At 39.9% G+C, this 72,089-nt stretch overlaps 1 long non-coding RNA gene, 1 pseudogene and 6 gene segments (V, D, J or C); all 8 read right to left on the minus strand.

Moving 5' to 3' along the window:
• Window positions 1-5,157: 5,157 nt before the first annotated feature.
• On the minus strand, window positions 5,158-6,755 carry LOC117596939 (T cell receptor alpha variable 12-3-like). The segment is given in 2 exon segments: window positions 5,158-6,550; window positions 6,716-6,755. Coding segments are annotated over 2 exon segments (408 nt in total).
• A 23,045-nt stretch (window positions 6,756-29,800) lies between these two features.
• LOC128318174 (T cell receptor alpha variable 12-3-like) lies at window positions 29,801-30,402 on the minus strand. The segment is given in 2 exon segments: window positions 29,801-30,197; window positions 30,363-30,402. Coding segments are annotated over 2 exon segments (387 nt in total).
• A 6,031-nt stretch (window positions 30,403-36,433) lies between these two features.
• On the minus strand, window positions 36,434-36,934 carry LOC117596952 (T cell receptor alpha variable 12-3-like; the record flags this gene model as incomplete). The annotated part of the segment is given in 2 exon segments: window positions 36,434-36,729; window positions 36,895-36,934. Coding segments are annotated over 2 exon segments (336 nt in total), but the record flags the coding sequence as incomplete, so codon positions are not given.
• Window positions 36,935-38,218: 1,284 nt separating this feature from the next.
• Window positions 38,219-39,160, minus strand: LOC117596959 (T cell receptor alpha variable 12-3-like). The segment is given in 2 exon segments: window positions 38,219-38,955; window positions 39,121-39,160. Coding segments are annotated over 2 exon segments (396 nt in total).
• A 5,552-nt stretch (window positions 39,161-44,712) lies between these two features.
• LOC117596990 (uncharacterized) lies at window positions 44,713-46,225 on the minus strand. Its single transcript, XR_004577945.2, has 3 exons — window positions 45,633-46,225; window positions 45,056-45,162; window positions 44,713-44,792 (listed from the first exon to the last, which is right to left on the minus strand). It is a non-coding gene; the product is annotated as an uncharacterized LOC117596990 (long non-coding RNA).
• Window positions 46,226-46,266: 41 nt separating this feature from the next.
• On the minus strand, window positions 46,267-46,768 carry LOC117596946 (T cell receptor alpha variable 12-3-like; annotated as a pseudogene).
• A 10,981-nt stretch (window positions 46,769-57,749) lies between these two features.
• Window positions 57,750-58,250, minus strand: LOC117597204 (T cell receptor alpha variable 22-like; the record flags this gene model as incomplete). The annotated part of the segment is given in 2 exon segments: window positions 57,750-58,045; window positions 58,211-58,250. Coding segments are annotated over 2 exon segments (336 nt in total), but the record flags the coding sequence as incomplete, so codon positions are not given.
• A 9,981-nt stretch (window positions 58,251-68,231) lies between these two features.
• On the minus strand, window positions 68,232-68,723 carry LOC117597128 (T cell receptor alpha variable 12-3-like; the record flags this gene model as incomplete). The annotated part of the segment is given in 2 exon segments: window positions 68,232-68,518; window positions 68,684-68,723. Coding segments are annotated over 2 exon segments (327 nt in total), but the record flags the coding sequence as incomplete, so codon positions are not given.
• Window positions 68,724-72,089: the final 3,366 nt, after the last annotated feature.

Raw genomic sequence — 72,089 nt, forward strand, 5'->3', positions numbered from 1 at the left:
ACATGTGAGACGGGAAAGAATTGTCTTGAAATTACAAGGAACCGAACAAGCACCTGAGTGGCCTGTGTGGATAGAAATGGACGAATCCTCCTGATGTTATAAAGGAGAAATCGGCCCGAGCGTGTCAGATTAGCAATGTGAGAGGAAAAGAACAGCTGATTGTCCATGGTTACCTCAAGGTTGCAGGCAGTGACAGAAAGTGAGATCAGAGTTGTCCAGGGAGATCACAGGATCAATGAATAAATGAAGAAATAAATTACAGTGAATCACGAGGAAAACCGCCAGAAAAGGTCAATAGCTTTAATTCAAAATTAAACAATGGCTCTGTTAAAGTCTGTAAAATATTACTTGAGCATGAAAAATGTAAATTTGTTCATTTAGAATGATTGTCTCTACTTGTCATGTTTAAATGCTCTTTATTTTATTTACTCTTTCTTTCAGCTGCATATGTTACCACAAATGTTGTTTGTGTCTGTGGTTAAGTGAGGTTAATCCTGTGGTTAATCATCTGGTGTGCAGTGTTCCTTGTCTCTGTCTCTTTGTTTCTGTTTCCTTTGCAGCTGCTGCACTGTGAGCTGGTGTGTGTAAGCAGACCCAACCTTCTTGTGTGCAGGACATTGTGTTTTATATTTTGTTTTTTATTTTGCACAATTCTCAGTTATGCAGATTTTCAGTTTGTCACGTCCACCATGGATAATTCCCCTCCAGACCACCAGAGGACTCCCTTACTCACATTTTTTGAAATTCTTCTTTTGTTGTCTGCCCCACTTCCTTCCTTGTTTGTGCTCACCTGTTTTGTGTTCTTCTAATTAGTTTCCCTATTTAAGTTCTGTGTTTTCCCTCCTTAGTTGTGCAGCATTGTGTGTGTAGTTGGTGTGGCTGCTGGTGTGTTATTTGCAGTGTCAGTGGTTTTTGTTTTCATGTTGATTTTTCTTTTCTTTGCCTCGCCTCAGTCTAGTCTCTTGTTATAGTTTTTCTACTTTTTGGTTTGTTTTTGGTATTGTCTGTTATTTTTAGTTGTTTAAAATAAAAGGATTCTGCAGTTGCATCCGACTCGCAGGATTTCCTGATACAGTTTTCCCATAAGGCTCAAAAATAAATGAAACAGACCTGCAAAGACACACATGATGAACACACTAGATCAACAGAGAAAGCACTGCTCATCAAATTAACAATATTGAATAGCATTATTCCTGGAATAGTAGAGCATTTTTGTTTCAGGCTTGTGAACTTTGCCGTGTGGTTTAGCGAGCTACCTAAAATAAGCAGCTAACCTGCCACCACTGGCTATGAGAACTGCACTTATTGTTGTGGAGCATCCATTTCCATTTCAACCACAACTTGTGTTTTAGCTAGCTATTGTTAGCCGAATAGCTTCCTGTCACAGGCTTTAGAGCCTCAGGCATCACAGGAAAGAGCAAGTAAACTGACTGCAGGCCTGCTCGAGGGATCAGAGCAGAGAAGAGAGAGAGATGTAGCCAATAGATAAATGTACAGAGCTAGCTAGCTGTGTGTGTGTGTGTAAATCCTTTCATTTAAGCACTTGTCCAGGGTGTGTTAACCTAACAGTTCCTCTGTTATATCCTTGTGTGTAGGTACGATATACATGAATGTCAAATTCAGGGGCTTCAGGAAGTTGAATGTAGTTGGACCTCAGCTGCCTCTTTACTGTGTATAAGTACACACACTCCTGCATTGCCAAAAATTTAGTAGTTTGTTAGATGAAGAGTTAGACTCTTAGTGATATTAGAAGTGCTGGCATCTACTCCAAATGTAGAAGAAATATATATACATATATGTGGAAGTTTGAGCAGTAGAAGGTTAAATGTAGCGAGAAGGTCATGTGAGAGACTCAGGATTGTTGATCCAGTAGGAAGAGCAATACAGTGGAGACAACAATACACCGGCGGATATACAACACTTCCACTCCAAACCAGAAGAATCACTCCCTCACTCCAACAGTGATACGGAGAACATGCGAACAATGTCTGCAGAAGAAGAGAGCTATTTAAGAGAAAACACTGATCCCATGGTGGATGATGGCGACAGTGGAATTGAGCACGTTAGAGCATACCTTGAAGTCCACTGACTACAAATATTCCCCCAAAATCACAGTTATAGCCTCTATATTTCCCCTTAGGCCATCACATATTAGTTATTAATGACAGCTGCCAAGCTTGTGTTTGTGTTTTTTAATGTGTTTTTTTACCTTTTAATATGAAGTCTTACAACACAAAGAATTTTTAACATGAGGTACAATCAGATTATCTGATATGTTTTAAGGAGTGTTATTTAGATTGCTGTATGTGGTTTTCCACTTTTTTATTTTTAGAGGCAGAGGTGCCACAGATCTAAGCCTTTTAATAAACCCATTTAAACCATGTTGTTATAGAACAAAGGAAACACATGATCATTGATCTGGTTACATTTTCTGTTAGGAGACATTCATGTAATGTTTAGGGAAGGAGTGTCAGCACTTTGTAAAAGAAGGTTTCCTGACACAGGAGTTAGTTCCTGTTAGCACTTACGTTATAGCAGCTATAAACAGTTGTTCCCTCAGCAGCCTTGCTTTTTCTCTCTTCAAGTTAATAAGACAAAAAAATGCTGCTTTTCATGTTACAGATAAAGTGGAAAATGTAAACTCTTCTGCCCGAAGACTCGAAAAAGCGTGATGTGTTGCTGTAATCATTGGCAAATCGCTGTGGTATCAAGTTCAAAGTTTGTTATCCGATTTCTTTATTTGTGCATCCATTATTATTATTATTATTATTATTATTATTATTGTTGTTATTATTATTATTATTGTTATTTTAGCAGTTGCAGTTAAAGGAATCCTGAAAGTCAGGGTGTTGCAGCACTCTCGGCACCTCTACTTCCCGTGTCCTTGATTATAATTACAGCTGTCCATATCCTCGTGTTCTGTTAATTCTGTTGCTCATAAGGGCATTCGTTTTCTTGATAAAAACAAAGCAGCATGTATTGAGCATTTCCACAGTTTCACCTTTGAATGGGTGCAATTACACTGCAATATAGACTCTCCATTACCCCAAAGCTGTAGTGTGTCAGTGTAGAGCTCTAAGAACACTGTCCTATCAGCTGTTTCATAAAGTGAAGAAGACAATCACCTTTAAAGTCAAACTATTGTCTGACTTCTGTTAAACCCTTCATTACTCTTCATTACTGGCTATAAGAGGGGAATTAGTGATACTGATTGTTGGAAGTTGTGCATCATTGTGTCATGGCAGGCAAAGAAAAGTGCCAAAAGGCTCAGATTCATAAATGTATTTTTCCCCATAAGTTACTTTATCTTTAACCTATTAGATGTGCAGCCTAATTTTTATCAGTATGTCTATGACATTAATAAGACTACAACATATTATATAATCAGATACAAAGCTGCTTTACCTTATAAACAACATAAACTGCTGCTTAGTGGCCTGCAGCTGCAACCTAACTAATGCTGGCCTATAAAAATCTGATGTCAGGAAATCCTGAATGTCACAGTTCTAGTGAGAACAGAATAGTGTTAACTCAAAGGCTAAGACATCCATAATCCCACAATCATGTTTTAGAGAAAAGAAACATTTTAGGCCCTTTATCATGAAAGTTGTATGCAGTCAAACTGACATCCAACGTTCCACCCATAGTTTCCTTATTCATCCATTTCATCTTTGTTGTATCTGTACAATCAAACTCACTCAAACTTGAGAAAAGGTGAATAAATTTAAGTTCATATTGTATGCACCAGTAACACCTGACACAATGCCTCTGTTAGTCATTAAAATGTTTCTTTAATTTACTCTGATTAATTTGTAACTGTCATGTGAATCCTTCTTTATTCTCCTTTTCTCTTTCTTTCAGCTGCATATTTTACCACAAATGCTGTTTGTGTCTGTGGTTAACTGATAACAAGTTGGTAAAGGGAGTATCTTTGATGTGGTTTTAGAAACTTCATATAAACCATTGTTATGTTTTTGTACAGTCTTTCATTGACTCTGTATTACTGTGCTGCTACTCTGAGAGCGCAGTGATAGAGTGCAGAATCTGAGAGCTTTAGACCTCTGATAGTAAGTTCAGTAGAGTCTCTGGTTGTTTTTGACTCTAATCGAGTGTCAGTAGGTTTGCGCTCTCCCGATGCTGACCTTGCATTTTTATACAGTAAAAACTGTGGTGCGCTGTTAGGATATTGTTTGTACCAGTAAAGCAGAATGTCATTGCTGCTTGTCTCATATGAACATTTCAGAGTAACAGTGTCTGTTTCTTTCCTGATAATGTTGGTATTTTCATCCGTCGGCCCAATTTTATCTGCAAAACTGCCTGCTGTAGAGAAGAACATAAAGAAATAAATCTGTGAAGTATTTTTGTAAACAAGTTAAAACATTGTCTTAGGAAATAACTAGCTTAATGCTTCAAATATGGGAGGTAATTAATAAAATTAATTAAATTATTAATGAAAGTGAATTACCTGTAGCTAGAGTGAGAATCAGTGGTGTGTATCTCACTATGTACAGTAAGTTGTATAGTTGAGCCATTTCTGAACACAGCTCTGTGAGGATTCTGTATAATAGTGCTGTATGTGCTGAACTTTACACATGAGGGAACACGTCTCTAGAAGGCCACACCCAGGAAGTGCTGCTGTTGTAGCATAACTTTGTACAGATCATCACTTCACAGTATCAGTGACAGTGAACTGAGTCACCAATACAACACACAACTATTCCACTGTTGCTGATCAACACACTGCATCCCACTTCACCTCCTAAACATCTCTTTTGAAGTTAGAGGCCTGTGTTGTGGCTCAAGATTAAAAATCAATACAAAAATATAAGCCTGGTGCTGTTGTGTACATCTAGGTGTGTTTAACAACTTAGAACATTGCACCTTTTGTTAGAACCCACCCATTTTAAAGTGATCACAAATACTGGAACATGTGACTGGCAGGTGTTTGTTGTTGACCAGGTGTGCCCTGTTAGACTGATTGTTTAAACAATTAATAGCTGTGAATGTCTACTCCTGGTTTGATCCCTGGGTTTTGGCTGTGAAGACTGCATTTGTTGTTAAAAAAGATAAACCAACATCAAGACCAGAGAGCTGTCTATGGGAGAAAAGCAAGCCATTTAGAAATTGAGAAAAGAGGGAAAATTGATCAGTGTCATGGCTTGGGCTTGCATGGCTGCTTCTGGAACAGACTCACTAATCTTTATTGATGATGGAACTCATGAAGGTAGCAGCAGAATGAATTCAGAAGTCTACAGAAACATTCTGTCTGCCAATTTACAGAGAAATGAATCCAATCTAATTGGGAGGAACTTCATCACGCAGCAAGACAACGACCCAAAACACACTGCAACACAACAAAGCACTTCATCAGGGGAAAAAGTGGAAGGTTTTAGACTGGCCAAGTCCATCAGCAGACCTTAACCCAACTGAGCAGCATTTCACCTCCTGAAGAGGAGACTGAAGGGAGAAACCCCCCAAAACTAACAACAGCTGAAAGAAGCTGCTGCTACAAGCCTGGAAAACATCACAAAAGAAGAATGCAAAAGTTTGGTGATTTCAGTGGGTCCCCGGCTTGATGCAGTTATTGCAAGCAAGAATTATGTAACCAAACATTGAGTTATTTACTTTAAGACTCTTTGTTCCAATACTTTTGCTCACCTAAAAACTGGGCAGTCTGCTGCCAAAGATGCCTTGTTCTGAGTTGTTTAACACGTCTAGATGTAAATATCAGGAAATGAAAGCTGAAATTCTGATCTATCAACTCATATTCATCTTTTGATCTCAAACGCCAATGTCTTCAGTGTAGAGCAAAAACAGCTGAACTGGCTTTGTGTTCCAATACTTTCAGAGGGAACTGCACACTCATTCATCTTCAGTAATTGTTTATGCTGAGGGCTGTACCATGAAGCAGGATTTCAGGGTTAGTGAGCTAACTTTGGGTTAAACTCTGGCTTATCTGTATCATAAAGGTGGCTCTCTTTTTAGCTGTAGTAGATCACTTACTCTACACATCTAACCTGCTCTGAGGCTGGTAAAGTTGAAGTTAATCACAACTAGCTTGTAGAAAGCCCGTCTTCTGTCCCGTCAATGCCCTAGGAATTAAGATTGTATCACCTTTTCTCAAAGATCCCTTCAAGCTCTGCGCTCATATTGTGAAAGAATGTCTTCATTCATTCATGCTTTCAATATAACAAAACTGTGTTAAAGTTTTTGTACAGTGCAGTTGGATTTCCTGTCACTGTGGGCCGCAGAGCACAGTAGTATAGTGCAGAGTCTGATACAGCAGCAGAGGAGATGAGCAGATCCACCTGTTTATTTTTATCATCAACTTTAGGAAACAGACGTGATGGAAGAGGGTCACTTTTACGGCCACTTGCAGTGATGTAAAGTAGGAACTCAGGTTTAGATTTTGGATATTGCCTGTACCACTGCAGGTAGGTGGTTGCTGCAGTACTGGTAGTTTCGTATCTGCAGGACAGAGTAACATCATCACCTTCATCTACAACTTCACGAGGGGAAAGTGGCTGTATTGAATCTGCCATGGAGTCACCTGTCATAGAGAAGAGAACATAATGTTTTTAACCTTTACACAATCAAACCAGAACTACATAAGTCACACCCACATTCTGATGTTTTTTAACACCACACAGAATAATTAATCACTAATTCAACACTTAATATTTCTGAAAGAACAAAAAGTCAATGTAGAACTCACCTAGTGAAAGCCACAGACACATGAATATAACAGTGAACATGATGAATGGTCTTAGCTGAATGAAAATATTCTTTCTGTACTCTGATATGTTAACATCATAAAGGTTGATGAAGCTCCGCCCCACAGCATCACATGACAGTGTCACCAATGTTACTGACAGATTGTTGATTCTTACTGAAGCATCCTGGCTTTACATTCAGCATCACATGGGGAAACTGTCTTTTTGATAATAAAGGTTTTTATTTATATTTTATACCAGTGGTTTCAAAGTCATTTTAGATAATGGGCCACACTACAGTAACTTTAATGTCAAGTGGGCCAAAAAAAAAACAGTTTAGTGATGAATAACACATCAACCACTCCTCTTAAATGTGTACATTTACCAGCATTTATCTGAAAGCTCTATTCTGAATGTACAAACAGGAAGTTGTAATTGCCAAAGTATTCACTCCTGTCACTGTGAAACCTCTAAACTGGTTCTTTGGGAAAGGGACATAGTTACAGAGTGAAAGTAGCACAATGTGCCAGTAGATGAGTTTATTGCTCTGTTTTGCCCTCTAGTGGAATTACAGAGACTAGCACATTTTCCCTAATCTTTTCATTCAATTACTTCCACAAGATCATTTGAATTTAGAACAAAATTTTGGTGGGGCAGATAGCCAGTACCCCATTAGAGCTTGGAGTGTCACTTCTGCAGCAGAAGTAGTGCTGTAATGAGGCTGACTGTCTCCATCTTGTTGGAAAAGGAAAACATTTTAAACTCACTATAATTTGTGGACTTATAAATGTGAAATTCAATTTTTTTTATAGCCAATATTACATTAGAACATTTTTACTTTACTGACTATCACATTAAAATACTTGAAACATGTGATTTCACTTTATGAAACCATTTCTAAAACATGTCCAATTCTTCCTTGTTCATTTCCCTGTACCTCTCATTTCAGTGTTGCCAATGTTATTCTTGACAGCTAAGTTGCATTTAATTTTAGTCTCAGTTTTTTGAGAAAATAATACATGTATTTAATTAACAGCAAATTTGCCTATATCAAAATTCTTAATTCCATAAACTTATAATAAAATATTACTTCAAGGTCCATGTAAGGAGCAGGTCCACTCTTTTCCTACAAAACAGCTTCAGTCCTTCAACTCAATTCCTACAACAACGATTACATCACCAATCATTTAAAATTGACTTGTAATTTGATGTGTGTGTGTGTGAGAGAGAATAACTCCCTGAGATGAAATGAGGAAGAAACCTTGACAGGAACCAGACTCAAAAGGGAACCCATCGTCATCTTGGTGACACTCAATAGTGAGATTCTAAATCATCACTCTTCTACAGAGCACTATGTGTGTTGGAAAGATTTTTAGCTTTAAGTCTATAATATTCAGGTGAAGTTATTCACTGTATAATGAATGAGAATTGAGCATAGTTTTAGCAAGTTCAATCCTTAGGCTCATGTAGGCTTATTACATCTTTAGATACATCTTTCCTGTATCCATGTGGTACAATCCACAGCAGCCTCAGGGCAAACTTTAAGCTATCCATGCAGGGCCATTTTCAACAGCAGTGAGAGACTCTCAGATGAAGGATGCTTCAAGCTGAAGCTGTGCATCAGGATGGGCCAGGCAGGACCAGAAGGCAGACATGTTAGGCAGCAGGGATAACGTGTAACTCAACAGAGACAGAGAGAGAGAAAGGACAGATTAATAGGTATGATCTTGTCCTGTAATGGTTTAACAGTCTAACTACAAAAAGTGAGAGCCAGAATGTAACACAGGCATGAGGGCACCCAGGGAGATAAAGCGGCCAGCCACTCCGCCATCAACAAACCTGAATGAACAGATGAGGGTGTGTGTGTGTTTGTGGGGGCAGACCACAGCACCCAGCATTCTAGTTTACCGAAACACTCTATGAACCATCCAGAGCTGCGCCTTAATCTAAGGTACTCTGTATGTTTGATTGAAGAACTGTAGAGTCTATATTATTGTGCAAAGTAGTATTCATAATCAAAGAAGTCAACATCTCTGGGGGATGTGAGCAGGGTCCTAGTACTTGGCCCACAATAAGAAAACTGACGACGCCATCTTGTGGAGAAAGGAGAAAGACTTTAACTGACCCCTACCACTATGCCCCAGTTTGCACTAAAAAGGGGATGCTGGGAATAAGAAGTTTTTTTTCATTCACAAATCTTAACAAATAGTAATTTGCAGAACATAACGTTATTTAACTCCTGAACTTGTACAGAGCCTCAGCTGCTTCACTCGAGTTCAGCTTTCTATCTAATGTAAGTGAGTAAGCTAGGGAACTATCTTTCAAAACAACAACGTCTTTCCCAAATCAAAAAACTGTTGTTTATAGTTGACAACAGCAGCCACCTAATAATATTTTATCAGATTTCCTTCAGATGTTGAATTAGTTGCAGTTTTGGGTCCACCATGTGAAGTTAAAGTGCCTGGTAGGGACCAGTGTAGAGTCGTTTACTTTCTAGACAGTTGAAGAAAAAGACCAGGTGATGCTTTTCCAATCTTCAGCTGTCCAGTTTCAGTGAGTCTGTTCCCACTGTAGCCTCAGATTAGTCTTCTGCTGTTGTAGACCATCCACCTCAAGATCTGACACACTGTGCTTTCAGAGATGCTTTTCTGCTCACCATGGTTGTAAAGAGCGGTTATTTATAGACTGTTGTGGGTGAAAATCCCAGGAGATTTCCCAGCCCATCTGACACTAACAACCATGCCACAGTCGATGTCACTGAGATCACATTTTCCCCACATTCTGATATTTGATATGAACATTAACTGAAGCACTCGACCTGTATCTGCATGATTGTGTACATTGTGCTGCTGCCATTTCATTATTCATCCATTTCATCTTTGTATCTGTACGATCAAACTCATGTCTGTTCAGAGTGTTGGGAAAAGGCCACTGCCTTAGCTCACATCCAGCAGAGTAACATGTGTTTGGATGTACATGCAGAATGAATGAATGAATGAATGAATGAATGAATGAATGAACAATTGAACACAATCAATCATCGGGGAAAAACTAACCTGAAAAGATCAATAGCTTTAATTCAAAGTATTAAACACCAACAACACCTGACCCAATGGCTCTGGTAAAGTCAGTAAAATATTTATTGAGGAAGAAAAATGTAGATTTGTGAATTTAGTGTGATTAATGTGTAGTTGTCATGTTTAAATGCTCTTTATTTTATTTTCTCTTTCTTTCAGCTGCAAATGTTACCACAAATGCTGTCTGTGTCTGTGGTTAACTGATAACAAGTTGGTAAAGGGAGTATCTTTGATGTGGTTTTAGAAACTTCATATAAACCATTGTTATGTTTTTGTACAGTCTTTCATTGACTCTGTATTACTGTGCGTCTACTTCAAGAGCGCAGTGATAGAGTGCAGAATCTGAGAGCTTTAGACCTCTGATAGTAAGTTCAGTAGAGTCTCTGATTGTTTTTGACTCTAATCGAGTGTCAGTGGGTTTGCGCTCTGTAGTTGCTGAGCTTGCGCCTTTAAACAGTAAAAACTGTGGTGCGCTGTTAGGATATTGTTTGTACCAGTGAAGATAAATGTTATTGCTGCTTGTATCATATGAACATTTCAGAGTAACAGTGTCTGTTTCTTTCCTGATAATGTTGGTATCTTCATCCGTCGGCCAAATTTTATCTGCAAAACTGCCTGCTGTAGAGAAGAACATAAAGAAATAAATCTGTGAAGTATTTTTGGAAACAAAATATTGACCTGTGAAATGACTAGATTAATAAAAACATGGGTATTAATTAATACAGTTGATTAACTGGTGAAAGTGAATTACCTGTAGCTAGAGTGAGAATCAGTGGTGTGTATCTCACTATGTACAGTAAGTTGTATAGTTGAGCCATTTCTGAACACAGCTCTGTGAGGATTCTGTATAATAGTGCTGTATGTGCTGAACTTTACACATGAGGGAACACGTCTCTAGAAGGCCACACCCAGGAAGTGCTGCTGTTGTAGCATAACTTTGTACAGATCATCACTTCACAGTATCAGTGACAGCCTGTGTTGTTTTTGAAATTTTAACATCTATACAAAAATCTAAGCCTCTGCCAGTTTGGGTGTTTTCTACATTATTTGTACACTAAAAAGAAAGATAAAAAAGTGACTGGTGAAAAAAAGGATTTGGTATTTGCCTGTTAAAATCAATGCATCACCTTTAGCAACAGACATGAATTAATTTATCGACTTATTTATTTACTTACGTAAAGTTGTCAATAAGTTGTTTGTTAATCATTTATTTTATAGTTTCTTGTTTCTTGAAACACCAGATGGTGCGACTTGGACACATCATCAGTGATGAACCCGGGGTCATAGGGTGTTTCAGGACTTAGATCATCAGACACCCTCACCCAGGCGACCCAGCCCGGGGTGATCAGTCCCCGACTTGTGTTCAAGTAGCGCGCCACGCCATGGATCAGCCCTCTTGATCCTCAGCCACCTCAACGCTTTTTCTACAGCTTTGGTGATGTTCTTGGTGGCTCTTCGTTCCTGTAACCCTCTGATGTAATGTGCTTTCTTTACTGGTGTGGTTCTGCATGCAGTGTTGCTTGTCTCTGTCTCTTTGTTTCTGTTTCCTTTGCAGCTGCTGCACTGTGAGCTGATGTGTGTAAACAGACCCAACCTTCTTGTACAGAGCCTCAGCTGCTTCACTCGAGTTCAGCTTTCTATCTAATGTAAGTGAGTAAGCTAGGGAACTATCTCTCAAAACAACAACGTCTTTCCCAAATCAAGAAACTGTTGTTTATAGTTGACAACAGGAGCTACCTAATAATGTAACTGAGTAAGCTAAAAATATGTAAATGTCGTGTGAATCCTTCTTTATTCTTCTTTTCTCTTTCTTTCAGCTGCATATGTTACCACAAATGCTGTTTGTGTCTGTGGTTAACTGATAACAAGTTGGTAAAGGGAGTATCTTTGATGTGGTTTTAGAAACTTCATATAAACCATTGTTATGTTTTTGTACAGTCTTTCATTGACTCTGTATTACTGTGCTGCTACTCCGAGAGCGCAGTGATAGAGTGCAGAATCTGAGAGCTTTAGACCTCTGATAGTAAGTTCAGTAGAGTCTCTGGTTGTTTTTGACTCTAATCGACGATCATCAGGAGTGCTAGAAACACCAGGATATTGTTTGTACCAGTAAAGCCAAATGTTATTGCTGTTTGTCTCATATGAACATTTCAGAGTAACAGTGTCTGTTTCTTTCCTGATAATGTTGGTATCTTCATCCGTCGGCCCAATTTTATCTGCAAAACTGCCTGCTGTAGAGAAGAACATAAAGAAATAAATCTGTGAAGTATTTTTGTAAACGAAAATACAGTGGTGGGAATCACATCCCACTATTAGCAAACTTATTCTATTTATTATTGAGTTTTTATAGTCATTAGCCTGTTTGATTGGTCTCTTGATTCCTTTCTTTTTAGCATTTTGTTCCTATAAAAATATGGATTTGTTTATTTGTTCAGCGTGGAAGCTTGGCCCATTAATATGAATAAATCAAGCTTTATTTGGTTACTAAAATGAATAAAAACCTGGCTATAAATAGAGTTCACATAACTACCTGTAGATGAGGCTGAAAAGCGATTCAGTTCCCACACCATTCTGATCTTTAAAACACACAACACTTCCATAACTCTCTACAGTCAATTTAAATGCATTTAAAGTGGATTTATCTTTATTATTTACCTGAAGAGGTGACGTTTACTGAGTAGGATTTTAATTTTATATAATAACAACATATTCTAATGTAGACGAACCTTTTTTATTTAAACACATTTTAGCATGAATAGATGTGAAATATTCTTCATGATATGTAGTTGCTCTAATAAATAAACACAATCTTATTCAACTCACAACATTTCACTTAAACATATATTTTTCTAAACAAATTCTGTTCACAAATAACAGCTACATTTGTTGGGACATTTTGGGTTTTTCGGTTTAAATAATAAAACAGACCTGATGCATGAGAATTAAATTTATGAAATAATAAAATTTCTTAATATCCAGAAAGGTGATTAACATTTTCTATGGAGATTATTCTAGCACAATCAGCATAGATATTCAAAGTTATTCCAACATCAAAGACTGGAAATTGAAAAAGGAAAATTTATTTGAATCAAAAAGCCAAACAGCTCCCCCTCCTGAGAAAAAGAAAAACCTCCCTTTTGTGATGTGAAGGAGTTTTTGTACAGTGTAGTTGTGTTTCCTGTTACTGTGGGCTCCATGGCTCAGTAGTACAGTGAAGAGTCTGATACTGAAGTAGAGGAGAGCTCCAAAACTACTTTACTCTCATTTTTACGGAGTCTGATGGATAGTCTTGGGTCAAGTTGTTCAGCTTTACTGACACGTTCTGTGGATTTATGAATCATCATCAGAAACTCAGGTCCTGATTGAGGGTTTTGTTGATACCAGTAGAGATAGTAAGCTGATTGATCATATGTGCAGGTCAGTGTGGTGCTGCTGCCTTCACTTGAAGATATGACGGGTTGGTCTGGTGTAATGCAGCTGCATGCTGGGTAGCTGGCCCAAGTGACTGGTTTTATTTTTGGATGTAAGTAAGTCATATAAACATAGGTCTTTGTTTAATTTACCCAGCTAAGCAGCGAATGATGACATTCTCAGGCCATAGGGACGGCTCGGGAAAATCTATAACTGCAGTAGTGATGAGGAACTGAGAAAACCCTTTGTATAATATGAATCAGATTTTTTTTGCTAGTTAGCACAATGCACAGTGAAGACTATTGAATTTTTCAATGAAGATTACTGACAAAAAACGAGTGTACTCCTCACTTCATATGAAAATATGAATCTGTCGTGTGAAACACTTTGTACTATGTATCTGGGTTTGCCGTCACTGTGGGCTCCATGGCACAGCTGTACACTACAGAGTCAGTCCCTGCAGCAGAGGAGATTAATAATAACCATAAAAACACAGAAGAGTAACATGAATGCCTTGGTCTGAGTTCAGATGTATGAACAAAAAATAACTTCAGAATGTATTTTTTGTGTTTTCTGAAACACAAAAAATGTATTGAATGTATTTTTTGATAGACTTGAAAGCACTTTTGTAAGTCGCTCTGGATAAGGGCGTCTGCCAAATGCCATAAATGTAAATGTAACTTCGATCAGCAGAAAAGCAATTTTTGATGAGGATGCTTCAGCAACTTTCAAGAGAAAATACAGTTATTGCATCTCTTCCTGTGTGCTCCTTTTCTGCCATCCCCTGAACAACAATTAGCATTTTCAAAAATGGTAGAGGTTCCTTCTGTAAACTTTAATGCAAACTGAGAATTGACTGAGAAAAATACAGGTGGTTTCTCACAGCAGCCACTGTGCCTGAAAGGGTTAAGAAGGTTGCTACTGGGAGTGGTGTGGCCGCTTTTAATGGCTTTCATACAACCAGTTCATAAACATAAACCTGAGGTTCTGTTCCTCTCACTTTTTTTGAACGATGCTGCCTGTTGCATCCGAATAAAGAATATCGTCCACTGTCCTTTGTTGGCCTTTTGAGAACATAGCATTACACCTTTAGGTGTAAAATGACCTTTTGCAGCACATCATCATCAGTGCCTACTTTTTCCTCAATCATTAGCTGCAGGCTTATAATTTCATTCTCATGTTTTCTTTATTGTTTACACTGCTGGCAGGAAAATTACTTTTAAAACTCCAGGACTTGGAGCTTGATCTCTGCAACCAGATTCCACCAAAGGTTCCTCCAGTTTATCCAAAGATTGAAGATTAGTGCTGTGGGTGGTTTTCCAGTTAGTGTCATCCCAATCTCTTTTGAAGCTCCAGCTCTAATTGGTCTCCTCTTCAGCTCCTCTGTACTCTGACACACAGCATCTCCCTGAAATGTAACCGTAGCTTTCAGAGTGACTCGTCTTCAATGGTAACATCTGCACACCTGGACAGTGCTCAGAAACACAATATGACAAACGATGGAAAAGTGGTGTGTTTTGTTTGGAGCCAACTGCCTTCACACTGTGGTGCTTGAATGTAAATGAGCAGGAAGGAGGGACTGACTGAAGTCCCTCTGCAGTTATATTAGTCCATTGCAGGCTTTTAGATCTCATTTTATGCTGTTTACTGTATATCTGTGCCAGTCGTTTTAGTGATGAAAAAGAGGCAATAAAATTACATTATAAACTCTTAGACACCCTAGAAATACTGAGCTAGTTCACGTTATGTCCTCACATCATTTATGGCCACAGCTGGTTACTTCCCCTCAACCTATTACCCATTGATATGTACGCTTTCCTGACTTATTCATCCATTTCATCTTTGTGTCTGTACAATCAAACTCATGTCTGGTCAGAGTGTTGGGAAAAGGCCACTGCCTTAGCTCACATCCAGCAGAGTAACATGCATTTGTGTGTAAATGCATAAAAAACACATCAATGAATACATGAAGAAATAAATTACAGTGAATCATGAGGAAAACTGCCAGAAAAGGTCAATAGCTTTAATTCAAAATAGCACAATGGCTCTGTTAAAGTCTATAAAATATTACCTGAGCATGAAAAATGTAAATTTGTTAATTTAGAATGATTGTCTCTACTTGTCTTGTTTAAATGCTTTTTATTTACTCTTTCTTTCAGCTGCATATGTTACCACAAATGTTGTGTGTGTCTGTGGTTAATCCTGTGGTTAATCACCTGGTGTGGTTCTGCTTGCCGTGTTGCTTGTCTCTGTGTCTTTGTTTCTGTTTCCTTTGCAGCTGCTGCACTGTGAGCTGGTGTGTGTAAGCAGACCCAACCTTCTTGTGTGGAGGACACTGTGTTTTATATTTTGTTTTTTATTTTTGCACAATTCTCAGTTATGCAGATTTTCAGTTTGTCACGTCCACCATGGACAATTCCCCTCCAGACCACCAGAGGGCTCCCTTACTCACATTTTTTGAAATTCTTCTTTTGTTGTCTGCCCCACTTCCTTCCTTGTTTGTGCTCACCTGTTTTGTGTTCCTCTAATTAGTTTCCCTATTTAAGTTCTGTGTTTTCCCTCCTTAGGTGTGCAGCATTGTGTGTGTAGTTGGTGTGGCTGCTGGTGTGTTATTTGCAGTGTGAGTGGTTTTTGTTGCTTTTACACTTTTTCCTCCAAAAAAAAGAAAAAACATTAGTTGGCTGCTTCTGTAGATTATGGAGGTCAAAATCCGGTCCTAGAGGGTCGACTAAAGCTGTTAAAGAATGAGTTGAATGAGGCGTTACAGCATGGAAATCACCAAACTGCTGGACTCCAAACCTCCAGCACCAGAATTTAGCAGCCCTAATGTAGAGAAACATACAGCGGAAGTGCTGTTATCTTTCTACATTTCTTCCAGAATTCAAAATGACAAAGCTTTTAGCCAAGACATTGTTCATATTGACAATATTGGTCAGTTCACATCTAATGCAGCTGGAGAATAAGATCAGTATCCCCATATCTTTTCAGTATCCCTATATCTTTTTGCAGAGTCTGATACAGCAGCAGAGGAGATGAGCAGATCCACTCTCCAGGAACTTTAGCAGACATTCTTGGTGGTCTGTTGGGACTCAGAGCTCCACTTTCATAAATATAAAGAAGGAACTCAGGTTTAGATTTTGGATATTGTCTGTACCACTGCAGGTTGGTGTTTCCTGTAGCACTGGTGATTTCATATCGGCAGGACAGAGTAACATTAACACCTTCATCTACAACTTCACGAGGGGAAAGTGGCTGTATTGAATCTGCCATGGAGTCACCTGTCATAGAGAAGAGAACATAATGTTTTTAACCTTTACACAATCAAACCAGAACTACATAAGTCACACCCACATTCTGATGTTTCTTAACACCACACAGAATAATTAATGACTAATTCAACACTTAATATTTCTGAAAGAACAAAAAGTCAATGTAGAACTCACCTAGTGAAAGCCACAGACACATGAATATAACAGTGAACATGATGAATGGTCTTAGCTGAATGAAAATATTCTTTCTGTACTCTGATATGTTAACATCATAAAGGTTGATGAAGCTCCGCCCCACAGCGTCACATGACAGTGTCACCAATGTTACTGACAGATTGTTGATTCTTACTGAAGCATCCTGGCTTTACATTCAGTATCACATGGGGAAACTGTCCTGAACTCAAACTGTAAGCAGGAAAATAATGTAATGATGAACAATTATTCATTCTAGTCTATAAAAATATGATCCAATAATTACATTATTAAATATTTTAATTGCCTGTTATATTTGTTTTTATAAGTGGTGTCGCTGCAGTGGCTTTCTGCTACAGTGTTCCCTCTATTTTGCCAGTAAAGCAGGGCTGAAGGAGCAGAAGAAGACAACTCCCTTCCTTGGCCTCCTAAAAGGCAAGGTGCTAGATTGAGTCATGGTGTTGTGGAATCATGGAGACAATCAACTGAATTCCTATGACTGGTTCATTGAGCTCTTCCAGCATGTCTTCGGCCATGCACCAGAGGGTAAGGAAATCAGGAAACAGCTGCTCACCATGACCCAAGACGCTAGGCAGGTGGCTGAGTATACGCGCCAGGTCCGCGCACTCGCACCCGGCAGCGGCTGGAATGATCCGGCTTTTCCCAGAACACAGTGCGTCCTGTGAATATAGCCGCCATGGACTACAATTCCCAACATCAGACTTGGTCACGTTCACCTGATTACTAATCACCCTCATCTGAGAACAATCACACCTCACCGTATTTAAAGGACTCTGGTTCACATTCTCAGTGTGAAGTAACACTCAGTGTGTCCGTACCTGACTTACCAAGCTGCTGATTTGTTTCTCTCTCTCTCTCTCTCTCTCTCTCTCTCTCTGCATTTGCATCTGTACCCTCTTACCTTTTATGCCATCTGCCCAGATCCTTTTTTATTCATTGCAGCAGTAATGTGCTTGTCCATGCTGGAGACAAATATATTATCACACATTATTAAGAAACTGTATTTATAGCCCTACTGCAATTTCAGTTTTCATTATTAATTAAGAGAAACAAGTCATTCTATTAATCATGAGTTGAAAATTACACTAATCCAATTGATTGAATAATCAGAGATGTTACTGATGGTTCAAGACTGCAGTAAGATCACAAATCAGATCTCTGGTTTTATGCAATGCAAACATATATGTCTGTATGATTGAAGAACCGTTAGAGTCTATATTATTGTGCAAAGTTTGAATATTCATAATCAAAGAAGTCAACATCTCTGGGGATGTGAGCAGGGTTCTAGTACTTGGCCCACAATAAGAAAACTGACTACGCCATCTTGTGGAGAAAGGAGGAAGACTTTAACACACCAAGGGTTTTTGGTCTTTTTTTTTTCTGTACGCCTTTCCCACGATTGCTCTGCTCCGGGGAGTTCCGAAGAGAGTGCTCCGGGACAGGGTCCTTCTGTTGTTAGTAGCCCCGATCTGGCCGGGCCGAGTATGGTTCTCGGACCTGATTTCCCTTCTCGACGGCCCTCCATGGGAGATCCCCGTCAGGAGGGACCTCCTCTCACAGGCGGGTTTCCACCCCCGCCCGGAGTTGTGGAAGCTGTGGATGTGGCCTCTGAGGGGGCACAACTCGTAGCTTCCGGTCTCTCAACCAAGGTTGTTGAGACCATTCTCCAATCCAGAGCTCCCTCTACGAGGAAACTGTATGCCTTGAAGTGGAAACTTTTCACTTCTTGGTGTGGAGACCGCCAGCTTGACCCAGTTAACTGCCCTGTTGGTACAGTACTGGAGTTCTTGCAGCTCCGATTCTCCACATGGTTGACCCACTCCACCTTGAAGGTCTACGTGGCGACCATTGCGGCCAGCCACGCCCCTCTTGGTGGTCAGTCTGTGGGCAGACACCCCCTAGTTACACGTTTCCTCCGTGGTGCGCTGAGGCTGAGGCCTCTGGTATGATCTCGTGTCCCTCCGTGGGACCAGGCTGTGGTGTTAGAGGCTCTCTGTAAACCTCCTTTTGAGCCTATAGAGGAGATCGTCATCTCACTTTGAAGACATCCTTTCTTCTGGCGATTTCCTCTCTCAAGAGAGTTGGGGATCTACAAGCCCTCTCAGTGGCCTATGCAGGACATCTGCACCCCTGCGGGTTGGTCCGTGCCCCTGACTTTTGTCAGGTTCTATGGCCACTCCGAGCTCTTTTGTTCTCTCGTCCTAGCTGTGCTCTTCCACACTAGGCAGGGATTTGTACTTGTTCCCAGAGCGTTTTGACGCAGCTCGAGTTCCTGAAGGGGAACGTCTCCAGGTTACGTATGTAACCATGGTTCCCCGAGGGAACGAGACGCTGCGTCTCAGTGCCATACTTCTGGCATCCCTGCGAGCGCCCACTTCATTCTCGAAGCTGCCGCGGCATCCACTGCGCGTGCTTTTAAGCTTCCTGGTCGCTACGTCAACCTGCCCGTGATGTCTCGCCCATCGATTGGACTGAGTACACACGTGATTCAGAGTGTGGTCACACTGAAGGTGTTCCCATAGTGTTTCGATGCAGCATCTCGTTCCCTCGGGGAACCATGGTTACATATGTAACCTGGAGACGTTATTTATAGACTGTTGTGGGTGAAAATCCCAGGAGATTTCCCAGCCCATCTGACACTAACAACCATGCCACAGTAGATGTCACTGAGATCACATTTTCCCCACATTCTGATATTTGATATGAACATTAACTGAAGCACTTGACCTGTATCTGCATGATTGTGTACATTGTGCTGCTGCCATTTCCTTATTCATCCATTTCATCTTTGTATCTGTACGATCAAACTCATGTGTGGTCAGAGTGTTGGGAAAAGGCCACTGCCTTAGCTCACATTTGTGTGTAAATGCATAAAAAACACATCAATGAATAAATGAAGAAATAAATTACAGTGAATCATGAGGAAAACTGCCAGAAAAGGTCAATAACTTTAGCTCAAAATAGCACAGTGGCTCTGTTAAAGTCTGTAAAATATTACTTGAGCATGAAAAATGTAGATTTGTGAATTTAGTGTGATTAATGTGTAGTTGTCATGTTTAAATGCTCTTTATTTTATTCTCTTTCTTTCAGCTGCATATGTTACCACTAATGCTGTTTGTGTCTGTGGATAACTGATAACAAGTTGGTAAAGGGAGTATCTTTGATGTGGTTTTAGAAACTTCATATAAACCATTGTTATGTTTTTGTACAGCCTTTCACTGACTCTGTATTACTGTGCTGCTACTCTGAGAGCGCAGTGATAGAGTGCAGAATCTGAGAGCTTTAGACCTCTGATAGTAAGTTCAGTAGAGTCTCTGGTTGATTCTGCCTTTAATCGAGGATCACTGGGAGTGTCACCTACATACAGTAAAAACTTTGGTGCGCTGTTAGGATATTGTTTGTACCAGTAAAGCCAAATATTACTGCTGCTTGACTCATACGAACATTTCAGAGTAACAGTGTCTGTTTCATTTCTGATAATGTTGGTATCTTCATCCTTCGGCCCAATTTTATCTGCAAAACTGCCTGCTGTAGAGAAGAACATAAAGAAATAAATCTGTGAAGTATTTTTGTAAACAAAATATTGACTTATGAAAGTAGTAAATGACTAGATTAATAAAAACATGGGTATTAATTAATTCAGTTGATTAACTGGTGAAAGTGAATTACCTGTAGCTAGAGTGAGAATCAGTGGTGTGTATCTCACTATGTACAGTAAGTTGTATAGTTGAGCCATTTCTGAACACAGCTCTGTGAGTATTCTGTATAATAGTGCTGTATGTGCTGAACTTTACACATGAGGGAACACGTCTCTAGAAGGCCACACCCAGGAAGTGCTGCTGTTGTAGCATAACTTTGTACAGATCATCACTTCACAGTATCAGTGACAGTGATCTGAGTCACCAATACAACACACAACTATTCCACTGTTGCTGATCAACACACTGCATCCCACTTCACCTCTTAAACATCTCTTTTGGAGTCAGAGGCCTGTGTTGTGGCTCAAGATTAAAAATCAATACAAAAATATAAGCTTGGTGCTCTTATGTACATCTACGTTCTTAGAACCTACTCATTTTTTTTGCCCAGGTGTGTCCTGTTATACTGATTGTGTAAACAATTAATAGCTGTGAATGTCTACTCCTGGTGTGATCCCTGGGTTTCACCTGTGAAGACTGCATTTGTTGTTAAAAAGGATAAACCAACATCAAGACCAGAGAGCTGTCTGTAGGAGAAAAGCAAGCCATTTTGAAGCTGAGAAAAGAGGGAAAAATTGGTCAGTGTCATTGCACAAGCATTGGGAATAGCCAATTCAACAATTTGGAATGTCCTGAAAAAGAAAGAAACGACTGGTGTACTAAGAACCAGACATGGAACAGGTTGGCCAAGGAAAACAACAGCAGCTGATGACAGAAACATTGTGAGACCTGTGAAGAAAAACTTAAAAACAACAGTCAGTGACATCATCAACCACCTCCACAGGGCAGGGTCAATATGTCACAATCCAGTGGCTGAAGAAGACTTCAATAGCTGAAATATAGAGGCCATACCACAAGAAGCAAACCTTTCATCAGCAGTAAGAATCAGAAGGCCAGACTGGAATTCACAGAGAAATACAGAGATGATCCACAGAAGTTCTGGAACCAAGATGAACCTCTACCAAAGTGATGGAAAGGCCAAAGTGTGGAGAAAGAAAGGATCCAAAACATACAAGCTCGTGGGTCGAGCATGGTGGAGGTAGTGTCATGGCTTGGGCTTGCATGGCTGCTTCTGGAACAGACTCACTAATCTTTATTGATGATGGAACTCATGAAGGTAGCAGCAGAATGAATTCAGAAATCTACTGAAACATTCTGTCTGCCAATTTACAGAGAAATGTGAAGAAAAAGTGGAAGGTTTTAGACTGGCCAAGTCCATCACCAGACCTTAACCCAGGTAAGCAGCGTTTCACCTCCTGAAGAGGAGACTGAAGTGAGAAACCCCTCAAAACTAACAACAACTGAAAGAAGCTGCGCTACAAGCCTGGAAAAACATTACAAAAGAAGAATGCAACTGTTTGATGATGTCAGTGGGTCGCCGGCTTGATGCAGTTATTGCAAGTAAGGGCTATGCTACCAAATATTAAATGTTATTTACTTTAATTTATTTTAAGTCTCTCTCTGTCCCAATACTTTTGCTGACCTAAAAACTGGGCAGTCTACAACAAAAGGTGCCATGTTCTGAGTTGTTTAACACATTTAGATGTAAATATCAGAAGAAGAAAGCTGAAATTCTGACCCTTATGATCTTTCCCCTTATGACCTTTCCCCTTATGATCTTTTCCCCCTGTTTACATGACCTGTGATCAGTCCCTGACTACCAGTATTAAGGCAAAATGGCCTGGGTCAGTTCATGACTCGTATTCTCAGACAGTCTACACTATATAACTGCTTACAGCTGAATGCTGACTACATTACTGTATATGGTTTTGCTTTAAAAATATTTTCTTAAAATGTTCCTGTCTCTTCTACATTGTAGATCGATTTGATAGTCTGCTTGGAGACAGAGAGTACGCCTGCAAGATGGACTCCATATCCAGAGCCATTGGTATGTGACATAACACAGTGCTGTACAATAGAGCTACCATTAGGAAGGAGAGACTCCCTGATTTGGTGGATCCTGCCAACGTCAACCAATCAGAGGACAGGGCTGAAAGACAGTCTATTGTGGAACATATTTTTAGTTACTTACTGAATTTATTTTACCATTTAAACACCACACATTATACAGTGGACACAATCTTTATTTGACTGATCAGTTTTTTATTCAGTGATTATTGATTTATATCATTTGCAGGAGTTTGTGCTCTATGTATAGTTCTAGGGTCCTTCTATATTGCACCCTTACCTTACAAAAGCACATTAATGGGAGATGTTAAAGTGCTCAATAATTCAGATTGTTTAATACTGATTTACTTCTGAGGTCACCTTCATATGCCTGCAGGTGGAGGTCCCAGTTCTCACTCATGACAAAGTGAGAATCCTCCAAAAAGGGCAATTTCTCTAAATCATCAGCAGAACTGCTTTCACTATAACAAAACTGTGTTAAAGTTTTTGTACAGTGCAGTTGGATTTCCTGTCACTGTGGGCGCCAGAGCACAGTAGTATAGTGCAGAGTCTGATACAGCAGCAGAGGAGATGAGCAGATCCACTCGTTTATCTCCAGGAACTTTAGCAGACATTCTTGGGGGGAGATCTGGACTCATAGCTCCACTTTCAAAAATATAAAGAAGGAACTCCGGTTTAGATTTTGGATATTGTCTGTACCACTGCAGATTCTGTACAGCAGCACTGTAGTTGCAGGACAGAGTAACATCATCACCTTCATCTACAACTACATGAGGGGAAAGTGGCTGTATTGAATCTGCCATGGAGTCACCTGTCATAGAGAAGAGAACATAATGTTTTTAACCTTTACACAATCAAACCAGAACTACATAAGTCACACCCACATTCTGATGTTTCTTAACACCACACAGAATAATTAATCACTAATTCAACACTTAATATTTCTGAAAGAACAAAAGGTCAATGTAGAACTCACCTAGTGAAAGCCACAGACACATGAATATAACAGTGAACATGATGAATGGTCTTAGCTGAATGAAAATATTCTTTCTGTACTCTGATATGTTAACATCATGAAGGTTGATGAAGCTCCGCCCCACAGCATCACATGACAGTGTCACCAATGTTACTGACAGATTGTTGACTTGCTGCATCCTGACATTACATTCAGCATCAGTTTAGTGACCAATAAAACATCAACAACAACTCTTAAATGTGTTCATTTATTTATCAGCATCTTTCTGAAAGCTTTATTCTCAGTGTACAGATGAATACATCACCTACAGAACAGATAAATAGACTGCAGTTCATTCGGGGCAAAAAATAAAAATCCACATTTTGGGTGCAAAATTTATAATTGTTCAACTCCTTGAACTTTTCATGTTTTTTTTTCTTCTTTACAAAGAGACATGGTTGCAGAGTGAAAGTAGCACGTTTTTGTCAGTAGCTGAGTTTATTGCTTTATTTTGCCCCCTAGTGGAATAACAGAGACTAGTGCTTTTATTTCTGAATCTTTTCATTCAATTACTTCCACAACATGGTTTTAATTTAGAACAAAATTCATTTCTAAATGTCTTTGATGGGCCAAATTAGCCAGTATCCCACTGGATAAATGGATAAATGTTAAAGTCTAAATTTTGTTTAGCTAATACTAAGTTATTACATTCTGCCTTGTTTTATTTAGAGACTATCGATTTTAAAATACTTGAAACATGAAATTGCACCTTATTGCACCATGACAGGTCCAATTCTTTTTGTTACTGATGTAGTCATTATTCTGCTTCAGTAAAGAAATTCCAGAGGCTCAGATGTTCGGACATCTAGGGGACGTTCCTTCCACCATCTAGGCTCCAGAACAGAGAAGAGTCTTGATGCAGGTCTTCCTTGTACCCTGAGAGATGGAGGGATCAGTCGAGCAGTGCTAGAGGATCAGAGGGAGCGTGGTGCAGTGCGAGGTGTGATAAGAGCTTTGAGGTAAGTGGGTGCTGGTCTGTTTTTGGGTTTGTAGGTGAGCATCAGTGTTTTAGATCTGATGCAGCAGCTACAGGAAGCCAGTGGAGGGAGCGTAGCAATGGGGTGGTGTGGGAACTTAGGAAGGTTGAAAACCAGTGGTGCAGCTGCATTCTGGATCAGTTGCAGAGGACGAATGGAGCTCAGAAGCAGAGCTGCCAGGAGCGAGATGCAGTAGTCCAGTCTCGAAATGATAAGTTCAAGTTCAAGTTCAAGTTGAGCTTTATTGTCATTCTGCTACATGTGTGGACATACAGTTGAACGAAATGTCGTGTCTCGCAGGACCACGGTGCTACATACAAGTTAAACATAAATATAAACATAGAAGTATAAGAAACAATTTAGATGACTATACATACTTTACAAAACTTTACAAAAACTATACAAAACTTTACATATATACTGTAAATGGAATTGTGCAAAAGAGGTATTTTGTACATGAAATTGTGCAAAAGTGATATTTTAGGGGAAGCAGCGCATAGTGCAAGATGATTTGTAGTGCAATGCACAAGTAAACATATATTATCAGACTGAGTCTTTGTGTGAGAGTGTGTCTATAAAAAGTGTTCAGTGTACATTCCGGGAAAAGAGTGTGTTACTACAGGTGGTTTGTATAGCCCACTCACCTGTGTGTAGCACACTCAGAATTGCACTTAAACAGATTGTGAGTTTGTTTTTTTGTTTTTTCCCTGGGTTTTTTCCATGGGTTTTTCATGGGTTTCATGGGTTTGAGGTGTTTATGGTTATGGATGAGGTTTCAGAGCGGGACAGGGAGATTGGAGTTGAGGGCTCTCACAGCCTGGGGGAAAAAGCTGTTGAGCAATCTGATGGAGCGAGCTTTGATACTCCGGTACCTTCTACCTGATGGCAGGAGCTGGATGAGATTGTGGGAGGGATGGGAAGGGTCCTTCACGATGCTGGTAGCCTTGCTGGAGTATGGTGCAAGGAAAATGCCCAGGATGGAGGGGAGAGGGGCACCTATGATCTTTGCAGCTGTGTTCACTGTCCGCTGTAGGGTCTTGCGGTCAGCAGCACTGCAACTTCCATACCATCCAGTGATGCAGCTGGTACACTACTCAATGTAGAAAGTGGTGAGGATGGGTGGAGGGAGACTCGCTCTTTTTAGCCGGCAGAGAAAGTGGAGGCACTGTTGGGCCTTCTTGTTGAGTGATGTGATGTTGGTGGTCCAGATGAGATCCTCTGTAATGTGCACTCCCAGGAATTTAGTGCTGCTTACTCTCTCCACAGCCGAACCGTCAGTGGTCAGTGGGGGGTGGTCAACAGAGTTTCTCCTGAAGTCCATCACAACCTCCTTTGTCTTACTCACATTGAGGAACAGGTTGTTGACACCACACCATTCAGCCAGCTGTGCCACTTCCTCTCTGTAGTGAGTTTCATCGTTGTTTCTGATGAGGCCTACCACAGTTGTGTCATCAGCAAACTTGATGATGTGGTTGGAGTCAGCAGCGTGAAGAGCAGCGGGCTGAATACACAGCCCTGTGGGGCGCCTGTGCTCAGTGTGGTAGTGCTGCAGGTGTTGCGGCCGACACGGACTGACTGAGGTCTTTCAGTTAAAAAGTCCAGGATTCAATTACAGAGGGGTAAGGGCCCGCAGCCTTACGTGAGTTGATCCTGGACAGGGTCTTTCTTACATCAGCTGGAGAGAGAGAGAGCACCTGGTCATTTGGAGATGTGTGTAGTTTTTGTGCAGGTGTGTCGTTCTGTATCTCAAATCGTAAGTAGAAGTGGTTGAGTGCATCCGGCAGGGATGTGTCATCGTCACTGGCCTGTGGCAGGGGCTTGTAGCCAGTGATGGTCTGAATGGCTTGCCACAGGGTCCGGGTGTCTTTGCTGTCACTGAAGTTGTTGTTGATTTTTTGAGCATATTGATGTTTTGCCTTCTTGATGCCATGAGACAGATTGGCTCTTCCTGTTTTGAGAGCTGGCTTATCTCCTGATCTGAATGCCTCATCTCGGATTTTTAGCAGCCCGCGAACCTCAGCTGTCATCCATGGCTTCTGGTTGGCCCGTGTAGTGATGGTCTTGGTGACTGTCACATCATCTATGCACTTTTTGATATACGCAGTCACTGTTTCAGTGTACTCTTGTAAGTCTGTGTGATTGTTGTAGGTGGCTGCCTCTCTGAACATGTTCCAGTCTGTGTCCTGGAAGCAGTCCTGCAGTGCTGAGGTAGCATTGTCTGGCCATACTGTGATCTGCTTTTGAACCGGTTTGGCAAGTTTGAGACGTGGTCTGTATGCTGGAATCAGCATAACAGAGATGTGGTCTGAGTATCCGAGGTGGGAGCGGGGTGCAGACTTGTATGCATTTTTCTCTGTTGTATAAACAAAGTCGAGCGTGTTGTTTCACCTTGTTGCAAAGTTCACATGTTGGTAGAACTTCGGCAAAAATGTCTTTAGGTTTGCATGGTTGAAGTCACCAGCTACAATGAAAAAGCCGTCAGGGTTGTTTGTTTGTTGCTCGCTGATAGCGCTGTACAGTTCGCGAAGCGTGTCCTTAGCGTTTGCAAATGGGAATGTACACAGCAACAATGACGATAGCCGTGAATTCCCTCGGCAGATAGAACGGTCGACACTTCACAAACATAAAGTCCACCAGCGACAAACAGTGATTTGATACTACCGCAGCATTGTTACACCATTCTTTGTTGATATACACACACAAGCCTCCTCCGCGAGCCTTACCGGACAGTGATGAATCTCGGTCCGCTCGGTAGCAGGTTAGCCCGTGCAGCTGAATGGCGGAGTCCGGGATGTTGTCGTTTAGCCATGTTTCAGTGAAGATAAAAACACAGCAGTCCCTTGTCTCTCGCTGTGTCTGACCGCGCCGCCATCTTGGAGGAAAGATAAGGTACTGAACGAGCACCTGAGTGGGCTGTGTGGATAGGACTGGACGAATACTTCTTTAATAAATTAGTAATAGTGCAAAGACTATATATAGTGAGAGAGAAGAGATGTTCAGTAATATGCTATTCAAGTGTTAATGCTGATGTAACAGTTTTATTTCACCTGAAATGTGGGAGTTGGTCAGCTGTAGTGGAGGCTTAGAGGGGAAAATGAGAGCATCTGTAATTCACCCAGGTTTTTAAATTTATGTCATTTTAAAAGCAGATTAGAAATGAGTTAATATATATTAATATTTCCTGACATGCAGAATTCCCTGAAATTAATTTAAAGAAAAATTTGTACTTTTCCATAACCAGTGATTGAATGTATTTGAAGACGCTGTAAAGACGGTCAGCTTTCCCCCCGTTATGTGTCGATGAAAATCTCATAGACTGTGTGACATCTATAGTGTAAATAAATTAACAGGTAGTAAGAGAGAGAGAGAGAGCATCCAGAAGTAGCAATTCTCCTCGTCTCCAGGTTTGAAGAGGTGTAAATATTTGAACCTTGCATTAGCTGACAGGAACTAGACAAAAGATAAGGTCCAATCAGAGGCCTAAAGTTCATGCGGCATTCAATGACCACTGTGCTGATCACACTGTACAAATACTCTGGATTCCCTTTACGAGCAATACTGACATTACCTCCTCCAAAAGCACCCCATTCTATGGTTATGCCCAAATCCTCAAATTCTACAGCTGAGGCACCAACGGAGGTAAATGTTAACCTTGGAATAGCAAGGCTTAAACGCTGTGAGCCAAAAGTTGTTCCTGCTGGTCAGAAAGAAGTTCTTGAAGGCTGTGTGAACATAAAATCTGCAGGTCATGAACAATTTGCATTAATGGAGCAGCCATCAATTTCTTCCTTACCTGGTGGAATCTTCACTGATAGCTGTTTGATTTCCTTACTAAAGATCTCCCCTTTTAAAATCCCTGTGCAAGTAAGAAACGAGATGGACCATGATATAATAATTCCTATTAACTGTGTAATTGCTGAGTTAACTATTCCACAAGACATAATCCAAAATTTTCACCAAATGAGAACAGCAGTTTGTTCAAATCAGCAAGATGCATACACAAGTTCAAACTTGAAGTTTGACTTTGGAGATGCTCCAAAAGGGTCAAGCACAGAAACAAATTGTCAGATGAAACACCATTCAAGCAGTGTTCCCGTCCCATACATCCATGGGATTATGAGGCTGTTAGGAAAGTCTTACAATCCCTCCCAGATGCAGGCATCATCCGAGAATCTGAGTCCCTGTTTTCATCATCTATCGTGGTGGTACGCAAGAAGAATGGCAACGTGAGATTATGCTTTGATTATTGGAAACTTAATTCACAAATCATTAAAGATGCCTATGCATCACCTAACCTGGAAGAATCTTTCTCTGCACGCAGTGGGTCTCAGTCGTTCTCCATGATGTACCTCAAGTCAGGATTCTACCAAATAGAAATGGAGAAAAACAGCTTTTGTATGCCCCCTAGGATTATGGGAATGGAATCATATGCCACAAGGAATCACAAATGCCCCAAGCACATTCCAACGCTTAATGGAGGAGTGCATTGGAGATATAAAGTAGAACAAAGTGCTGGTATTCCTGGATGATTTGATTGTTTTCTCCAAAATATTGCAGGAGCATGAAGTACGGCTGACAAATGTTTCAAATCGTTTGAGGGGATATGGCCTCACATTATCACCTGAGAAATTCTGCTTCTTTCAAAAACTTTCAAACTGATTCATTTTCTCACAGATCTTACACCAGACAGTAGCATACAATGCTCACTTCCACATGTTTTGCAGATAAACTTGCTTGCTTTGTCTTTGATTAATTATTTAACTGTTTTATGGCATGCTTGCTTATGCTTCACTTAATCAACACTTTTTTTTTTACTATGAGACTAATTTCTTTTTTTCTCACCTTTTGTTGATTATGGAAATTTGTCTTCTAAGTAAAGGATTTAAGAACTTTTATACAACTGGTCTAGAATCATTTCGTGACATGTGCATCTTAATCTAAAATTTTCTTATCAGCCCTGACAGCAAGGTAGCTAAACCCCAGTCTTGCACGCAGATGACCCGGGTTTGATAGTTAATCATGATGAGGTTCCAACACCTTGGGTTCTGTAGATATAATATTTTTAGTTTATTAATGTGAGAGAGAATCTATCAACATAGCTTTGATTTAGCTAACATTAGACGAGTGGAGGGATGTACTGTGATAATCTGTACATGAGGTTATGTTGCTGTAACTGTTTTATTTCACCTGAGTTGTGTGAGTTGAATATCTGCAGTGGAGGCTTAGAGGGCATTGAGAGCATTGTTTGTCATTTTAAAGCACAGAGGAGCTTTGCTCATACATATTAACATTTGCTATTTCTGTGAAATATTTACTTTTCCATAACCAGTAAATTAATGTATTTGAAGATGTTGTAAAGATATTTCCATCATTGTCTGTCTATGAAAAATGTTTATTTTCAGAGAAAGAAAGAAAGAATAAACAGCAGGGCTTCAGTCTGCCAGCTTAACAAAACTGTGTCATAATTAACGGATACAAAGAGAGGAAAGATGACAGAGATAGAGAGGTTTGAAGGGGTGTAAATTATTGAACTTTGCATTTGCTCTATATTCAGTAGAACAAAACTGTGTTAAAGTTTTTGTGCAGTTGGATTTCCTGTCACTGTGGGCCGCAGAGCACAGTAGTATAGTGCAGAGTCTGATACAGCAGCAGAGGAGATGAGCAGATCCACTTGGTTATTATCTTTATTATTGTCAACTTTAGCAGACATTCTTGGGGGAGGCTTGGGACTCAGATCTCCAGTTTGAGAAATATAAAGAAGGAACTCAGGTTTAGATTTTGGATATTGTCTGTACCACTGGAGGTAGTTTCCTGTAGCACTGCTGGGTTTGTATTTGCAGGACAGAGTAACATCATCACCTTCATCTACAACTTCACGAGGGGAAAGTGGCTGTATTGAATCTGCCATGGAGTCACCTGTCATAGAGAAGAGAACATAATGTTTTTAACCTTTACACAATCAAACCAGAACTACATTAGTCACACCCACATTCTGATGTTTCTTAACACCACACAGAATAATTAATCACTAATTCAACACTTAATATTTCTGAAAGAACAAAAAGTCAATGTAGAACTCACCTAGTGAAAGCCACAGACACATGAATATAACAGTGAACATGATGAATGGTCTTAGCTGAATGAAAATATTCTTTCTGTACTCTGATATGTTAACATCATAAAGGTTGATGAAGCTCCGCCCCACAGAATCACAGGACAGTGTCACCAATGTTACTGACAGATTGTTGATTCTTACTGAAGCATCCTGGCTTTACATTCAGCATCAGTTAGGGAAACTGGTCTAAATATATTTTAAGCAAAAACACTAACTACAAGCAGGAACTGCTAATAAAAGCTAATAATCACAACAATATATTTCATACAATTTAATTATTTAAAAAATATAAGTATTAAATCACAATATAAAATGAAATGAGTCAATAATTTAATTACACATTATATATTGGTTATATATATTATATATTGGTTTCTCTACATCTAGTGGAACTGTTCCATTTAAATTTAAACAGGTTTAGCAATGTAGAAACTAAACATTTAAAACTAGTCAATCTGACACAGTCTGCTTTGTGTCTTTGTTTTTTTTTCTTTTTCAATCAATATCCAGAACAGAGTGTTTACTGGGGTTCTGATCCACAGTGTCCACTGGGTCCATGTTCCTGTCCTGGTAAACCTCACTGTCACCGGCCTTCCCTTCTACCAACGGTTTATCAAGAACTTCAGCATGATCACAGCTCCACTCACTTTGCTACTAAAAGCTAGTCCTAAGTCCCTCTCCTGGTCCCCAGAAGCAGAACAAGCTTTCCAACGCCTAAAAAACACCTTCACCACTGCGCCACTCCTCGTCCACCCTGACCCCACAAAGCCATTTGTGGTATAGGTCGATGCTTCCACCTCTGGAGTAGGCGCAGTGCTCTCACAGCAGCAGGATAACCTCGGCAAACTTCTTCCATGTGCCTTCTTTTCAAAGAAACTCTGACCAGAGGAGCAAAAGTATGACATCGGGATCCGTGTGTTACTGGCAATCAAGCTTGCGTTGGAGGAGTGGACACACTGGTTGGGAGGAGCCCAGCATCCTTTCACCGTCCTGACAGACCATAAGAACCTACAATATCTCCTGTAGACCCGGATCAAAAAACATAAAAGCAGACGCACTATCCCGCCTTCGCACATCCGATGACACCTGAACACCCTGTACCAGTGTTACCCTGTACCTCCTGTATAGTCAGGCCCATACAGAGGAATATGGAAGACCTCATCGCTGCTGCTTCTCTTACAGATCCTGCTCTGCCGGAATGCCTAGCCGGAGTGATGTACGTCCCCGCACAACTCAGGACCCAACTGATTCAAGCAGCTCACACATCCTTGGACACTGGTCTCCCGGGGATTGATCATACCCCCTCTACTACAAGACCGTTACTGGTGGCCTGGCATTCGTTCCGACATTCAGAGGTTTGTTAAGGGATGCAGAGAATGCATGATCTCCAAGGTTCCACGTCATCTACCTGAGGGAAAGCTGCTCCCACTACCCATTCCATGCCCTTGGTCACACCTAGAGGCAGATTGGCTTCAGATTGCTTCACCTGCATACTAGCTGTTGTTGACAGGTTCTCCAAAGCGTGCAAGCTGATCCCACTCAAGGGACTTCCCATGGCATTCGAAGCTGCAGAAATCCTGTTCAACCAAGTATTTAGAAATTTTGGTATGTCCTGAAGACATAGTTTCTGACAGAGGACCGCAATTCATCTCACGTGTTTGGAAGGCCTTTTTCTCTCTCCTAGGTGTGACCGTGAGCCTTACCTCGGGCTTTGATACCCAAGCCAATCGACAGATGGAGAGGAAGGTACAAGAGATCAGTTGCTTCCTCTGAACGTACTGCCATGACCACAAGAACTCCTGGAACCGGTACCTCATCTGGGCCGAGTATGCACAGAATTCACTTCGTAAATCCACCACCGGCCTCACTCCCTTCCAGTGTGTACTCGGCTTCCAACCTCCTCTCTTCCCTTGGTCCGGTGAACCATCCGAGGTACCTTCTGTGGACCACTGGTTCGGGGAGAGCGAGAGAGTCTGGGAAGAGGCCCATCACCAGCTGCAGCGGGCAGTACCCTGCCATGAGAGCCATGCCGACACTCGTAGAAACAAAACACCCACCTACCAGCCCTGTGACAAGGTATGGCTCTCCACCCGGGACATCAGGCTGTGTCTGCTCTGCCGAAAGAGTCCCAAGTACATCAGTCCTTTCCAGTTCGTAAGGCAACTTAACCCTGTCACGTATGAACTCCGGCTCCCAGCACACCTCAAGATTCACCCTTCTTTTCACGTCTCCCTCCTCATACCTCACCACTCTCCTGTGTCTCTTTCATCCAGAGATCCCGTTGACAGTACTGAACCCCCCGTTGCTCCAATAGCAGATGAAGAGCCCATCCTGGACCCCATGCTCCTCCACTAGTTCCATCAGCAACATCCACATCGTCCAGCACCCAGATGTCGAGGTAGGCCACTGCGACGTTGGGGTCCTCGGCCTTCAGGAGCGAGCTGTGAGGGGGGGTACTGTCACAGAGTCACCGGAGCCATTCCCTAGTCAACGCCCACCATCGCCAGAGTTCTAAAAAGTCACTTGCCATCACGCCTGATCAGCACCACATATAAGCACATGTTTCGGTTCAGTCAGCGTCTGATCTACTATTAGGCTACAGACCCTTACCTGCTCGTTGTTCTTCTGTTGGTTTCCAAGTTGTTACTAATCTGCTGTGTTGTGTGCGTTTCCTTCCAGCTCTCTCTGTATTTCCCTAGACACTGACTGTTCCTGGACGTGTGCTTCTGCCACAGCTCCATTCCCCATCACCACGCTACCTCACCGGATCACAACTTATGTTACGCTACGTAACTTACTCGGGAAAATCTATAACTGCAGAAGTGATGAGGGACTGAGAAAATCCCTTGTAGGAAAACAAGCTCTTCAGATGGTATGAAACACACTGACGTTCGTTTATTTGTTGTAACCCTGTGTCACCCCTACTCTCACTCTTTTGTAATTTTGTAAATACGTTTTATCAAGGAACTTTTATCTAAAATCATTTTATCTGCCTGTTCACTTGCTGCCTAATATATCCCACCCCTTGACAGCTGCCACTGTAATGAGATAATCAGTGTTATTCACTTCACCTCGCAGTGGTTTTAATGTTATGGCTGATCGGTGTATTGTCACGTTAGCGATTTATTAAACTCTTATTAGCTTTTAAAGCAATAAACTGCCAAGTCAAGATGCTTCCTAGAACCTACAGCAATAACACATTTCAAATCACATTAATAACATTTGAATTTAGATGATTAATTCTTCATGAATGTGCATAACAATGGCTTTAGAAAAAAATATTTATTATACATTATGCAAGTAAAAATTTCTGTAATTATCACTAATCCCCAATTATGAAGCAATATATATCTTTATGGGTAAAGAATAATTTTATAGTGAAATGGGTAATTTGGGTTTTAATGGACAGATAATAAGACTTTACTTGCCAATATTGTGTTCCTTAAAATATACTGTTACCACAACTTGTAGTCGGTGCAAATGTGATTAAAGATTTACAAAAACAAGATGTAAAGATGTAAATAGCTCCATCTTGTGAGAAAAGCATGGCTGTGCTCCAGTCATGTGTAGTGCTTTTTGTACAGTGTAGTTGTGTTTCCTGTCACTGTGGGCGTCAGAGCGCAGTAGTACAGTGCAGAGTCTGTCACTGCAGCAGAGGAGATGAGCAGATCCACTTTCTTTCCCATTTTATCAAGTTTAATAGACAATCGTGGATGAGGTGGTTTAGCTTCAGTGACATGTCCACTGCCTTCATCAATCAGCAGCAGAAACTCTGGTCTTGATCCAGGTTTTTGTTGATACCAGTGGAGACTGTCAACTGATCCAGTATATGTGCAGGACAGTGTGATGTTGCTGCCTTCAGTTACAAATCTGGAGGGTTTTTCTGGTTTAATGCTGTTGTCTGCAGCCTCTGCTATAAAAACATTATAATAATAGAATCACCATTTATTAATAATAAATTAAAGTGGAAATTGAGCTTCTTGGTAATTATAAAATGTATATTTTCATGTGTAATATATATGACTTACCGATATCAGCAATAGTGAAGAAAAGCAAGAAGAGGAGTAACATTGTTATCCTGAGTGTTTAGTTCAGACCTCTAGCTTTAGAAATAAATGCCAGTGTTGTGTATTTGAGATTGTCTCTGATGTCTCTACATGTAGCTCCACCCACTCATATTTATTCATTTATTCATCCCAACTCTGCTTCCTCTCATACTGCACAGGTAGCCTATCAGATTATTGTGTTAATTTGTGTTAATTAAAATCATTCATTTGGCTGGCAGATGGGCTTCATACATAAGCTGTATTGGAATGGGGCTAAGAAGTAGATACCATAAGTACACCTCACAAAAGCTCAGATGGAGACATTATAGTAATGTTTTAGTTTATTATTGTGCTGTTACTCACCCCAAAGCATATTATGTTTCTGTTTACATTTCTTAATATTTGGGCATAAAAACAATAAATCTGGTGTCTGGTCTCTTTAATTCATGTTATGACTCTGTAAATATTGTAGATTTCATTGATGCTGTTTTACATGTCACTTGAGATGAAGAGTAAATGAGCTCTGAGCATATTTACTGCCTCCTGAAGGCATTTTACAGGGCCATAATACTTCTCCATTCCCTGTAGTTACTGAAATACCACATGGATGGAGGTAGATATAACATGTACATGTCATTTGAAATCATTTACCTTTCAGGCAGGTAATGTGCTTTCTTAACTGGTGTGGTTCTGCATGCAGTGTTGCTTGTCTCTGTCTCTTTGTTTCTGTTTCCTTTGCAGCTGCTGCACTGTGAGCTGGTGTGTGTAAGCAGATCCAACCTTCTTGTGTGGAGGACATTGTGTTTTATATTTTGTTTTTTATTTTGCACAATTCTCAGTTATGCAGATTTTCAGTTTGTCACGTCCACCTTGGATAATTCCCCTCCAGACCACCAGAGGACTCCCTTACTCACATTTTTTTTAAATTGTTCTTTTGTTGTCTGCCCCACTTCCTTCCTTGTTTGTGCTCACCTGTTTTGTGTTCCTCTAATTAGTTTCCCTATTTAAGTTCTGTGTTTTCCCTCCTTTTCTAGTTTTTCTTTTGGCTCCTTTTTGTCATTGTCTGTTATTTTTAGTTGTAGAAGAATTATTAGTGTGAGGTACAATCAAATTGTTTGATAGATTTTAAGGGAAGTTATTTAGATTGCTCTGTTTGGTTTCACACTTTATCCTCAAAAAAAAAACATTAGTTGGCTGGTTCTGTAGATTACGGAGGTCAAAATCCGGTCCTAGAGGGTCGACTAAAGCTGTTAAAGAATGAGTTGAATTAGGCGTTACAGCATGGAAATCACCAAACTGCTGGACTCCAAACCTCCAGCACCAGAATTTAGCAGCCCTAATGTAGAGAAACATACAGCGGAAGTGGTGTTCTCTTTCTACATTTCTTCCAGAATTCAAAATGACAAAGCTTTTACCCAAGACATTCTTCATATTGACAATATTGGTCAGTTCACATCTAATGCAGCTGGAGAATAAGATCAGTGTCCCCATATCTTTTCAGTATCCCTATATCTGTTTGTAAAGTACATCGCAATAATAATCTGTGTGGCTGTCAGTACCTCTGCTTCACTGAAGCTTCACATTAAGGCATCTTCACATGAACATTTTAGGCAGAACACTGTATAACTTTTAACTCCTCAAAACCAACAAATGATCTCCTAAGATAATGTTTGATGCTTTCAGAACGCTTGAATGTAATTTCAGAATACTGTGATAGAGATGATGATGTCAGAATTAAGTAAGGACCAGACTAAAATCAGGAAGAACTGTGCTGAGAGGAGAATAAGCTGCCAAATGAGCGTCAGAAATCTACTTTATAAAATGAAAGGAAGAAAACTGAAATGTTAAATCATTATTTCACATTCTCACTTTAAACAAATCCGACCTTCTCTCTGTGTGTAGACTCTTCATTCTGCTGATGAGGCTCAACACTGTATAATAAAACTGTAGTTTTTGTACAGTGCAGTTGGATTTCCTGTCACTGTGGGCTGCAGAGCACAGTAGTATAGTGCAGAGTCTGATACAGCAGCAGAGGAGATGAGCAGATCCACTCGTTTATCTCCAGGAACTTTAGCAGACATTCTTGGGGGAGGGTTGGGACTCAGAGTTCCACTTGGAGTAATATAGAGAACAAACTCGGGTTTAGATTTTAGATATTGTCTGTACCACTGCAGGTTGTTTCCTGTAGCACTTTTGATTTCGTATTTGCAGGACAGAGTAACATTAACACCTTCATCTACAACTTCACGAGGGGAAAGTGGCTGTATTGAATCTGCCATGGAGTCACCTGTCATAGAGAAGAGAACATAATGTTTTTAACCTTTACACAATCAAACCAGAACTACATAAGTCACACCCACATTCTGATGTTTCTTAACACCACACACAATAATTAATCACTAATTCAACACTTAATATTTCTGAAAGAACAAAAAGTCAATGTAGAACTCACCTAGTGAAAGCCACAGACACATGAATATAACAGTGAACATGATGAATGGTCTTAGCTGAATGAAAATATTCTTTCTGTACTCTGATATGTTAACATCATAAAGGTTGATGAAGCTCCGCCCCACAGCATCACATGACAGTGTCACCAATGTTACTGACAGATTGTTGATTCTTACTGAAGCATCCTGGCTTTACATTCAGCATCACATGGGGAAACTGTCTTTTTAATCAAAGTCAACTGAAAGCTATATTCTAACTGCACAAATGGAAACATCACCTACACAAAAGATGAATAGTCTGCAATTCATTAAAAAAAATCACATTATTGTTATAAATTATATATAGCATGTGCATTCCTTTATCCTTCACCCTCTTGAACACAAAATAGTCCATAAAACTGATGTGGGGAAAAAAAATCTTTACAATTTGCAAAAATTATTACCAAGAAAACATGTAAATATTGTGATTGCGTAAGTATTCACCTCATTGCTGTGTAACCCCTAAACTGGTCCTTTTAGAAAGATACAAATGAGCACATTTTGACAGTAGCTGAGTTTATTGCTATATTTCGCCTCCTCGTGGAATGACAGGGACTAGCGCTTTCTTCAAATGTTTTCATTCAGTTACTTCCACTAGAAGAGTTTAATTTATGTAATCCATGTGGTGTGCTACATTAGAACATTTCTCAGGTCACATGGGTCATGGGTTGAATACGGGCCATTTGGGCTCCACATGGGCATGTGCTGTGAGTGTGTTCATACATGGGCTGTTACTGGGCCCCAGTTGGGCTGCCATGAAAACACACACAGCAGGGTCCAAAAATCTGAGTCCACTAGTGAAAATGCTTCTGTTCTGAATTCTTTTCTGATTCCACAATTTTCAGTACAAATTATATTATTGACAACTCGAGTGAAAAGTAGAATCTTTGAAACATTTACATGAATTTCAGAGTTTCTTAGTATTTAGTTTGCGTGTAAATGCTCAGCCTCACGTAACTGTTTTGGTCAGCAGATGGGGACATTTTACGAATCTGTATTTCTTTCCAAATTGCATTCTGGGTTAATGATCTCCACCTGTGTTTGATTAGTCATTATGGTCACCTGTGTTCTGCCTATTTAAACCCTGCTTTGAGGTCAGTTTGGCTTCCCTAAGATTTTGTTGTTGTTATTTGTTGTGTATTAATATGAAACACAGGAGCCTGTTAGCTTCATGAACCAGTTTTTTCCTAAAGTCAAATTTCCATCCTGTGTTCAATACAGCTGAATGGCAGGAACTGATCTCATATCATGACACTCCCTTTTTTTAAACAAACATTTAATCCCCATGTTACCAGAACACCGAGAGTCAGTTTCCTAAATGTCTCATCATTCCAGACATGAATGCCACAGACCAACATATAACAGATTTGTTACTCTAAACAGTCCAATTAAACTCGAAACAGGTTTTTCCCTCATTGTGTGTCTATGAAAATGAAAAATGTTTCAGAAAAAGAAAGAAAGAAAGAATAGCAGGGCTCCTGTCTGCTAGCTCGAAAGACATGTAAATTATTGAACATTAGCAGCTGATCTGCCTTCAGTTTAACAAAACTGTCTTATAATTAACAGATAGAAAGAGAGGAAGGATAACAGAGAGAGAGAGAGAGAGAGAGAGGTTTGAAGGGGTGTAAATTACTGAACTTTGTTATTATTGAACTTATTGATCTGCCTTCAGTAGAACAAAACTGTGTTAAAGTTTTTGTACAGTGCAGTTGGATTTCCTGTCACTGTGGGCTCCAGAGCACAGTAGTATAGTGCAGAGTCTGATACAGCAGCAGAGGAGATGAGCAGATCCACTCGTTTATTTTTATCATCAACTTTAGGAAACAGACGTGATGGAAGAGGGTCAGTTTTAAATCCACTTGGAGTGATGAAAAGAAGGAACTCAGGTTTAGATTTTGGATATTGTCTGTACCAGTACAGGGTGTTTACTGAACCACTGTAGCTGCAGGACAGAGTAACATCAACACCTTCATCTACAACTTCACGAGGGGAAAGTGGCTGTATTGAATCTGCCATGGAGTCACCTGTCATAGAGAAGAGAACATAATGTTTTTAACCTTTACACAATCAAACCAGAACTACATAAGTCACACCCACATTCTGATGTTTCTTAACACCACACACAATAATTAATCACTAATTCAACACTTAATATTTCTGAAAGAACAAAAAGTCAATGTAGAACTCACCTAGTGAAAGCCACAGACACATGAATATAACAGTGAACATGATGAATGGTCTTAGCTGAATGAAAATATTCTTTCTGTACTCTGATATGTTAACATCATAAAGGGTGATGAAGCTCCGCCCCACAGCATCACATGACAGTGTCACCAATGTTACTGACAGATTGTTGATTCTTACTGAAGCATCCTGGCTTTACATTCAGTATCACATGGGGAAACTGACTTACTGATAATAAAGGTTTTTATTTATATTTTATACCAGTGGTGTCAAAGTCATTTTAGATAATGGGCCACACTACTGTAACTTTAATGTCAAGTGGGCCAAAAAAAAAAAAACAGTTTAGTGATGAATAACACATCAACCACTCATCTTAAATGTGTTCATTTACCAGCATTTATCTGAAAGCTCTGTTCTGAATGTACAAACAGGAAGTTGTAATTGCCAAAGTATTCACTCCTGTCACTGTGAAACCTCTAAACTGGTTCTTTGGGAAAGGGACATAGTTACAGAGTGAAAGTAGCACAATGTGCCAGTAGATGAGTTTATTGCTCTGTTTTGCCCTCTAGTGGAATTACAGAGACTAGCACATTTTCCCTAATCTTTTCATTCAATTACTTCCACAAGATCATTTGAATTTAGAACAAAATTGTGGTGGGGCAGATAGCCAGTACCCCATTAGAGCTTGGAGTGTCACTTCTGCAGCAGAAGTAGTGCTGTAATGAGGCTGACTGTCTCCATCTTGTTGGAAAAGGATAACATTTTAAACTCATTATAATTTGTGGGCTTATAAATGTGAAATTCTAAATTTTTATAGCCAATATTACATTAGAACATTTTTACTTTAGCGACTATCACATTAAAATACTTGAAACATGAGATTGCACTTTATGAAAACGTCTAAAACATGTCCAATTCTTCCTTGCTCATTTCCCTGTACCTCTCATTTCAGTGTTGCCAATGTTATTCTTGACAGCTAAGTTGCATTTAATTTTAGTCTTTAGTTTTTTGAGAAAAATAAATAATACATGTATTAAATTAACAGCAAACTTGCCTTTATCAAACTTTTTAATTCCACTGCAGGAGCAGTTGTCCATTTTCCTCCCCTTCCAAGGGCCAAAGATTTATTTGGGACACAGTTTGAATTACAATTGTACAGGTTTATGAGATCACTGAGAAGGTGAAGGAGAACAGGAAGCAAACAAACACATCACTGAGCTGAAAGGGAGCCACACACAAAGCAATCAAGCATAAACTTATAACAAGATATTACATCAAGGTCCATGTAAGGAGCAGGTCCACTCTTTTCCTCCAAAACTTGAATCTGACAACAACCATTACATCACCAATCATTGTCTCACTGTGTGTTTATAAAAATGAACAACTGTATAATAACAAATATAAAGAGAGATAGAGAGATAGAGAGGTTTGAAGGGGTGTAAATTACTGAACTTTGTTATTATTGAACTTATTGATCTGCCTTCAGTAGAACAAAACTGTGCTAAAGTTTTTGTACAGTGCAGTTGGATTTCCTGTCACTGTGGGCTGCAGAGCACAGTAGTATAGTGCAGAGTCTGATACAGCAGCAGAGGAGATGAGCAGATCCACTCGTTTATCTCCAGGAACTTTAGCAGACATTCTTGGGGGAGGGTTTGGACTCAGAGCCCCACGTTCAGAAATATAAAGAAGGAACTCAGGTTTAGATTTTGGATATTGTATGTACCACTGCAGGTAATTGTTTCCTGTATAACTGGTTGTGTATTTGCAGGACAGAGTAACATCAACACCTTCATCTACAACTTCACGAGGGGAAAGTGGCTGTATTGAATCTGCCATGGAGTCACCTGTCATAGAGAAGAGAACATAATGTTTTTAACCTTTACACAATCAAACCAGAACTACATAAGTCACACCCACATTCTGATGTTTCTTAACACCACACAGACTAATTAATCACTAATTCAACACTTAATATTTCTGAAAGAACAAAAAGTCAATGTAGAACTCACCTAGTGAAAGCCACAGACACATGAATATAACAGTGAACATGATGAATGGTCTTAGCTGAATGAAAATATTCTTTCTGTACTCTGATATGTTAACATCATAAAGGTTGATGAAGCTCCGCCCCATAGCATCACATGACAGTGTCACCAATATTACTGACAGATTGTTGATTCTTACTGAAGCATCCTGGCTTTACATTCAGCATCACATGGGGAAACTGTCCTGAACTCAAACTGTAAGCAGAAAAATAATGTAATTATGAACAATTATTCATTCTAGTCTATAAAAATATAATCCAATAATTGCATTATTAAATATTTTAATTGCCTGTTATATTTTTCTAAGTGGTGCTGCTACATTAGGGGCATTGGCCCCACCACATATTGCAGTGAACAAGTACACTATATGGCCAAAAGTATGTGGACACCTAACCCTCACACCCATATGTGGTTCTTCCCCAAACTGTTCCCACAAATTTGGAAGTGTACAATTGTCTAGAATGTGTTTGTATCCTGTAGCATTAAGATTTCCTTTCACTGGAACTAAGGGACCCAAACATGTTCCAGCATGACAATGCCCCTGTGCAGAAAGTGAGATCCATGAAGACATGGTGTGCCAAGGTTGGTGTAGAAGAACTAGAGTGGCCTGCACTGAACCCTGATCTCAACCCCACTCAACACCTTTGGGATGAATCGGTATGACGGCTGCACACCAGGCCTTCTTACCCGAAATCAGTGCCTGACCTCTTGCGCACTTGTAGCTGAATGAGAACAAATCCATATGGCCATGTTCCAAAATCTAGTGGAAAACCTTTAGAGAAGATGGAGGCTGTTATAGCAGCAAAGAGGAGACCAACTCCATATTAATGCCCATGGATTTGGAATGATGTTCAATACTCTGAATACTTTCTACACTTCTTTTGGCCTTTGGTGCAAGACTGCAATAAGATTAAACATCATGTACAATCTCTGTTTTTAATTCAGATCATTATATATAAAGGTACTATGTCTGTATGATTGAAGAACTGTAGAGTCTATATTATTGTGCAAAGTAGTATTCATAATCAAAGAACTCAACATCTCTGGGGGATGTGAGCAGGGTCCTAGTACTTGGCCCTCAATAAGAAAACTGACTACGCCATCTTGTGGAGAAAGGAGAAAGACTTTAACACACCAAGGGTTTTTGTTTGTTTGTGTGGTTTTTTAACTGAATCCTACCACGATGCCCCAGTTTGCACTAAAAAATGGGATGCTGGGAATAAGAAGTTATTTTTCATTCACAAATCATAACAAATAGTAATTTGCAGAACATAACTTTATTTAACTCCTGAACTTGTACAGAGCCTCAGCTGCTTCACTCGAGTTCAGCTTTCTATCTAATGTAAGTGAGTAAGCTAGGGAACTATCTTTCAAAACAACAACGTCTTTCCCAAATCAAGAAACTGTTGTTTATAGCTGACAACAGGAGCCACCTAATAATGTAACTGAGTAAGCTAAAAATATGTAAATGTCGTGTGAATCCTTCTTTATTCTTCTTTCCTGTTTCTTTCAGCTGCATATTTTACCACAAATGCTGTTTGTGTCTGTGGTTAACTGATAACAAGTTGGTAAAGGGAGTATCTTTGATGTGGTTTTAGAAACTTCATATAAACCATTGTTATGTTTTTGTACAGCCTTTCATTGACTCTGTATTACTGTGCTACGTCTCTGAGAGCGCAGTGATAGAGTGCAGAATCTGAGAGCTTTAGACCTCTGATAGTAATTTCAGTAGAGTCTCTGGTTGTTTTTGACTCTAATCGAGGATCATCAGGAGTGCTCGCATCACCAGTTGCTGACCTTGCGCCTTTGTACAGTAAAAACTGTGGTGCGCTGTTAGGATATTGTTTGTACCAGTAAAGCCAAATGTAATCGCTGCTTGTTTCATATGAACATTTCAGAGTAACAGTGTCTGTTTCTTTGCTGATAATGTTGGTATCTTTATCCTTCGGCCCAATTTTATCTGCAAAACTGCCTGCTGTAGAGAAGAACATAAAGAAATAAATCTGTGAAGTATTTTTGTAAACAAAATATTGACTTAAGAAATTGAGAAATGACTAGATTAATAAAAACATGGGTATTAATTAATACAGTTGATTAACTGATGAAAGTGAATTACCTGTAGCTAGAGTGAGAATCAGTGGTGTGTATCTCACTATGTACAGTAAGTTGTATAGTTGAGCCATTTCTGAACACAGCTCTGTGAGGATTCTGTATAATAGTGCTGTATGTGCTGAACTTTACACATGAGGCAACACGTCTCTAGAAGGCCACACCCAGGAAGTGCTGCTGTTGTAGCATAACTTTGTACAGATCATCACTTCACAGTATCAGTGACAGTGAACTGAGTCACCAATACAACACACAACTATTCCACTGTTGCTGATCAACACACTGCATCCCACTTCACCTCTTAAACATCTCTTTACAGTGGTGGGAATCACATCCCACTATTAGCAAACTTATTCTCTTTATTATTGAGTTTTTATAGTTATTAGCCTGTTTGATTGGTCTCTTGATTCCTTTCTTTTTAGCATTTTGTTCCTATAAAAATATGGATTTGTTTATTTGTTCAGCGTGGAAGCTTGGCCCATTAATATGAATAAATCAAGCTTTATTTGGTTACTAAAATGAATAAAAACCTGGCTATAAATAGAGTTCACATAACTACCTGTAGATGAGGCTGAAAAGCGATTCAGTTCCCACACCATTCTGATCTTTAAAACACACAACACTTCCATAACTCTCTACAGTCTATTTAAATGCATTTAAAGTGGATTTATCTTTATTATTTACCTGAAGAGGTAATGTTTACTGAGTAGGATTTTAATTTTATATAATAACAACATATTCTAATATAGAAGACCCTTTTTTTATTTAAACACATTTTAGCATGAATAGATGTGAAATATTCTTCATGATATGTAGTTGCTCTAATAAATAAACACAATCTTATTCAACTCACAACATTTCATTTAAACATATATTTTTCTAAACAAATTCTGTCCACAAATAACAGCTACATTTGTTGGGACATTTTGGGTTTTTCGGTTTAAATAATAAAACAGACCTGATGCATGAGAATTAAATTTATGAAATAATAAAATTTCTTAATATCCAGAAAGGTGATTAACATTTTCTATTGAGATTATTCCACCACAATCAGCATAGATATTCAAAGTTATTCCAACATCAAAGACTGGAAATTGAAAAAGGAAAATTTATTTGAATCAAAAAGCCAAACAGCTCCCCCTCCTGAGAAAAAGAAAAACCTCCCTTTTGTGATGTGAAGGAGTTTTTGTACAGTGTAGTTGTGTTTCCTGTTACTGTGGGCTCCATGGCGCAGTAGTACAGTGAAGAGTCTGATACTGCAGCAGGAAAGATCTCCAGATCTACTTTCCTCTCATTTTTACGCAGTCTGATGGATAGTCTTGGGTCAAGGTGTTGAGCTTTAGTGACAGTTTCTGTAGATATAATAATCCTCAGCAGAAACTCTGGTCCTGATTGAGGGTTTTGTCGATACCAGTAGAGATAGTAAGCTGATTGATCATATGTGCAGGTCAGTGTGGTGCTGCTGCCTTCACTTGAAGATATGACGGGTTGGTCTGGTGTAATGCTGCTGTCAACAGCACCTGCTGTAAAGACATTGCAACAACATAAACATTTCTATTTTCATTGCTTAAGGACGTTAATTTTTTTTTTACCAACTGAATCATCATGTTTAGGTATCAGTACAAATCTCCAGCATCCACCTAAAGTTTGTGTATAATATAAATGACTTACCAATGTTTTTAACAGCTATGAAAACAAAGAAGAGGAACATGATTGTTGTGAGTGTCTCTCTTGCAGTAGATATAAACGGCAGTATCTCTGTGAAACTGTCTAAACTGTATCTCACCACATCTAGCTCCTCCCACTTTTACTTAGGCGTAGTCAAGTGCTCTGGCTTTCCACAACCCCAGAAGACTTGCCTCATTCCAGCTCAACTGGATCAGCTGCAGGATCCTGAACAAGAACGTTATGAAAAACAAAACACAGCTCAGTAGGAATTGAAGAGGAATTGGGCCATGCGCTGAGCATGTGTAAGTGGCACGCCAGGACTCATCTTCATCCCCTCAGTCAGCCCAGCTGCATGCTGGGTAGCTGGCCCAAATGACAGGTTTTATTTTTGGATATATGTAAGTCATATAAACATAGGTCTTTGTTTAATTTACCCAGCTAAGCAGCAAATGTCATTAAAGTTCAGCATCTTTGCATGGAGCTAATTTGGAACACAAGGATCCAGAACCAGATAGTGAGTGTTCATTCCTTCATTCATATTCAGTCTCCACTTTATCTGGTCATGGTTGCTGTGAATGCAGACACACAATTTCAGGAACACTGGGCACGAGGTAAGAATCACAGCTTGGATGGGATGCCAGCCATTCACACACTGTTCAAAGCTAGAGGTAATTTACAGTTGCTGATCCACCTACCTGCATGTTAATGGGAGGTGGGAGGAAACCAGAGAACCTGGAGGAAACTGTCTGATTTTAAGGAAACTCCGTGGAGCAAACATGCCTTAACCAATGGATGGAAACTCTGCAAGGTGAAAGAATTGTGTTCCCAAGTCACATTCCCATGTTATTTAATTTTACTGATTTCAGTGACACTATAAACACTATTTCCTTGATTTCAGAAAGTTTATATCCAATTAATAATATGTGATCAGATTTAATTCACTCTTTGAGTTTGTTACAGTACAGAAAGATCAGAAACATTCTCTGGACACGATATCAGAATCTATTACAAAGCTGGGATGCAGTGCAGCTGCAAGTCAAACTAGGATCCTTTAAGCTGCATTTCATTATAATGCCCATATGATCTTCCAGGATGAATCCTGCTTCTCCTATTCATATCTACAGTTATACTCGTTTAGAATGCGTTATCTGTTTAATCCAAATAATGTATTTGCATTTGGTTCCATTCCTACTGGATCAGTAACTAGAATGCTAATTGTAGGCAGAGTTTACTGTCTTTTCTTCTTCTTGTTATTCTTCAACACTTTCATGTGTGAGGTCTGTGTAGGTTTTTGTACAGTGCAGTTGGATTTCCTGTCACTGTGGGCCGCAGAGCACAGTAGTATAGTGCAGAGTCTGATACAGCAGCAGAGGAGATGAGCAGATCCACTCGGTTATTTTTATCATCAACTTTAGCAGACATTCTTGGGGGAGGGTTGGAGAGCTCCATTTTGATGAATATAAAGAAGGAACTCGGGTTTAGATTTTGGATATTGTCTGTACCAGTACAGGTAGTTGTTTGCTGTAGCACTGCTGGGTTTGTAGTTGCAGGACAGAGTAACATTAACACCTTCATCTACAACTTCACGAGGGGAAAGTGGCTGTATTGAATCTGCCATGGAGTCACCTGTCATAGAGAAGAGAACATAATGTTTTTAACCTTTACACAATCAAACCAGAACTACATAAGTCACACCCACATTCTGATGTTTCTTAACACCACACAGAATAATTAATCACTAATTCAACACTTAATATTTCTGAAAGAACAAAACGTCAATGTAGAACTCACCTAGTGAAAGCCACAGACACATGAATATAACAGTGAACATGATGAATGGTCTTAGCTGAATGAAAATATTCTTTCTGTACTCTGATATGTTAACATCATAAAGGTTGATGAAGCTCCGCCCCACAGCATCACATGACAGTGTCACCAATGTTACTGACAGATTGTTGATTCTTACTGAAGCATCCTGGTTTTATACTCAGTATCAAAGTCAAACTGAAAGGAAAATAGTAGAAGTTGATAAATGTAATCTATAAAATGATCATCTAATCATAAAGGTTTTAATTTATATTTTATACTGGGGCTGTCAAACTCAATTTAGGTAACAGGCTACATTACAATTAATCCAATGTCAATTGTGCTAGACCTAAAAAAATCATTTTAGTGACCAATGACTCTTCTTAAATGTGTCAATTTATCAAAATCTAACTGAAAGATTTATTCTAAATGTATAAATGTATATGCAGAATCACCTACAAAACAGATCAACTGACAGAAACTCATTAGAACTAAATCCACAGTATGTGCACCCCTGACCATCACACCCATATGTGGTTCTTCTCCAATGGTATAGAATGTCTTTGAATGCTGTAGCATTACAGTTTCCCTTCACTGGAACTAAGAGGCCCAAACCTGTTCCAGCATGACAATGCCCCTGTGCACAAAGCGAGCTCCATCAAGACATGGTGTGTGAAGGTTGGAGTGGAGGAACTCGAGTGTCCTGCACAGAGCCCTGACCTCAACCCCACTGAACACCTTTGGGATGAACTGGAACACCGACTGCACGCCAGACCTCCTCGACATCCCAACATCAGCACCTGACCTCACTAATGCTCTTGTAGCTGAATGAACACAAATCCCCACAGCCACGCTCCAACATCTAGTGGAAACCCTTCCCAGAAGAGTGGAGCTCATTATAACAGCAAAGGGGGAATAAATCTGGATGTTCAACAAGGACATATGGGTGTAATGGTCAGGGGTGCACAAACTTTTGGACACATGGCGTACCTCATAATACTGAAGGGGGTTGGGAAGTAATATAGTTTGCAAGAAAGTTTTACCAATAACAAACGTCAAAGCTGTAATTGTAAAGTATTCACCCCTGTTGCTGTGAAACCCCTCACTTGGTTCTGTTGGAAAGAGACGTAGTTACCGAGTGAAAGCTGAGTTTATTGCTTTATTTTGCCCCCTAGTGGAAAAACAGACACTCGCACTTTTACCTCCAAATCTTTTCATTCAATTATTTCAATTTTGCAGCACTTTGCAGTTGATTACAAATTGTTAACTTCAGTTATTGTGTTTCTGTTATTGTGTTTGAATTCCTGCTGGTCTTCATGTAGCTAGACTTGTCCATTAAATGTGAGTATTGTATGGACAGTGTGGACAGAAAGTTTATTCAATTCTGCGAAATTTGCCTGATATACTATTTTTTATCTATTTTATTTATTGTTTACAAGACACTGATATTAGTGTTTGTCTCTCTACTAATTACAGCATTGAAGCCTCTTATCTGTAAATTTGAGGACAGTCCAAATACAAAGATTGTGATAATAAATTTTCCCATATTTCTGGATGTTGTGTAAGATCAGACATACAGTATTCATAATGCTTAAACTGCTTGCCTGTTTTTTATATATAGTATCATGCATTCTGGTAGTGTATTCTCCAGAATAAGCACACACATTTTTCTAATTCATTTTGTACACACTTACCATTAAAACCATAGACATAAAGAATCATAATATATATTTGTGTTATATATTTTATGGCTCAATATCACACTACCTGGATTCACCCTTGAGAGGATGAGTTTCCTTTTGAGATTTGTTTCTCTCAAGGTTTCTTCCTCATATGGACTCTATGGAGTTTTTCTTTGCCGTTGTCACCTTGCTCAGTGAAGATCAAGCTCTACATCTGGATTTATGTAAAGCTGCTTTTTAATAAGGTCTATTGAGTTTGTAGAAACAAAGATAACTTAAGAATGCGTCTCAGTCTCACCACTTAAAGTGACAGTAAAAATGTCTTCACCAGCTCATGAACCTCTGTATAGCCCAGGCACAGCTCAAGAGCTTGATTATTGCTCTGAACCAAACCCTCCCTTTCATGTAGAATCATACACAGAGCCTAAAGTTTCACCTTCATCTGCAGAGAAGACTTTGCATCCCTTTCAGTTATCCCCTGACCATCTGAGTACACCAGAACTGCAAAGGGTAGTCATAGAACACATTGTGAAAAGTACTGAGATAGCTACTCAATTTCAGTCTACTGTTTGATTAAAGCCCTTTTTGGGTAGAGTTCCTTGCTCCAGCTATAAAGTTGTTTATGACACATGGCATAGCAGGTTGGAGTTTTACATGACTGACCCCACCCTTTCAGATGTGGTATTAATGAGGAAAATTGTAGATAGCCTGCTATCTCCTGCAGCCAATGTGGTTAAACCATTAGACCCCAAAAGCTATCCCAAAAGCTTACCTAGATTTGCTTGACTCGGCATATGCAACAGTTGAAGATGGGGGTGAGCTTTTTACAAATTCCTTATTACCAATCCGAACTCTGGGGAGAAGCCATCCAGCTATCTGCAGCATTTACACATAGCTCTAAACACCATTCTGAAAAGGAAAGTCATCCCAGCTGGTGATGCAAACAGGCAACTATTCAAGCAATTCTGTACAGGGTGCTGGAACAATACTATTATCGTCACACTACAGCTTGAGCAAAAGAAGCATCGCTCCCCTACCTTTGCAGAGCTGCTGTTGCTGCTTAGGACAAAAGAAAACAGAATAGCTGCCAAAAACAGCAGAATGAAGGAGCATCTAGGACTCGTGAAGGAAAAAGCATTGTCTAACGCCCAAGTCATGTTTGCTTCTGAGGCAGATGATTATGATGTGAGTAAGCAGGTTGATAGTTCATCTTCAGCAATGAAACAGATTCAAAAACAAATAGCTGACCTCCAAGCCCAACTTGCAGCTTACACCACATCCAAAGAGGGGAATCAGAGAAAACTAAAATGATGAAGGAAAAGAAACCCAAAGCAATCGAAGACCCCACGTTCAAGAAGCAAACATTAACCAACCCTGATAGAGTAAGCAGAAAACCTAGGCCTTCCTATTGCTTTCAATGTGGCGAACACGGCCATATCACCAACAGCTGCAGTAATCCTCTAAATCCAGTACTTGGTTCAGCAAAGAGAAAGGAACTGCAGATAAAGTAAGAGGTTTAGGAGAAGGAAGATGGAGCTAAACAGAAAACATCCCACTCGTTGGAAGTGAAATTACAGCCAATGTTAAACTGGGAAGAATTGATTGCAACTGTTTAATTGATACTGGATCACAGGTCACAACAATTTCCCAATCATTCCATGATCAGTACCTCTCCGAACACCCTATTAAACCTGTGAATGATGTGCTGGAAGTTGAAGGAGCCACCGGTCAAAGAGTCTCATATATTGGATGTGTGCAGGTCAGTGTTCAGTTGTGTAAAGAGTTCATTAACTCAGAACCTCAAATGCAGATATTAGCCCTGATAGTACCAGATACACGTTCCAATGGCAGTGTACCAGCCATAATAGGGACAAATACTCTGGATTACATTTATGAGCAATACTGTGACATTACCTCCTCCAAAAGCACCCCATTTTGTGGTTATTCCCAAATCCTCAAAATTCTACATTTGAGGCACCAACAGAGGTCAAGTGTTAAACTTGGAATAGCAAGGCTTAAAAGCCGTGAGCCAAAAGTTGTTCCTGTTGATCAGAATGTAGTTCTTGAAGGATACATGAACATAAAATCTGCAATTCATAAATAATTTGCATTACTCGATCAGCCATCAATTTCTTCCTTACCTGGTGGAATCTTCACTGATAGCTGTTTGATTTCCTTACCAAAGATCTCCCCTTTTAAAATCTCTGTGCAAGTAAGAAACGAGATGGACCATGACATAATAATTCCTATTAACTGTGTAATTGCTGAGTTAACTATTCCACAAGACACAATCCAAAATTTTCACCTTGACCAAATGAAAACAGCAGCTTGTTCAAGTCAGCAAAATGCAGACACAAGTTCAAACTTGAAGTTTGACTTTGGAGAGTCTCCTCTTTCGGAGGAGTGGAGAATGCGGATGAGTGCCGAACTGAACAGTTATTCTGATGTTTTTGCACACCATGATCTAGATAACAGTCATGCAACAAGGGTCAAGTACAGAATCAAATTGCCAGATGAAACACCATTCAAGCAGTGTTCCCATTCCCTGCATCCATGAGATTATGAAGCTGTTAGGAAAGACTTACAATCCCTCCCAGATGCAGGCATCATCCGAGAGTCCGAGTCTCCGTTTTCATCACCTATCGTGGTGGTACGCAAAAAGAATGGCGACGTGAGATTATGCGTTGATTATCAGAAACTTAATTCACAAACCATTAAAGATGCCTATGCATCACCTAACCTGGAAGAATCTTTCTCTGCACTCAGAGGGTCTCAGTGGTTCTCGGTAATGTATCTCAAGTCAGGATTCTCCAGCTTTTATATGCCCCCTAGGATTCTGGGAATGCAATCGTATGCCAAATACGGATCACAAATGCCCCAAGCACATTCCAGTGCTTAATGGAGGAGTGCATGGGAGATATAAATTTGAACAAAGTGCTGGTATTCCTGGATGATTTGATTGTCTTCTCCACAATATTTGAGGAGCATGAGATATGGCTGACAAATGTTTTAAACAGTTTGAGGGGATATGGCCTCACATTATCGCCTGAGAATTTCTGCTTCTTTCAGACTTTGGTGTGTTATTTAGGCCATACTGGATCACACATAGGAGAGGAAACAAACCCTAGAAAAAGCAAAGCCATTGAAGACCTGGCCAAAACCCCAAACTTCAAAAGAGTTGAAGTCTTTCCTTGGCTTTTTGCGCAGGTTTGAGATTATTCAAAGATTGTAAAGCCTCTGATGACAAAGACTCTGTGTTGTCATCAACTGCATGCACTTTAATAGATCTGCACATCTTAGCAATCTGATTCATTTTCTCACAGTTCTTACACTGTTTTCCATACGCCGGTCAGTAGCGTACCATGGTCACGTCCACATCTTTTGCAGATAAACTTGCTTGCTTTCTCTTGCTTTGTTTATGATTTATTTTTTTCACTCTCTTTTTGCATGCTTGCTTATGCTTCATGTCATCAACAGTTTCTTTAATATAAGGCTAATCTCTTTTTTCTCACTTTTTGTTGATTATGGACATTTGTCTTCTAAGTAAAAGATTTAAGAACTTTTATACAACTGGTCTAGAATCATTTCCTGACATCTGCATTTTAATATAAAATGTTCTCATCATCCCCAACAACAAGGTAGCTAAACTCCAGTCTTGCATGCAGAAAACCCGGGTTTGATACTTGCTCAGAATCAGAATCAGAATGAGCTTTATTGCCAGGTATGTTTACACATACGAGGAATTTGTTTTAGTGACAGAAGCTCCACAGTGTAGCAGAATGACAGTGACAAGACAAGACACAGAAAATAAAAAGAATAATATACAAATATACAAATAGACAATGTACAAATAGCAAAAACACAATATACAAAATAGACAATTTGTATGTACAGATTATGTGCAAATTTGTATGTACAGGTATGTTACGTGCAAATTTGAAAAGTAAATAACTATGTGTATTAAGTAAATAAATGTATGATAGTGTTGTGTGCCATGTTTTTGTCAAGTGTTCATGAGATGGATTGCCTGAGGAAAGAAACTGTTCCTGTGCCTGGCCGTTCTGGTGCTTAGTGCTCTGTAGCGTCGACCAGACGGCAACAGTTCAAAGATGGAGTGTGCTGGATGTGAGGGGTCCAGAGTGATTTTGTCAGCCCTTTTGCTCACTCTGGACAAGTACAGTTCTTGGAGAGCGGGAAGGGGTGTACCAGTGATTCGCTCAGCAGTCCGGACTATCCTCTCTAGTCTTCTGAGATCGGATTTGGAAGCTGAGCTGAACCAGACAGTTATTGAGGTGCAGAGGACGGATTCAATGATGGCAGAGTAGAACTGTTTCAGCAGCTCCTGTGGCAGGTTGAACTTCCTCAGCTGGCGAAGGAAATACAACCTCTGCTGGGCCTTTTTAACAATGGACTCAATGTGAATGTCCCACTTCAGGTCCTGAGAGATAGTGTTGCCCAGGAACCTGAATGACTCCACTATTGTTACAGTGCTGTCCTTGATGGTGAGTGGGGGGTGTGCAGGGGGGTTCCTCCTGAAGTCAACTATCATCTCCACTGTTTTGAGCGTGTTGAGCTCCAGGTTGTTAAGACTGCACCAGACAGCCAGCTCTTTTACCTCCTGTCTGTAGGCAGACTCGTCACTGTTCTGAATGAGGCCAATAAGTGTGGTGTCATCTGCAAACTTTAGGAGCTTGACAGAGGGGTCTTTAGATGTGCAGTCGTTGGTGTACAGGGAGAAGAGCAGTGGGGAGAGGACGCAACCTTGAGGAGCTCCAGTGCTGATTGTACGGATGCTGGATGAGAATTTTCCCAGCTTCACTAGCTGCTGCCTGTCTGTCAGGACGCTGTTGATTGGAGGTTTGGAATGATAGTGTTGAAAGCCGAGCTGAAATCCACAAACAGGATCCTCACATAAGTCCCTGGTCTGTCTAGATGCTGTAGGATGTAGTGCAGTCCCATGTTGACTGCATCATCCACAGACCTGTTTGCTCGGTAAGCAAACTGCAGGGGGTCCAGTGAAGGTTCGGTGATGTCCTTCAGATAAGCTAAAACCAGCCTTTCAAATGACTTCATGGCCACAGACGTTAGAGCCACAGGTCTGTAGTCATTAAGTCCTGAAATTTTGGGTTTCTTAGGGACGGGGATGATGGTGGAGCGTTTGAAGCAGGAAGGGACTTGGCACAGCTCCAATGATCTGTTGAAGTTCTGTGAAAAGATGGGGGCCAACTGGTCAGCACAGGTTTTCAGACAGGCTGGTGTGACACCGTCTGGGCCTGATGCCTTTCTTCTCTTGTTCTTTCTGAAGACCTGATGCACATCATCTTCACTGATCTTGAGTGCAGGAGTGGGGGAGAGGGGGGTTGCTGGAGGTGTTAATGGAGTTTTTTCAAACCTGCAATAAAACTCATTCAGATCGTCTGCCAGTTGTTGATTCTCCACGGTGCTGGGGGATGGTGTCTTGTAGTTAGTGATGTCTTTCAAGCCTTTCCACACTGATGCGGGGTCACTGGAAGAGAATTGGTTCCTTAGCTTTTCAGAATAATTCTTCTTTGCCACTCTGATCTCTTTTTCCAGTGTGTATTTGGCCTGTTTATACAAGACGCTGTCCCCATTCCTGTAAGCATCTTCTTTGGCCTGACGGCGCTGTCTGAGTTTTGCAGTGAACCATGGTTTGTCATTGTTGTATGTTAGATAGGTCCTGGTAGGAATGCACATGTCTTCACAGAAACTGACATAGGATGTTACAGTTTCTTTGAGCTCGTCCAGGTCTTTGGCAGCAGTTTCAAAAACACTCCAATCAGTGCATTCGAAGCAGGCTTGTAAATCCCACTCTGCTTCATTAGTCCATGTTTTTACAGTCCTTAATACAGGTTTAGCTGATTTTAACCTCAGGGTGAGGTTCTAACACCTTGGGTTCTGTAGATATAATATTTTTGGTTTATTAATGTGAGACACAATCTATCAATGTATCTTTGATGTAGCTAACATTAGACGAGTGGAGGGATGTACTGTGATAATCTGTACATGAGGTTATGTTGCTGTAACTGTTTTATTTCACCTGAAATGTGTGAGTTGATTATCTGCAGTGGAGGCTTAGAGGGCATTGAGAGCATTGTTTGTCATTTTAAAGCACAGAGGAGCTTCGCTCATACATATTAACATTTGCTATTTCTGTTTAATATTTACTTTTTCATAACCAGTAATTTAATGTATTTGAAGATGTTGTAAAGATTTTTTCCATCATAGTGTGTCTATGGAAAATGTTTATTTTCAGAGAAAGAAAGAAAGAATAAATAGCAGGGCTCCTGTCTGCGAGCTTAACAAAACTGTATCATAATTAAAAGATAGAAAGAGAGGAAAGATGACAGAGAGAGAGAGAGAGAGAGAGAGAGAGAGAGAAAGGTTTGAAGGGGTGTAAATTATTGAACTTTGCATTTGCTCTTCCTTCAGTAGAACAAAACTGTGTTAAAGGTTTTTTTTTTTTACATTTAAAACTAGTCAATCTGACACAGTCTGCTTTGTGTTTTTGTTTCTGTGTGTTTTTCAGATTCCATCAAACTAGAATAGAGCAAAGAACTCAAATGTAGCAGTAATGTTGTAGCTGTAATGCTGCAAGAATGTCCAGAACAGAGTGTTTACTGGGGTTCTGATCCACAGTGTCCACTGGGTCCATGTTCCTGTCCTGGGGAACCTGACAGCATGGTCTTCAGAAGTCAGTGATCAGTGCAAGAAGGAGATAATGAGCAGATAACCAAGAGACTAGGTTGTAGCTGAGCTAACAACTCCTCATACAAAGGAAGCTCTGATCACATTAGCAGTTTATCATGGTTACAAAAAATGATGGTTGACCTTCAAAAACAAATGAACCTCATAGACAGAGAGCTGAAGAAGTGAATGTAAAGATGTAAATAGCTCCATCTTGTGAGAAAAGCATGGCTGTGCTCCAGTCATGTGTAGTGCTTTTTGTACAGTGTAGTTGTGTTTCCTGTCACTGTGGGCCTCAGAGCGCAGTAGTACAGTGCAGAGTCTGTCACTGCAGCAGAGGAGATGAGCAGATCCACTTTCTTTCCCATTTTATCAAGTTTAATAGACAATCGTGTATGAGGTGGTTCAGCTTGTGTGACACGTCCACTGCCTTCATCAATCAGCAGCAGAAACTCTGGTCTTGATCCAGGTTTTTGTCGATACCAGTGGAGACTGTAAACTGATCCAGTATATGTGCAGGACAGTGTGATGTTGCTGCCTTCAGTTACAGATCTGGAGGTTTGTTCTGGTTTAATGCTGTTGTCTGCAGCCTCTGCTATAAAAACATTATAATAATAGAATCAGCATTTATTAATAATAAATTAAAGTGGAAATTGTGGTCCTTGGTAATTATAAAAATTTATAGTTACATGTGCAATGTATATGACTTACCGATATCAGCAATAGTGAAGAAAAGCAAGAAGAGGAGTAACATTGTTATCCTGAGTGTTTAGTTCAGACCTCTAGCTTTAGAAATAAATGCCAGTGTTGTGTATTTGAGATTGTCTCTGATGTCTCTACATGTAGCTCCACCCACTCATATTTATTCATTTATTCATCACACCTCTGCTTCCTCTCATACTGCACAGGTAGCCTATCAGATTACTGTGTTAATTTGAGGACATTAAAATCATTCATTTGGCTGGCAGATGGGCTTCATACATAAGCTGTATTGGAATGGGGCTAAGAAGTAGATACCATAAGTACACCTCACAAAAGCTCAGATGGAGACATTATAGTAATGCTTTAGTTTATTATTGTGCTGTTACTCACCCCAAAGCATATTATGTTTCTGTTTACATTTCTTAATATATGGGCATAAAAACAATAAATCTGGTGTCTGGTCTCTTTAATTCATGTTATGACCCTGTAAATATTGTAGATTTTATTGATGCTGTTTTACATGTCAATTGAGATGAAGAGTAAATGAGCTCTGAGCATATTTACTGCCTCCTGAAGGCATTTTACAGGGCCATAATACTTCTCCATTCCCTGTAGTTACTGAAATACCACATGGATGGAGGTAGATATAACATGTACATGTCATTTGAAATCATTTACATTTCAGGCAGGTAATGTGCTTTCTTAACTGGTGTGGTTCTGCATGCAGTGTTGCTTGTCTCTGTGTCTTTGTTTCTGTTTCCTTTGCAGCTGCTGCACTGTGAGCTGGTGTGTGTAAGCAGACCCAACCTTCTTGTGTGGAGGACATTGTGTTTTATATTTTGTTTTTTATTTTGCACAATTCTCAGTTATGCAGATTTTCAGTTTGTCACGTCCACCATGGACAATTCCCCTCCAGACCACCAGAGGACTCCCTTACTCACATTTTTTGAAATTCTTCTTTTGTTGTCTGCCCCACTTCCTTCCTTGTTTGTGCTCACCTGTTTTGTGTTCCTCTAATTAGTTTCCCTATTTAAGTTCTGTGTTTTCCCTCCTTAGTTGTGCAGCATTGTGTGTGTAGTTGGTGTGGCTGCTGGTGTGTTATTTGCAGTGTGAGTGGTTTTTGGTTTCATGTTGAGTTTTCTTTTCTTTGCCTCGCCTCAGTCTAGTCCCTTGTTTTAGTTTTTCTACTTTTTGGTTCCGTTTTGGCACCGAAATTACCAAACTGCTGGACTCCAAACCTCCAGCACCAGAATTTAGCAGCCCTAATGTAGAGAAACATACAGCGGAAGTGGTGTTCTCTTTCTACATTTCTTCCAGAATTCAAAATGACAAAGCTTTTACCCAAGACATTCTTCATATTGACAATATTGGTCAGTTCACATCTAATGCAGCTGGAGAATAAGATCAGTGTCCCCATATCTTTTCAGTATCCCTATATCTTTTTGTAAAGTACATCGCAGTAATAAAATGTGTGGCTGTCAGTACCTCTGCTTCACTGAAGCTTCACATTAAGGCATCTTCACATGAACATTTTAGGCAGAACACTGCAGAACTTTCAACTCCTCAAAACCAACAAAAGATCTCCTAAGATAATGTTTGACGCTTTCAGAACGCTTGAATGTAATTTCAGAATACTATGATAGAGATGATGATGTCAGAATTAAGTAAGGACCAGACTAAAATCAGGAAGAACTGTGCTGAGAGGAGAATAAGCTGCCAAATGAGCATCAGAAATATACTTTATAAAATGAAAGGAAGAAAACTGAAATGTTAAATCATTATTTCACATTCTCACTTTAAACAAATCCGACCTTCTCTCTGTGTGTAGACTCTTCATTCTGCTGATGAGGCTCAACACTGTATAATAAAAGTGTAGTTTTTGTACAGTGCAGTTGGATTTCCTGTCACTGTGGGCTGCAGAGCACAGTAGTATAGTGCAGAGTCTGATACAGCAGCAGAGGAGATGAGCAGATCCACTCGTTTATCTCCAGGAACTTTAGCAGACAGACGTGGTGAAATAGGATCACTTTGAAATCCACTTGGAGTGATGTACAGAAGGAACTCAGGTTTAGATTTTGGATATTGTCTGTACCACTGCAGGTTGTTTACGGTAGCACTGAATTTTTTGTAACTGCAGGACAGAGTAACATTAACACCTTCATCTACAACTTCACGAGGGGAAAGTGGCTGTATTGAATCTGCCATGGAGTCACCTGTCATAGAGAAGAGAACATAATGTTTTTAACCTTTACACAATCAAACCAGAACAACGTAAGTCACACCCACATTCTGATGTTTCTTAACACCACACAGAATAATTAATCACTAATTCAACACTTAATATTTCTGAAAGAACAAAAAGTCAATGTAGAACTCACCTAGTGAAAGCCACAGACACATGAATATAACAGTGAACATGATGAATGGTCTTAGCTGAATGAAAATATTCTTTCTGTACTCTGGTATGTTAACATCATAAAGGTTGATGAAGCTCCGCCCCACAGCATCACATGACAGTGTCACCAATGTTACTGACAGATTGTTGATTCTTACTGAAGCATCCTGGCTTTACACTCAGCATGACATGGGGAAACTGTCCTGAACTCAAACTGTAAGCAGGAAATTAATGTAATTATGAAAAAATCTTTATTTTAATCTCTAAAAACATAATCTAATAATTACATTATTAAATATTAAAATTTTAATTTAGTGTTGTCTCTACATTAGGGGCTTTGGCACCATCAGATATATCAGAGAGAACAGAAACACAAAGTGTGTTTTTAACTGTAGCAGGTAATTTTATATATATATATATAAATTTAGTTATTTTTGCATAACAAATGTTTTCTCAGGTGTTTCACTGCTCGTCTTGGCAACGATTTCAAAGATGCCAGCAAACCATTAGGCCTTAAAAGGACTGTAATAGCTGAATTTCCCTCTGGGACAAATACAGCTATCTGTCTATCTATCTATCTATCTATTAAATGAAGGTTGCAGTGGTTTTCACTTGGAGAGTGTGTGATAATTGTAATTTGTAATTCATATTTTTTTAATTTGTTAATTAATCTGAAAAATAAAACTTTCCTGTACTCAAGATCACATCAGAAGAAGAGAAAGAACAGTAAAGGCAGAGTTACAGATGAGTTCAGTGTTTCTGACACAGCAGGTACATTACTTTGTCAAAGAAATGATATTAGATGAGAATTTATTCCTATGACAGTTTAGTCTTAAGTGGGCAGTTGTGTTGTTTTATCAGAATGGTGTGTGTGAAATTAGCTTAGCTACTAAGAGTAACCAGGGCAGGGGTGAGGATAATATATATGCAGTAGGTATGATAGAAGAACAGCTATAGCCTCTATCACAGAGGTTTTATTGTGAAAAGTAGTATTCATCAGCAAAGAGCTCAACATCTCTGGAGGATGTGAGCAGGGCTGTGTGGTGCTCTAGTACTTTGTCCACAATAAGATAAGTGACTGCGCCATCTTGTGTTCACCGAGGAGAAAAACCTTAACACACTAATAAATGTTTACCCCACATACAGGTCATACATTACAGAAAGACCAAAAGAGCTATGAGCTGTAGAAAAGAGTTCTTTAATTTCACAAATTTATATATTTTCAAAAATATATAGTTTTTATTCACACACACACACACACACCATATAAAATAAGGCAGCAAACTGTAAATCACACACACTGCAGTGGTAAATTCCACAGATATTCTCCATCCCAACAGAAGTGACAAAGCGTGTGAGGTCTGATTCTTATCTAATCTGATTTCCTGCACAGTCCCACCTGAAACTCCTTCCTTACTTTTAAAGATTATCTCGTTCTGTTGAGGTTTTAGTTGTTGAAAATTGGGCTATCACTGATTGCCACAATATACAGTTTCAGTACTCTAAATGTGGATGTACTACACTCAGATGATGAAATGTCCTTCCTCAGGAGAATTCAACAGTGTCATTACTCCAGTCAGAACAGAGAGACTCATGAGTCCACTGGCATTGTGGAATTCTGCTATGAGGATTGAGCCAAGCCTTGTCTTTAGTGCACTGGCTATCCAGGAATATGGAATTGTAGCATGAGGATACAAAGATTTCTTTATTATAAAAATGACCCAACACCACACTAGAAGAAAAGACTTTAAGCAGAAGAATTGTAAAAATGTGAGAATGTGATGATGATTTGTTTTAGTGCAGCACAGTGACACAGCGGGTAGCGCTGCTGCATCACAGCTCCAGGTTCCCAGTTTGATGCTGAGTTCAGGTCACTGTCAGTTTGTGTGCAGTTTTACATGTTCACCCCGTGTCTGTGTGGGTTTCCACATGGGTTCTCCGGTTTCTTCCCACCTCCAACACACATGACAGAATGACATTTGCTAGGAGAAATTGCCCCTCGGTGTGAACGAGTGTGTGAAAGGCTTTGTGCATGGTGCTCTGTGAAGGACTGACATCCCATTCAGGGTGTTTTCCCACCTCACACCCAGGAGATCCCGGGACAGACTCCGTATCCACCACCACCCTGACCAGCATAAAGTGCCTACTGAAGAATGAATGCTGTCTCCTCATAATGCAACATGTTCCAACAATATAAACTCTTTATGTATCTTCAGAGAGAAAGAGAGATTCCCCCAAAAAGGGCAGTTTCTCTAAAGCCTCAGCAATACTGCTCTCACTATAACAAAACTGTGTTGAAGTTTTTGAACAGTGCAGTTGGATTTCCTGTCACTGTGGGCCGCAGAGCACAGTAGTATAGTGCAGAGTCTGATACAGCAGCAGAGGAGATGAGCAGATCCACTCGTTTATCTCCGGGAAATGTAGCAGACATTCTTGGGGGAGGGTTGGGACTCAGACCTCCATTTTCCAAAATATAAAGAAGGAACTCAGGTTTAGATTTTGGATATTGTCTGTACCACTGCAGGTTGGTGTTTCCTGTAGCACTTTTGATTTCGTATTTGCAGGACAGAGTAACATTAACACCTTCATCTACAACTACACGAGGGGAAAGTGGCTGTATTGAATCTGCCATGGAGTCACCTGTCATAGAGAAGAGAACATAATGTTTTTAACCTTTACACAATCAAACCAGAACTACATAAGTCACACCCACATTCTGATGTTTCTTAACACCACACAGAATAATTAATCACTAATTCAACACTTAATATTTCTGAAAGAACAAAAAGTCAATGTAGAACTCACCTAGTGAAAGCCACAGACACATGAATATAACAGTGAACATGATGAATGGTCTTAGCTGAATGAAAATATTCTTTCTGTACTCTGATATGTTAACATCATAAAGGTTGATGAAGCTCCACCCCACAGCATCACATGACAGTGTCCCCAATGTTACTGACAGATTGTTAATTCTTACTGAAGCATCCTGGCTTTACATTCAGCATCACATGGGGAAACTGTCCTGAACTCAAACTTTCCTGTAAGCAGGAAAATAATGTAATGAACAATTATTCATTCTAGTCTATAAAAATATAATCCAATAATTGCATTATTAAATATTTTAATTGCCTGTTATATTTTTCTAAGTGGTGCTGCTACATTAGGGGCATTGGCCCCACCACATATTGCAGTGAACAAGTACACTATATGGCCAAAAGTATGTGGACACCTAACCCTCTCACCCATATGTGGTTCTTCCCCAAACTGTTCCCACAAATTTGGAAGTGCACAATTGTCTAGAATGTGTTTGTATCCTGTAGCATTAAGATTTCCTTTCACTGGAACTAAGGGACCCAAACATGTTCCAGCATGACAACCTCCCTGTGCAGAAAGTGAGATCCATGAAGACATGGTGTGCCAAGGTTGGTGTAGAAGAACTCGAGTGGCCTGCACTGAACCCTGATCTCAACCCCACTCAACACCTTTGGGATGAATCGGTATGACGGCTGCACACCAGGCCTTCTTACCCGAAATCAGTGCCTGACCTCTTGCACACTTGTAGCTGAATGAGAACAAATCCATATGGCCATGTTCCAAAATCTAGTGGAAAACCTTTAGAGAAGATGGAGGCTGTTATAGCAGCAAAGAGGAGACCAACTCCATATTAATGCCCATGGATTTGGAATGATGTTCAATACTCTGAATACTTTCTACACTTCTTTTGGCCTTTGGTGCAAGACTGCAATAAGATTAAACATCATGTACAATCTCTGTTTTTAATTCAGATCATTATATATAAAGGTGCTATGTCTGTATGATTGAAGAACTGTAGAGTCTATATTATTGTGCAAAGTAGTATTCATAATCAAAGAACTCAACATCTCTGGGGGATGTGAGCAGGGTCCTAGTACTTGGCCCACAATAAGAAAACTGACTACGCCATCTTGTGGAGAAAGGAGAAAGGCTTTAACACACCAAGGGTTTTGTTTGTTTGTGTGTTTTTTAACTGAACCCTACCACTGTGCCCCAGTTTGCACTAAAAAAGGGGATGCTTGGAATAAGAAGTCTTTTTTCATTCACAAATCATAACAAATAGTAATTTGCAGAACATATCTTTATTTAACTCCTGAACTTGTACAGAGCCTCAGCTGCTTCACTCGAGTTCAGCTTTCTATCTAATGTAAGTGAGTAAGCTAGGAAACTATCTTTCAAAACAACAACGTCTTTCCCAAATCAAGAAACTGTTGTTTATAGCTGACAACAGGAGCCACCTAATAATATTTTATCAGATTTCCTTCAGATGTTGAATTTGTTACATTCCAGAAAGATCCGAAAGTTGACTGGACACGTTATCACGATCTACTAGGACATTGGGACGCAGTGCAGCTGCACCTCTTATGGGCAAAGTAACATTGTCTTTGTCCCTTCAATTTAATTCTATTCAATTTTATTTGTATAGCGCTTATAACAATGGATATTCTCACAAAGCAGCTTTACAGAGACATTATGAGGAATAAACCTTGAGAGGAACCAGACTCGAATGGGACTCCATCCTCATCTGGGTGACACCGGATAGTACGATTATAAATAATTCCCTTCTATATATAGTGCAATTGTGTAAAAGTCTATTTAGTTGAAGTTATCAACTGTTCACTGATGGAGACTTGAGTGCAAAACTGTTCATAGCAGTTGCAGTCCAAAGCCATCTTCATGGTTTCTAAGTGGAACCATCCTCAGTAATCTCATGTATCTTTAGGCTGTTCATGTGAAGCCATCCTCTGCAGCAGCGAGTGATTTCCAAATGACGAGAGCTTCAACCAGAAGTAGGGCATCAGGATGGATCAGGCAGGTCCTGAGAGCAGAAGGGGTCAGGATCACTGGTATCTCAGGAGCAGCATGTGTAGCCCGACAGAGAGAGAGAGAATAACGGAGAGAGCAAGAGAAACACAGATTATTAGGTATGCTAATTGTCACGTAATGGTTAAGGACAATGTACAGAGTGCAAGTAGGGACTCCAGCATGACTAGCTGTGACAGCATAACTAAAAGGGAGAGCCAGAAGGTAACACAGAAATTTAACTGGGAGACAATGCAGTGTGGATAAGATAGGGGTGATGTGGTCATATCTTCTGGTTCTAGAAGGAACTCTTGCTGCTGCATTCTGGACTCACTGGAGTTTGTTTATGCTCCTAATGGAACATCCAGACAGTAAGACATTACAATAATCCAACCTAGAGGTAACAAATGAAGGATAGCCTTCTTTCAGCTCAGAAATATAGCTAAGATAAGAAAAATAATGTCACTAAGTGATGCAGAAAAATGTGTAACTTTCGTGTTGATCCTTCTTTATTCTTCTTTTCTGTTTCTTTCAGCTGCATATGTTACCACAAATGCTGTGTGTGTCTGTGGTTAACTGATAACAAGTTGGTAAAGGGAGTATCTTTGATGTGGTTTTAGAAACTTCATATAAACCATTGTTATGTTTTTGTACAGCCTTTCATTGACTCTGTATTACTGTGCTACATCTCTGAGAGCGCAGTGATAGAGTGCAGAATCTGAAATCTGCAGATCTATGATAGTAAGTTCAGTAGAGTCTGAGGTTGTTTTTGAATTGAATCGAGTGCCAGAGGGATTGTACTCACTAGAACTTCGCGACTTTGCGCCTTTATACAGTAAAAACTGTGGTGCGCTGTTAGGATATTGTTTGTACCAGTAAAGCAGAATGTATTCGTTGCTTGTATCATATGAACATTTCAGAGTAACAGTGTCTGTTTCATTCCTGATAATGTTGGTATCTTCATCCGTCGGCCCAATTTTATCTGCAAAACTGCCTGCTGTAGAGAAGAACATAAAGAAATAAATCTGTGAAGTATTTTTGTAAACAAAATATTGACTTATAAAAGTAAGAAATTACTAGATTAATAAAAAGATGGGCATAAATATAAAAAAAATGAATTACCTGTAGCTAGAGTGAGAATCAGTGGTGTGTATCTCACTATGTACAGTAAGTTGTATAGTTGAGCCATTTCTGAACACAGCTCTGTGAGGATTCTGTATAATAGTGCTGTATGTGCTGAACTTTACACATGAGGGAACACGTCTCTAGAAGGCCACAGCCAGGAAGTGCTGCTGTTGTAGCATAACTTTGTACAGATCATCACTTCACAGTATCAGTGACAGTGAACTGAGTCACCAATACAACACACAACTATTCCACTGTTGCTGATCAACACACTGCATCCCACTTCACCTCTTAAACATCTCTTTTAGAATTAGAGGTCTGTGTTGTGGCTCAAGATTAAACCTCTATACAAAAATATAAGCATGTGTATTAGTGTAGGTGTTTAAATTTAAATTGGCCAACACTAATATGACATTTTATTTTAGCCAAATTATGTGTGCTATTTTGACTCAGACATAAAAACTGGCTTGACTAGCAAGTTCACTTTTACAGAAAAAGGTTATTTCACAGCTTTAACCTGCAAACCTGCAAAATGGCCTCAAGGAATGTGGTCATATTTTTGCTGCCTTTGCTGATAAAGACAGGCAGAAAGCTGACATAACATATCTAACAGGAAAACCCCGGGAGGCAATGAAGGGAATGAGGACATGGCAGGAAGGCTTCGGAAAGAGTGATGATGACTTTTTATTTACTTATTGTTATTTTTGCACTTTTCAGCAGTTTTTCTTCCTCCAGCCTGATCACAGACAAGTTCACTGGCAGCTCTGCTGTGTTGGTTCTTTCTCTCTCTCATGGGTCCAAAAGCCACTTACCCGCTCCTTACCCGCTCCTTCTCTCTGTCCTCCCATGCACAGCCGGCACTTGAAAATGTCCCCACTGTCACAATAACCAACATTCAAAATATATACAGCTTCTTCATGATTGCCATCACAAATTCATTGTCTAATGTCCTTAGCCTAATTTTAAAGGCAAATAATAAAACACTGGTGTTTAAACAGCTGTAGGTGTTAAACATGCAAACCATACAAGTCAAGTTAGTTTTTATTGTCATTCCTCTATATAGCTTGTATACATTGGAAATAAATGCCGTTTCTCCGGGATCGTGGTGCAACACACAACAGCACACAAGACTACATAAAGTGCAACCAGACAACACGTGAGACGAGAGCAGGACAATAAATACACAGTAAATACACAGGACGATAAATACACAGAACAATAAATACACAGGACAATAAATACACAGAACAGTAAATACACAGAACATGGGCTGTAAACTATAAACTATTTGGTAGTGTAGCAGCAGGTATATCTATAGGTATATCATACCTCCGAATACCTGGCTATTCACACGGTGGGATGAGAATTACACATGGACAGCCTATAATACTTACAGTCATGGGAAAAAGAAAGTACACCCTGCTTCAATTCTGTGTTTTTATTGATCAGAACCTAAATGATAATTGTGTGTTCCTCACCAACTTCTATACACAAAGACGTAACCTCAGGTCACAACAACAAAACACAACAGATTTCAATATGCAGTCGTTTTTTTCCCTAAAAATAAACCAACATTCAGAATCCAGATGGGAAAAAATAAGTACACCCTCTAATTCAGTAACATGTAGAAACAGGTTCAGCAACAATAACTTGAAGTAAACATTTCTGTAGGAGTTTATGAGTCTCTCACATGGTTTTGGAGAAATTTAACCCACTCTTCTTTACAGCATTGCTTCAGTTCATTGATGTTTGAGGGCATTCGTTTATGCACAGCTCTCTTAAGATCCCACCACGGCATCTCAATGGGGTTGAGGTCTGGACTTTGACTTGGCCATTCCAACAGCTTCATTTGTTTCTTCTTCAGACATTCAGTCAATTTGCTGGTGTGTTTGGGATCATTGTCCTGTTGCATGACCCAGTTTCAGCCCAGCTTAAGCTGCTGGACAGATGGACTCACATTTATCTCATTTTATTCTGCTATGAAGTGGAGTTCATCTTTGTCTCAATGACTGCAAGTTTCCCAGGTCCTGTGGAGCAAAACAAGCCCAAATCATCAGCCCTCCACCACCAGGCTTCACAGCTGGTATGAGGTGTTTGTGGTGATACGCTGTGATTGGTTTTCTCCAATCATGGTGCTGTGCATGATGACCAAACATCTCCACCTTGGTCTCATCAGTCCAGGATATTGTTCCAGAACTATTGCTTTTTGTTCAGATGCAATTTTGCAAAACCTAAGTCCTGTTGCATATTCTTCTTGGAGAGAAGCAGCTTTTTCCTAGCCATTCTTCCAAGAAAGTCATACTTGTTGAGTCTTTTTCTGATTCTGATTCTCTCGTGAATATAAACATTTAATGTGCTTACAGAAGCCTGCAGGTCACATGAATCAAATCAAATCAGATTTTATTGGTCTCACACACAACCATACAGAGTATAATGTGCAGTGAAATGCTTTAGAATGTGATTTAGTTTATTATTGTGCTGTTACTCACTTACATTTCTTAATATATGGGCATAAAAACAATAAATCTGGTGTCTGGTCTCTTTAATTCATGGTATGACACTGTAAATATTGTAGATTTTATTGATGCTGTTTTACATGTCACTTGAGATGAAGAGTAAATGAGCTCTGAGCATATTTACTGCCTCCTGAAGGCATTTTACAGGGCCATAATACTTCTCCATTCCCTGTAGTTACTGAAATACCACATGGATGGAGGTAGATATAACATGTACATGTCATTTGAAATCATTTACATTTCAGGCAGGTAATGTGCTTTCTTAACTGGTGTGGTTCTGCATGCAGTGTTGCTTGTCTCTGTCTCTTTGTTTCTGTTTCCTTTGCAGCTGCTGCACTGTGCGCTGGTGTGTGTAAGCAGACCCAACCTTCTTGTGTGGAGGACATTGTGTTTTATATTTTGTTTTTTATTTTTGCACAATTCTCAGTTATGCAGATTTTCAGTTTATCACGTCCACCATGGACAATTCCCCTCCAGACCACCAGAGGACTCCCTTACTCACATTTTTTGAAATTCTTCTTTTGTTGTCTGCCCCACTTCCTTCCTTGTTTGTGCTCACCTGTTTTGCGTTCCTCTAATTAGTTTCCCTATTTAAGTTCTGTGTTTTCCCTCCTTAGTTGTGCAGCATTGTGTGTGTAGTTGGTGTGGCTGCTGGCGTGTTATTTGCAGTGTGAGTAGTTTTTGTTGGTTTTACACTTTTTCCTCCAAAAAAAACCACATTATTTTACTGGTTCTGTAGATTACGGAGGTCAAAATCTGGTCCTAGAGGGTCGACTAAAGCTGTTAAAGAATGAGTTGAATTAGGCGTTACAGCATGGAAATCACCAAACTGCTGGACTCCAAACCTCCAGCACCAGAATTTAGCAGCCCTAATGTAGAGAAACATACAGCGGAAGTGGTGTTCTCTTTCTACATTTCTTCCAGAATTCAAAATGACAAAGCTTTTACCCAAGACATTCTTCATATTGACAATATTGGTCAGTTCACATCTAATGCAGCTGGAGAATAAGATCAGTATCCCCATATCTTTTCAGTATCCCTATATCTTTTTGTAAAGTACATCGCAGTAATAAAATGTGTGGCTGTCAGTACCTCTGCTTCACTGAAGCTTCACATTAAGGCATCTTCACATGAACATTTTAGGCAGAACACTGCAGAACTTTCAACTCCTCAAAACCAACAAAATATCTCCTAAGATAATGTTTGACGCTTTCAGAACGCTTGAATGTAATTTCAGAATACTATGATAGAGATGATGATGTCAGAATTAAGTAAGGACCAGACTAAAATCAGGAAGAACTGTGCTGAGAGGAGAATAAGCTGCCAAATGAGCATCAGAAATATACTTTATAAAATGAAAGGAAGAAAACTGAAATGTTAAATCATTATTTCACATTCTGACTTTAAACAAATCCGACCTTCTCTCTGTGTGTAGACTCTTCATTCTGCTGATGAGGCTCAACACTGTATAATAAAACTGCAGTTTTTGTACAGTGCAGTTGGATTTCCTGTCACTGTGGGCTGCAGAGCACAGTAGTATAGTGCAGAGTCTGATACAGCAGCAGAGGAGATGAGCAGATCCACTCGTTTATCTCCAGGAAGTTTAGCAGACATTCTTGGGGGAAGGTTGGAACTCAGACCTCCACTTTCCAAAATATAAAGAAGGAACTCAGGTTTAGATTTTGGATATTGTCTGTACCAGTGCAGATTCTGTACAGCAGCACTGTAGTTGCAGGACAGAGTAACATCATCACCTTCATCTACAACTACATGAGGGGAAAGTGGCTGTATTGAATCTGCCATGGAGTCACCTGTCATAGAGAAGAGAACATAATGTTTTTAACCTTTACACAATCAAACCAGAACTACATAAGTCACACCCACATTCTGATGTTTTTTAACACCACACAGAATAATTAATCACTAATTCAACACTTAATATTTCTGAAAGAACAAAAGGTCAATGTAGAACTCACCTAGTGAAAGCCACAGACACATGAATATAACAGTGAACATGATGAATGGTCTTAGCTGAATGAAAATATTCTTTCTGTACTCTGATATGTTAACATCATGAAGGTTGCTGAAGCTCCGCCCCACAGCATCACATGACAGTGTCACCAATGTTACTGACAGATTGTTGACTTGCTGCATCCTGACATTACATTCAGCAGCAGTTTAGTGACCAATAAAACATCAACAACAACTCTTAAATGTGTTCATTTATTTATCAGCATCTTTCTGAAAGCTTTATTCTCAGTGTACAGATGAATACATCACCTACAGAACAGATAAATAGACTGCAGTTCATTCGGGGCAAAAAATAAAAATCCACATTTTGGGTGCAAAATTTATAATTGTTCAACTCCTTGAACTTTTCATGTTTTTTTTTTCTTCTTTACAAAGAGACATGGTTGCAGAGTGAAAGTAGCACGTTTTTGTCAGTAGCTGAGTTTATTGCTTTATTTTGCCCCCTAGTGGAATAACAGAGACTAGTGCTTTTATTTCTGAATCTTTTCATTCAATTACTTCCACAACATGGTTTTAATTTAGAACAAAATTCATTTCTAAATGTCTTTGATGGGCCAAATTAGCCAGTATCCCACTGGATAAATGGATAAATGTTAAAGTCTAAATTTTGTTTAGCTAATACTAAGTTATTACATTCTGCCTTGTTTTATTTAGAGACTATCGATTTTAAAATACTTGAAACATGAAATTGCACCTTATTGCACCATGACAGGTCCAATTCTTTTTGTTACTGATGTAGTCATTATTCTGCTTCAGTAAAGAAATTCCAGAGGCTCAGATGTCTCTTGAGAGTCTTGATGCAGGTCTTCCTTTTACCCTGAGAGATGGAGGGATCAGTCGAGCAGTGCTAGAGGATCAGAGGGAGCGTGGTGCAGTGCGAGGTGTGATAAGAGATTTGAGGTAAGTGGGTGCTGGTCTGTTTTTGGCTTTGTAGGTGAGCATCAGTGTTTTAGATCTGATGCAGCAGCTACAGGAAGCCAGTGGAGGGAGCGTAGCAATGGGGTGGTGTGGGAACTTAGGAAGGTTGAAAACCAGTGGTGCAGCTGCATTCTGGATCAGTTGCAGAGGACGAATGGAGCTCAGAAGCAGAGCTGCCAGGAGCGAGTTGCAGTAGTCCAGTCTCGAAATGATAAGTTCAAGTTCAAGTTCAAGTTGAGCTTTATTGTCATTCTGCTACATGTGTGGACATACAGTTGAACGAAATGTCGTGTCTCGCAGGACCACGGTGCTACATACAAGTTAAACATAAATATAAACATAGAAGTATAAGAAACAATTTAGATGACTATACATACTTTACAAAACTTTACAAAAACTATACAAAACTTTACATAGATACTGTAAATGGAATTGTGCAAAAGAGGTATTTTGTACATGAAATTGTGCAAAAGTGATATTTTAGGGGAAGCAGCGCATAGTGCAAGATGATTTGTAGTGCAATGCACAAGTAAACATATATTATCAGACTGAGTCTTTGTGTGAGAGTGTGTCTATAAAAAGTGTTCAGTGTACATTCTGGGAAAAGAGTGTGTTACTACAGGTGGTTTGTATAGCCCACTCACCTGTGTGTAGCACACTCAGAATTGCACTTAAACAGATTGTGAGTTTGTTTTTTTGTTTTTTCCCTGGGTTTTTTCCATGGGTTTTTCATGGGTTTCATGGGTTTGAGGTGTTTATGGTTATGGATGAGGTTTCAGAGCGGGACAGGGAGATTGGAGTTGAGGGCTCTCACAGCCTGGGGGAAAAAGCTGTTGAGCAATCTGATGGAGTGAGCTTTGATACTCCGGTACCTTCTACCTGATGGCAGGAGCTGGATGAGATTGTGGGAGGGATGGGAAGGGTCCTTCACGATGCTGGTAGCCTTGCTGGAGTATGGTGCAAGGAAAATACCCAGGATGGAGGGGAGAGGGGCACCTATGATCTTTGCAGCTGTGTTCACTGTCCGCTGTAGGGTCTTGCGGTCAGCAGCACTGCAACTTCCATACCATCCAGTGATGCAGCTGGTCAGCACACTCTCAATGTAGAAAGTGGTGAGGATGGGTGGAGGGAGACTCGCTCTTTTTAGCCGGCAGAGAAAGTGGAGGCACTGTTGGGCCTTCTTGTTGAGTGACGTGATGTTGGTGGTCCAGATGAGATCCTCTGTAATGTGCACTCCCAGGAATTTAGTGCTGCTTACTCTCTCCACAGCCGAACCGTCAGTGGTCAGTGGGGGGTGGTCAATAGAGTTTCTCCTGAAGTCCATCACAACCTCCTTTGTCTTACTCACATTGAGGAACAGGTTGTTGACACCACACCATTCAGCCAGCTGTGCCACTTCCTCTCTGTAGTGAGTTTCATCGTTGTTTCTGATGAGGCCTACCACAGTTGTGTCATCAGCAAACTTGATGATGTGGTTGGAGTCAGCAGCGTGAAGAGCAGCGGGCTGAATACACAGCCCTGTGGGGCGCCTGTGCTCAGTGTGGTAGTGCTGCAGGTGTTGCGGCCAACACGGACTGACTGAGGTCTTTCAGTTAAAAAGTCCAGGATCCAATTACACTGTCACTGAAGTTGTTGTTGATTTTTTGAGCATATTGATGTTTTGCCTTCTTGATGCCATGAGACAGATTGGCTCTTCCTGTTTTGAGAGCTGGCTTATCTCCTGATCTGAATGCCTCATCTCGGATTTTTAGCAGCCCGCGAACCTCAGCTGTCATCCATGGCTTCTGGTTGGCCCGTGTAGTGATGGTCTTGTTGACTGTCACATCATCTATGCACTTTTTGATATACGCAGTCACTGTTTCAGTGTACTCTTGTAAGTCTGTGTGATTGTTGTAGGTGGCTGCCTCTCTGAACATGTTCCAGTCTGTGTCCTGGAAGCAGTCCTGCAGTGCTGAGGTAGCATTGTCTGGCCATACTGTGATCTGCTTTTGAACCGGTTTGGCAAGTTTGAGACGTGGTCTGTATGCTGGAATCAGCATAACAGAGATGTGGTCTGAGTATCCGAGGTGGGAGCGGGGTGCAGCCTTGTATGCATTTTTCTCTGTTGTATAAACAAAGTCGAGCGTGTTGTTTCCCCTTGTTGCAAAGTTCACATGTTGGTAGAACTTCGGCAAAAATGTCTTTAGGTTTGCATGGTTGAAGTCACCAGCTATAATGAAAAAGCCGTCAGGGTTGTTTGTTTGTTGCTCGCTGATAGCGCTGTACAGTTCGCGAAGCGTGTCCTTAGCGTTTGCAAATGGGAATGTACACAGCAACAATGACGATAGCCGTGAATTCCCTCGGCAGATAGAACGGTCGACACTTCACAAGCATAAAGTCCACCAGCGACAAACAATGATTTGATACTACCGCAGCATTGTTACACCATTCTTT

This window comes from Pangasianodon hypophthalmus, chromosome 4, assembly GCF_027358585.1.
Source record: "Pangasianodon hypophthalmus isolate fPanHyp1 chromosome 4, fPanHyp1.pri, whole genome shotgun sequence".
In the NCBI taxonomy this organism is placed as follows: Eukaryota; Metazoa; Chordata; class Actinopteri; order Siluriformes; family Pangasiidae; genus Pangasianodon; species Pangasianodon hypophthalmus.